Source organism: Miscanthus floridulus, chromosome 11 (assembly GCF_019320115.1).
Source record: "Miscanthus floridulus cultivar M001 chromosome 11, ASM1932011v1, whole genome shotgun sequence".
In the NCBI taxonomy this organism is placed as follows: Eukaryota; Viridiplantae; Streptophyta; class Magnoliopsida; order Poales; family Poaceae; genus Miscanthus; species Miscanthus floridulus.
The window spans coordinates 78675840-78738988 of NC_089590.1; the positions used below are offsets into that span (position 1 = coordinate 78675840).

General features: G+C 46.9%; 5 protein-coding genes across 5 annotated transcripts; 3 read left to right on the top strand and 2 right to left on the bottom strand.

Annotated features, from left to right (window-relative positions):
• The first annotated feature begins 10380 nt into the window (after nt 1–10380).
• Nucleotides 10381–12539, top strand: LOC136493503 (cytochrome P450 704C1-like). Its single transcript, XM_066489597.1, has 4 exons — nt 10381–11232; nt 11321–11656; nt 11778–11981; nt 12085–12539. The coding sequence occupies exons 1-4, from the start codon at nt 10432–10434 to the stop codon at nt 12265–12267; spliced, it is 1524 nt and encodes a 507-aa protein (XP_066345694.1). The 5' UTR covers nt 10381–10431; the 3' UTR covers nt 12268–12539.
• A 7996-nt stretch (nt 12540–20535) lies between these two features.
• LOC136493505 (cytochrome P450 704C1-like) lies at nt 20536–22593 on the top strand. Its single transcript, XM_066489599.1, has 4 exons — nt 20536–21465; nt 21574–21909; nt 21991–22194; nt 22297–22593. The coding sequence occupies exons 1-4, from the start codon at nt 20668–20670 to the stop codon at nt 22477–22479; spliced, it is 1521 nt and encodes a 506-aa protein (XP_066345696.1). The 5' UTR covers nt 20536–20667; the 3' UTR covers nt 22480–22593.
• Nucleotides 22594–34481: 11888 nt separating this feature from the next.
• On the bottom strand, nt 34482–36646 carry LOC136490808 (xyloglucan galactosyltransferase XLT2-like). The gene is made up of 2 exons (XM_066486998.1): nt 35179–36646; nt 34482–35008 (listed from the first exon to the last, which is right to left on the bottom strand). Exons 1-2 carry the CDS (start codon nt 36644–36646, stop codon nt 34779–34781), a joined length of 1698 nt encoding a protein of 565 aa, XP_066343095.1. The 3' UTR covers nt 34482–34778.
• Nucleotides 36647–40667: 4021 nt separating this feature from the next.
• LOC136493903 (xyloglucan galactosyltransferase XLT2-like) lies at nt 40668–42910 on the top strand. Its single transcript, XM_066490029.1, has one exon. The coding sequence runs from the start codon at nt 41106–41108 to the stop codon at nt 42540–42542; it is 1437 nt and encodes a 478-aa protein (XP_066346126.1). The 5' UTR covers nt 40668–41105; the 3' UTR covers nt 42543–42910.
• Nucleotides 42911–47273: 4363 nt separating this feature from the next.
• Nucleotides 47274–49031, bottom strand: LOC136493857 (fasciclin-like arabinogalactan protein 8). Its single transcript, XM_066489989.1, has one exon. It carries the CDS (start codon nt 48934–48936, stop codon nt 47647–47649), a length of 1290 nt encoding a protein of 429 aa, XP_066346086.1. The 5' UTR covers nt 48937–49031; the 3' UTR covers nt 47274–47646.
• Nucleotides 49032–63149: the final 14118 nt, after the last annotated feature.

Below are 63149 nucleotides of genomic sequence, written 5' to 3' on the forward strand. Positions count from 1 at the left end.
TCGCCTCTTAATGTTTGCACTTGCTTGAAGTTTCTTTTATAATGCACTGACAATCCCCACAAATATGCTACATGAAGTAATCTTCACTAGCTTTGATCCTAACATGAAGATGTGGATGTATGTTCCATCAATGCGATTCTCTAGAATCCAACGGATAGTTGGAGGCAAGCGCCCATGTGTACTCTTTGTCGCCCATGTTTTCTCTATGTTAAACTTTGTTTTGTAAATTTTGTGAATCCAGAATTGCATATTGCCTTGTTTTAGATGACATGGAGAATTAGAGATTGACATTGAAGTACCCGTAGCCCTGGCAATAGCATCCTCCTTTACATCCCAAGAGAATAAGAGAACGACAGGTTGGAAACAAATACTATGAGAACTCCACAGGAAATTCTAACCAAATATAAGTTTGGTGGGGTAACTCATGAACATTGCAAATAGTCATGGGTTTAATGTGTATGGGAGCATTGCAGCGTCAAGCTAAATGTAGGCCCATTGCAGGATGCAGTAGCAGCAGCTGCTCATGCGAAAGGAAAGCTGATGCAGAGGCAGGAGAAACTAGAGGTGAAATACTTGCTTCCAGACCATAGTTCATATTGCTTGTCTTCTTTGCAAGCCATTATTCAGAGAAATATCAAACATGTTGTTTTGATTCAACTTCACCTTCAAACCTATATTCTTGTTTTCACAGAAAGAAATATCCTTCCATATATTAGTAGCCCAACACTAAAACAGTGTAACAACTCATAGAGACTGTAAAGTTTTATTCCCGTACGTTTACATTGTAGCTTGTTGCATAGCTCTTAATTTTACCCTGCTGCTTGCCCATACCTAACCCATAATACGCATATCATGGCATTGTATTTGATAATATAGAGGGTTAAAATCTTGTGGTTCGGTTGCTTGGTTGTTGTTGTAGTTCTCAAATTGTTGTATTACTTCTTTGGCTACAACCTCCAAAAAAATATTATAATGACAGTTCATGTCAGAAGTCTGATACATATTTCGGACCTAGAACTACGGATAATGTCAAGTGCTAGTTGAGGGCAGTCAGAGGTCCACTTTCCCTGAGCTTTGACATGAGTATGGTTGTGGTAGTTTACTCATAGACACTCCATCGTCTACTATTGTCGCCTCTCAATGTTTGCACTTGCTTGAAGTTTCTTTTATAATGCACTGACAATCCCCACAAATATGCTACATGAAGTAATCTTCACTAGCTTTGATCCTAACTTGAAGATGTGGATGTATGTTCCATCAATGCGATTCTCTAGAATCCAACGGATAGTTGGAGGCAAGCGCCCATGTGTACTCTTTGTCGCCCATGTTTTCTCTATGTTAAACTTTGTTTTGTAAATTTTGTGAATCCAGAATTGCATACTGCCTTGTTTTAGATGACATGGAGAATTAGAGATTGATGTTGAAGTACCCGTAGCCCTGGCAACAGCATCCTCCTTTACATCCCAAGGGAATAAGAGAACGATAGGTTAGAAACAAATACTATGAGAACTCCACAGGAAATTCTAACCAAATATAAGTTTGGTGGGGTAACTCATGAACATTGCAAATGGTCATGGTTTTACTGTGTATGGGAGCATTGCAGGGTCAAGCTAAATGTAGGCCCATTGCAGGATGTAGCAGCAGCTTCTGCTCATGCGAAAGGTAAGCTAATGCAGAGGCAGGAGAAACTAGAGGTGAAATAGTTGCTTCCAGACCACAGTTCATATTGCTTGTCTTCTTTGCAAGCTATTATTCAGAGAAATATCAAACATGTTGTTTTGATTCAACTTCACCTTCAAACCTATATACTTGTTTTCACAGAAAGAAATATCCTTCCATATATTAGTAGCCCAACACTAAAACAGTGTAACAACTCACAGAGACTGCAAAGTTTTATTCCAGTACGTTTAAATTGTAGCTTGTTGCATAGCTCTTAATTTTACCCTGCTGCTTGCCCATACCTAACCCATAATATGCATATTGTGGCATTGTATTTGATAATATAGAGGGTTAAAATCTTGTGGTTCGGTTGCTTGGTTGTTGCTGTAGTTCTCAAATTGTTGTATTACTTCTTTGGCTACAACCACCAAAAAAATATTATAATGACAGTTCATGTCAGAAGTCAGATACATATTTTGGACCTAGAACTACGGATAATGTTAAGTGCTAGTTGAGGGCAGTCAGAGGTCCACTTTCCCTGAGCTTTGACATGAGTATGGTTGTGGTAGTTTACTCATAGACACTCCATCATCCACTATTGTCGCCTCTCAATGTTTGCACTTGCTTGAAGTTTCTTTTATAATGTACTGACAATCCCCACAAATATGCTACATGAAGTAATCTTCACTAGCTTTGATCCTAACATGAAGATGTGGATGTATGTTCCATCAATGCGATTCTCTAGAATCCAACGGATATTTGGAGGCAAGCGCCCATGTGTACTCTTTGTCGCCCATGTTTTCTCTATGTTAAACTTTGTTTTGTAAATTTTGTGAATCCAGAATTGCATACTGCCTTGTTTTATGAATCAAGAATAGTATTTACTTTGCCTAGCAAGTTGTCTGGGGAAAGCCAGTTTTAGGTCGTGTCGATCTTATAATTGAAATATTAAATGCTCATACTCAAACCAAAGGAGCAACCTGGGGAAAGCCAGTTTTAGATCGTGTCGATCTTATAATTGAAATATTCAATGCTCATACTCAAACCAAAGGAGCAACCTGGGGAAAGCCAGTTTTAGGTCGTGTCGATCTTGTAATTGAAATATTCAATGCCCATACTCATACCAAAGGAGCTTGATTGGTCTCCATATAGACTCAAGCATGGCAGGATGGCCCAATACTGGCAAGCGCGCGGCAATGCTGCGTGTGGTTTCTAGTGTTTCTCTAAAATCGATCCAAATTCCTGCAGCAACGCGCGTGGAATTCGTTAGTGTTCAGTAAGTTAACAACACTATCCATCAACATGTGCTCCTATGCTCAACTACAATTATAGGAAATATAATAAGTACTTGTTCATATTCAATTCTTACAACTAATTAAAATTACTTATCCTTGCACTCCCTTTTTGCTCATTTTCGAACACAACACTCTTATAAATACTTGCTCAAAATTTGCGAGAGCGATTACTACATTTGAAGCTCACCATCGTGTTCACACACCCTTCCACACGAGTCACTAGCCAGGGCGAGAAATTCGCCGAATTATGGTGGAATGATAAGAGGCCTGCTAAAAAAATTCACCATTGCCACGGTGAAGACAAAGCCATGACGTGATGTTATGCTTCCTTGCAAGTTTCTCTACAATCCAAATCTATCGATGCTGATGGACAAAATTAAGAACACTGCGGTTGGACATATTTTTCTTCTATCTGAAAGGCGTGCGTGGTCATCTACCCATCTTACTCTATATTGTCCGCACTATCGCTACGTGACACGTTAAGTAACTTTTATAGGTGCGCACAAATTCTAAGTGTGAAAGAAAAAATATGTGAGTATAAGTAATTCTCTCTATTGTATTTCAAGACTTAACCTTGGCTTCTCTCTATTGTTCTCATTTTAGTTCTACAGATCTAACAATGAGTATACGTAATTCAAGGCCTCCTTTACTACTTCTAACAAGTATAGGGCATAGCAAGCTCTTCAATGCGTGTAGAATTACCGCTTGTTTAGCTGTGCCACGTACGCCTCTGTCAAATTTTCTCCGGTATGTCTAATTGAGGGTCCATGTGCGTTACAGTCCATAATTTCTATAATGCTTCTATGTGAGTCAATTGCATTTCTGCTCTTATTTTCACCTCTAACTGCATGTTTGCCCTCCTTTTTTATACTTTGTAGGTTTGCCCTCACTTCCTAAGTTTAAGTGTTCGTGTCGCCCCCCGTTCTGTCAAGTGAGGCTAACAGTGTGCGGTAGAGACTGCGAAGACCTATATGTCTTTTGTATACTTGGACATAAAAAAATAGCAAGATATATTTATGAATGAAATGACAAAATGGTATCATATATTAAGTATATTTCGAGCACATTTTATAACCATCACACATGGGTAACCACCGCGTCGCCGCCGCCTTACCTGAAAGACCGCCGAGCCATAGCTCGCCGCATCAGTCGCCCGCCCGGGTAGCTCGCCGCGTCGGTCGCCTGCCCACGCAGCTTGCCGTCGCGTCGGTTGCCCCGCCCGTCGCGTCAGTCGACCGCCGCGGAGCTCGCCGCCGTGCAGGTCGCCCCACCAGCCCCTTGCCTGCCGATATGGTGCTGCCCGTGTGGCCAGCAAGCACAAATAAGGCAGAATGGATAGAGGGATACCAAAGTCGCTGGTTTCAGGACTGATAAACTCAGTTGATGCTGGTTTGTTGTGAGAGGAAAACATTATTGGTTGGCTGATAAGCTGAAACCAACCAACGAAGAGGCTGATTGGCTTCCCTTTTTCATTCTCTTTATTTTTTGTTTTTTTCTCTTGCATTAATTTGCTTCAGGTGACGGTGTTTAGAAGTGGGGGCAAACGGAGGATTGAAATTGTGAAAACGAGGGCAAATCTGCAAAGTCTGGAAAGCAGGGGCAAACATACATTTATGTGTGGAAATGAGGGCACAAACACAATTTGACCTATTTTTATTGGCCTCGTGTCTCATGTGTAAGCATATATTGTATGGTGCAGTTTAACAATAATATGAAGATAAGATTCTAGCCACAATCAGTGTTGTCATCTTCGTCATGATGATAGAATCTTTCGTGTGCAGGGGTATTATACTAATTAGTCCCTTATTGACCCTAAAAAAAATAGTCCCATATAGATGTGGTTATTGAAATTACTACGTTAACACATATCAAAGTCTTGTAGCACAGCGACATCCATTCATATATATAAAAAATCCAGCACCAATTATTGTCTATGAAAGTAAGAAATTCAATTATGCTACTTCCAGTTGAAGAAAGCATCTGCTATTTGACCAGCCCAGCTGTTTTTTAATCGGGCGTGTCAACATACTCCTTGGTTTTTTTAATCGGGCGTGGCACACTTTCCTACGGACCACAAGTAATATATACGTATATTTGAGTTGTTCTAAAAAAAGTCCTTAAGTAATGTTTTTTTTAATTCTCTAGATGGACTTTAATCCGTCAACTGTTGCCACTCGCTGCCTGGCTTTTCTTAGATGCAGTAGATCTTTGCCTTTGTTTCGGTCAAGGAGCTTATGCTATGTCCTGCAGAATTTTCAAGAGGCCCTCGTGTTTCAGAATTCAGAGACGAGAAAAGAAACTAATCGAAGTATTCTGTTGACCACATGATCCCGTAAGCTCCGGTCTTCTGCAGAGTACATGGAGATACTAGGCAGTCCCCCCCGCGCGTCGTGCTGGCAGGAGCGAGAATAAGTACACGCCTATGTAGATTAGTTGTCGATTAAGATGCAAAGAGATTAAAAAGCCTAAAGGTCCACGCCATCTGCCCATCTTACCTGCTCTGCTACTTCAGTTCCTTCAGCCTGATCGTTTGGCTGTAGCTTGTCATAAATGATCGTAAATTTTTAGTTAGTATTTTTCTTTCACACAAACCAGTCAGCAGTACTTCTTCACGAACCAGCAACGATACGAACCAGCCAACCGAACAGGCTGCTTGACCTGTTACTGTTCCAGTTCCATACATATATGTACAACTAAAACTGAAATAATAACATAACAATTCCTTAACCGGATTATTAGAGCGCCATTGCCAATTTCAGCATTGCCTCCTTATCGGCATTACTCTTTTATACTCCATTCGTTCTAAATTATAAGTCGCTTTGACTTTTTGGTATATCTATTTTGCTATGTATCTAAATATAATATTATGCCTAGGTACATAACAAAATAAATAAACTAAAAAAGTCATGCGACTTATAATTTAGAACAAAGTATTAGTAAGATAACAATTATTTCAACGATTCTCCCATTGGTTCTGCAACTGCCTAGGAGAGCTGACATGTCTCCTACCCGATTCAATATGACGTGCAGGTATCGCCTCCCTGTTATTGTTGATCCTAGAGCATTGTTGGCAGGAGCAGGACAGGAGCCTCCAGTCAACCTGTTGAACTGGCGTTCCTTGGTCCAACAACAGACGAGATGGTATAGTAGGTGTTCTGGACTCCTAGAGGATACACTCATCGATGGCGATGTTGGTGTCGCCGTGTTGGCACATATATACAGTGTTTGGATCACAAATTTATATGGAAGGAGATTTGAGCTCTGCGTTAATACAGTGTTTTGATCACAAAATTTCCAACAGCAAAACCTACAACCGATACAAGTGGCTTCCCTACACAATATTGCTTAGCGATGGCGCCACAAGATCAGGGGACTCAATCAGAATAGGAGTTTAGTACCTCTGCTCATGTTTTTTCCTTCTCCTTTGTTGTGGTTTCATGCCCCTTCCATCAGCCGACTAATTGCAATGCTGTAATTACTTTGATTTTCAGGGAGTCGTTTTTTGTTTCTTTGTAGTTGTTAGTTGGGGAGAGAGACAGGCAAGTCGCCTGGTGAAAGCTATCAGGCTTGTAATTCCCTTGTATATGTTTTATTTTTCTCTTTTTATCGTCTAATAAAACTTGCGGCAAAGCTTTTGCATTTCTTCCTTAAAAAAAAAAGCTCCGCGTTAATGCCCCCTGGATCAGTTCAAAGAATTGACATCACATAACAGGTTGATTTGTGTGTGTGTGGTGGTGGCGACACTCTGCCCGTATATACCATGATACCTTTATACATGTATTATGGACCTGAACTTGAAGTCTTTCAAGCTATAAGAAGCGTTATGTATTGCGTTCTTTTCCACGTAACTCCTAAAGTCTAATAAGCTATATGCTGGATAGCATACACTTAAGTACAAAGGATTTAACTTCTTAGTCTACCCATCTACCATATGTAAACGCGACCCAACTGAACTTTTATTTGGTTAAGATGACACCAACGCTAGTAGCTTACAAAGAGCGCCAAGGTCTTCGCGCATGGCGGCAAATTGAGTTATGGCCTCCTTCCAGTTCCTGCTCATGGTGTTTGTGATGTTAATTTGCTCGTACAGCTTCCTCTCCAGCTCCTCCTGCAGGCCACTGACGCACTCTCCGATGACGGCACCGAAGACTTCCAGCTGCAGCTCATTCTCCGACTGCAGATCAGACACCGACGAGTTGACCGAACCAAGCATCTCCCTTGGCTGCCGGAACGGAACCCATGAGCCGCTTGAGGTAGTTGAACCTCTCATCAATCTCAAACAGCATGACATCAAGCGATATGCCCAGGTGCGCACCTCCGATCACACGGCCGTTGTCCGGCGAGGCGCAGCTCTCCAGGCCGCTGGCTGGCTGGCGGGAGCGGCGGCCCGCGAGCCCGCCCCGCCGCGGCCTGCCTCATTGCACTCCCTTCGTGCTCATTTTCGAACACAACACTCTTATAAATACTCGCTCGAAATTTGCCGGAGCGAGTACTTCTCCCTCCGTTCTAAATTATAAGTCACTTTGACTTTTTGATGCATTTATTTTGCTATGTATCTAAATATATTATTATACTAAATAAGTGTCCGTGCGTTACAACGGGTGCAACATAAATTGAATGAGATGTTAGCCAAGTCAAAATCAAGAATATAGTAACTCAATTTTTCACGTGTATTATACCATGATAATGTTTAGAAACGCATTCGCCATGTTCGCTTGGCTTATAAGCCGTACTTTTTCAGTCAACGAACATTATTTTTCTCTCACAACAAATCAGCCAACAGTACTTTCAGTCATGGCTTATCAGCCAAACGAACAGGGCAATTCATTATCGTAATGAATCTGAAATAAAAGCTAGGCTTGGAGCTTGTTGTCTGAAAGTTACGACAAACATCAGTTGCCTCAAAGCCTGAAATTTATTGCTAGGCATCGAATTGAATTTATCCATGCTCTGTCTTGCCAAAACATGTATACTCGGACTTACAATATCCTAGCCCGCATGAGGCATGGCAATAATTCATTTTTTGGGAAAAAAAAGTTTGTCAACACGTAATGCGAAGGACGATGAACGAGATTTGGATCACGATCATGATCATTGCGTAGTGATATTCCAATAAATTCATTTCTCTTCCCATAATTCTCTTTCTGTTTTATTCTATTTTATTTACTTGTCTTCCCGTGTCTTCATGCGGTGATTATTTGCCTGTCGGTGATTTCGTGAGTTTTATTCTATTTTATTTACATGTCTTCCAGTGTCTTCATACGGTAATTATTTGCCTGCCGGATATAGATCGCATGAGTGTTTTGGTCCTGCCGGGTAGATGTTGACAGTTCGTATATTTTAGTTATAGAGATAGAGATAGAGATCTAGATGCATAGTAAAATAAATGTATAAAAAATCAAAGCGACGTATAGTTAGGAATGGAAGGATTACATTCGAAGCTCACCATCTGTCGGGTACCATAAAAAGGGGTCCCCTAAACAAGAACCGAAAAAATCGCTTAGACCTTGTAAATATCGAAGCCAAGAGACAACCACCGGTAAACCCCCACCTTATCCGAGGCCCGGCTGGACCACTCGGCCCACCTCGAATAATATCCGGGCTCACCCGAAGCGGCCTCGGCCTAGAACGAAACCGCAAGGCCTCGGACGAGGTACCGATTCTCCGACTCGCCCGAGGCCCCACGCCACAAGGCCTCGGACGAGGTACCGATTCTCCGACTCGCCCGAGACCCCACGCCACAAGGCCTCGGACGAGGTACCGATTCTCCGACTCGTCCGAGGCCCTGCGCCACGAGGCCTCGGACGAGTACCCAGTTACCGACTCGCTCGAGGCCGGCTCGGCATCAACCCCGTCACCGCCGCCTTGACCGACTTCTCTAACGGGACGTCACATCCAACTAACGCGTCCAACCACTCCAGCGACATCAGCCGAACGACGGCACGATACAGCGGAATGGCCGACGAGACGGGAGTCACATCGACGCCATGCCGTCCGGGATAGGATGGGGCAGGGGTTATAGGCCGCTGTGCTCGGCACTGTGCCCACGGCTGACACCCGTGCTACACTGTGCTACCTAACCCCTGCTCCAAGGACAGCGCGGCGTGGAAAGTCAAGTCCGGGTCCCTGTAGCATCGGAATCGACGTACAAGACCAACTACACCCTCCGAGCCTCGGCTATCCGCTTTTGGGCTCCTGTAGCCTCGGGACTCACGCCCGCCGAGCCCCCCCCCCCCACAATGGTCCAGCCTCTGCACCGACCGGGCCTCGGCTCTCTACGTTGTCAGCACTCTGGGACCGGCACGTCGTTCGCAGTACGCGCCATGCCCTGCGTCAGGCTGCAGGAGCTCCCACGTCGTGCACAGGGCCAAGCTCCTGTAGCCTCGGAATCAGCGCACCCGCGCCGTCGCATCTACCTAGCCTCGGCTCTCCGCGCCGGTCAAACATACAGTGACCAGCACGCCTCTAACAGAAGAAGGCGCGCATGCCACCACAGGAGCTCCCACGTCGCACAGGATCAGGCGTGACCGGCGCGTCGCTCCAGTGAACCGAGGACAAGACCGCTCCACCGACTATGCCGCCACAGTGATGAGCTGCAGGGCTCAGACATACCACCTCTGCTCACAAAACGCCACGTAGCAAATACATGTACCGCCCCTGTGCCTCCCTTCGACTATAAAAGGGAGTGACCGGGGCCGCTTCTAGGAGGAGGAGACTCACACGTGCAAGCAACGCACAACGCTCTGTAACACACACGCTCCCACACTGCAAGAGATCAACATCTCAAGCAACCCACGCCACTCTACGCAGAGATCCGGGACTAGCTCCCTCTCTCGCTCAACTTGTAAGCCCCTACTACAAGCACCTCGGTGCAAGGAATACAAGATCGCTCTCTCAGACTGGACGTAGAGCACCTATTGCCTGAACCAGTATAAACCTTGTGTCTTTTTGCATCATCATCCGAGATTAGAGACACGCAGTACACTTTCACTGGTCGGTTGAGGAGCCACCGGACCCAAAACACCGACACCATCGTGTTCACACACCCTTCCACACGAGTCACTAGCCAGGGTGAGAAATTCGCCGAATTACAGTAGAATGATAAGAGGCGTGCTAAAAAATCACGATTGCCACGGTGAAGACAAAGCCATGACGTGATGTTATGCTTGCTTGCAAATTTCTCTAGAATCCAAATCTGCTGATGGGCAAAATTCAGACACTGCGGTTGGCCATATTTTTCTTCTTTGACTGAAAGGCGTGCATGGCCATCTGTCCATCTTACCGGCTCTGTTTTTTTTTTTTGAGGGAAATCTTACCTGCTCTGGTACTTGACCATTATTAATAATATCAATCAATCATACAGCTGATTTTCTAATCGAGCGCACAACATGATCCCTGGTCTTTTTAATCGGCCTCGCCACACTCTCCTACGCACCACAAGTACTACTCACCAAACAAACCAAACGCTAAGCTGACCATGGACTCGCCGCCGAGCCAACCAACGGTGCTCACCCTGATACTTGCTCTCCTCCTAGTGCTATACCTCGCGCTCCGGCGCCGTGCCGGCGGCGGCAAGAACCGGAGGTACCCGCCGGTGGCCGGCACCGTGCTGCACCAGCTGTTCAACTTCGGTCGCCTGATGGAGTACCACACGGAGCTCGCCCACAGGTACCGCACCTTCCGCATGCTCACCCCGACCTCCAGCTACATCTACACCGTCGAGCCCGCCAACGTGGAATACATCCTCAAGACCAACTTCGCCAACTACGGCAAGGGGAGCAAGGTGCACGAGGTGGGCGAGGACCTCCTCGGCGACGGCATCTTCAACGTGGACGGCGCCAAGTGGCGGCACCAGCGGAAGGTCGCCAGCCACGAGTTCTCCACGCGGGTGCTGCGCGACTACAGCACCGGCGTGTTCCGCGACACGGCCGCGGAGCTCGCGGGCATCGTGGCCGCCGCCGCCGCAGCCGGGGAGAAGCTGGACATGCAGGACCTGCTGATGCGGTCGACGCTGGATTCCATCTTCACGGTCGGGTTTGGGGTCAGACTGGGCGTGCTCTCCGGGTCCAGCAAGGAAGGCGCCGCGTTCGCCAAGGCGTTCGACGATGCCAGCGAGCAGGTGTTGCACCGCTTCTTAGACCCGTTCTGGAAGGCCAAGAGGTTCTTAAACTCCTCGTTGGAGGCGGCCATGAAGCGCTCGGTCCGCACCATCAATGACTTCGTCTACGCCGTCGTCGACAGGAAGATCGAGCAGATGGGAAGAGATCAACAAGAATTTGTGAGCTCTGACACCTCTCCGTACATGATGGATGCACGGCAGCACGAGAGGAGACTACAGTTCTGACACCGTGACATTTCCCTGACAGGCCAAGAAAGAGGACATCCTGTCGAGGTTCCTGGTGGAGCGGGAGAGCGATCCCGGCTGCTTCGACAACAAGTACCTGCGGGACATCATCCTCAACTTCGTGATCGCCGGCCGCGACACCACGGCGGGGACGCTGTCGTGGTTCCTCTACGTGCTCTGCCGGAACCAGCACATCCAGGACAGGGTCGCGGAGGAGGTGCGCGCCGCCACCTCGGGCGCCGGCGACCTCGGCGCCCCGGAGCTCGTCGCGTGCCTGACCGACGACGCCATCAGCAAGATGCACTACCTGCACGCGGCGCTGACGGAGACCCTCCGGCTCTACCCTGCTGTGCCCATCGTGAGTTATCCGGAACTCGGCGCTTTCCTGAACACTAGTCGGTTTCGCACCACACATCGGCCGTCGGCGCATAGATTGGGTTTGGGTGGATGACTTTCGATGGGGGATGCTGGTGTTGCAGGATGTCAAGTGCTGCTTTTCGGACGACACGTTGCCGGACGGCTACGCTGTCAACAAAGGGGACATGGTGCACTACCAGCCGTACCAAATGGGCAGGATGCAGTTCCTGTGGGGCGCCGACGCCGAGGAGTTCAGGCCGGAGAGGTGGCTCGACGACGGCGGCGTGTTCGTCCCCGAGAGCCCCTTCAAGTTCACGGCTTTCCAGGTCGGTTGTGATATTCGATCTCCTTGCCACTTGCAGTGTCCTTCACCAAATGCATGCAGGATCCAGCATGTGACGTGTTTGGTCTCTTGTCTGGTACACACAGGCTGGCCCTCGCGTCTGCTTGGGAAAGGAATTCGCGTACAGGCAGATGAAGATCTTCGCGGCCGTGCTTCTCTACCTGTTCAGGTTTGAGATGTGGGATGCCAACGCCACCGTGGGTTACCGGGCCATGCTCACTCTCAAAATGGATGGCCCGCTCTATGTTCGTGCGTCGCTCCGGCGATGAGGCGGGCGGGCGGCAACGGTCAGTCGTGTGGAAGTACACATGCGTGTGTGTACAGTGGGCACTTGACTCTCTCCTGTGCAATCTCAGCCTGTTCGGGAGGTCGTATCGTATCGTGGATTATTTACTGCTGGCTAGTTTGTATGCAGCTGCATTTAGTATCCTACGCGGTCATGAACCGTGGACACTTGATTGGACATGTAATCTACCCATGGGACGTACTCGGGTGACATCTCTTAAATTTTAGTTCTTAATCAAACACCGCCCTAAGTCAATGACCTGCCATCTGTGTATCCCCCGTCCTCTTTATTAGGCAGAAAAGCTGCGTTTCAAGATGCTATTCCTGCCACTTCATTTATGACTTCGATAACGTGGAGGTACGAGCATCGGATTATCTTCAGGCGAGTAGAGCTAGCTGATCAGTGATCATTCAGTGCTAATAAAGTTGTCAGCATTAATTGTTATATACAATCCTCCGTGCTGTCACCAAAAAGCACTGAAAAAGGTAACTTCGCTCATACACACGTTTATGATCTTATATCTTTAAATAATTCCGAGAGATCTGGCGTCCATATGGGGCATATGGTAGGTTCAAACCGCTGGCAGTAGATGGATGATCTGCCAGAGCTTGGTTCCTTGCAGTGGCTGGGATTAAGCTTACTGCCATGTTTCTATCAACCTGTGCCATTGCATAATTAAGGTAACCTGCTGGACTGGTTACGTGGGTCGGAGATCTTGTGTAATGTAACCGTTGTGGCGACCATGCTCGAGTTTTTGTTCGGGTTGAACTCCTATCGCCTTTCGCCTGTGTGCTGGTAGAATTGCCATCAGAGTTCCTCAGATTTGAGAAGAACTCGCATGCCCAAATTTGCTCGAGCAAGGTGAAGCACCATACGAATCAACAGCTAGCTCAGCAACTAACCTTATTTTGTGCCCCCCGACGACATCATTCATCGCTACTTTTCCAAGAAAAAAGAGTTCCTGCTTTTCTGGTCGATGGTGACTATTGATGCATCTCCAGGCTATCGTCCACAGCAATGAGCATATATCTATGACCTTAGGACTTGATGTAGGTTTGCAAATTGCATGCTATCTTTGAGGTTTTCTTCATCCTTATCAAAATCGAGTGCTAGCCTCTCTCTCTACATAGCTATTACTTTTTCCTCTCCTTTCTCCCTTTTCCCTCTAATTTCTCCTTGGTGGTGCAATGTTTGCTGAACCCAAGTCAAGGTAACGTTTTGGTTTTCTTCACTACTACAAGAAACATTTTCAAATATGTCAATGACTATTTATAGAGGTAAAGAGATGGGCGTGCTAAGATGTCCACCATGTTAATAATGCAAGAGAACCCAAGATCTCTAGTCTTGGGTGACACATATCTAACAAGAAACCAAAATGTTCAATTCGGTCTAATGGAATGCCCACCCCCTACTTTGGAGACTAGAACCTAGGCCCAATCCAAGCACTATCTACCAAGGGGTCTAGTCCATTTTACATTCTTGAATTTCTCATACTCTAATTTTGTTTAACCTCCAAAAATATCCCCAACCTTCTAAAAAATTCTTTGACATAAATCATGAGATAGATTAGAATATGAAGAATCCCCAAAAAAATATTTAGAACTCGTGAAAATATATCTAGAAGCTTAAAAAATTAGATTTAGCTCTAGGAAAATTTAAAAATATAAAAAATCTAGAAATCTTCAAAACAATCTAATTAATGTCTAAATGTGTTTTAAAAACTTTATACGGCAAAAATATGCATTTGTGTTGGTCGTGTCTCCTGTTATTTTTGAAAAGTTTTCAAAGCACGTGTAGGCATCAATTAGCGTTTTTTGAATTCTTAGAATTTTTGGGATAATTTTCCATCTTTGTAGAGATAATATATTTTTTAAGCTACCAAAGATATTTTCATGAACTCTAAATATTTTTTTAATTATCATATCCCTCTATCTCTAGGATTATTTTCACAAATTTGTAGAAGCTTAGAGACATTATTGTCATCTCATAGCCTTATCAAGTATTTACAATTTTTCAAAGAAAAAAGATAAGAACATCATCAAAACCACCTTGAAAAGGCATACTTAAGTAAAGTAAATTGTATAATTTGAAGAGTTTACGGGTAAGATATTTGGATTTGAAGTTCGATGACAAAAAGTAGAGTATGACAATAATTCAGCAAGGTAAAACAGACTTTTTCTTCAAATATAGGATATATAAAACATAGGATTAGAGTTGTATGTCACTTGTAACCCCGCATGAATTGGAAATGAAAGAAAGTTTCTATGGAGCATATGGATACAACACGGAAGAAATACAAGAATTAGAACAGAAAGATAAACACGGAAAAATTTTCAAGAGGTTAGAGCAACTTGAAAAACAATCCCCTTTTCCTAAAAACTGTGATATAGTGGAATGAAGTTAAAAAAACTGCTCCAACAGATCCCCTTTCTCGTTACCCTTTGAGCCCTTTCTCTATATTTTTCTCAATCTCCCAAAACTTCCCTCTATTCCTCAAAGAAAGGGGAAGTGGCACAGATTTTCTCAATCCCATTTCTCCCTCATCCTGTCATTGACGTCTGGGTCTCCAGGATGGTAGAGGCATCGTCGTGGTGCTCTGGTCGCGCCGCCACTGCGCCGGGCACACGGACTAGTCATGATACCACCACGTCGGGTGCGTGGCCTGTCCTCACCGCTGTCGTGCTTAGCAAACGAGCGCGCACACTGTCGCCTCCTTGCCGCGACGGAGGGAGAGGGAAAGGGAGAAGCGAAAGAGGAATGGAGAGAGATTCCACTAACCTATGGGTTTCATATAAGAAAAGGATATGGCTTTTCTCAATCGTTTTTCTCAATCTGCTAGAGAATCTCCTCTTTATAATCTAGAATTGAGTTTTGCCAACAAATTACCTGTTGTGCGCGTGTACACTACCTACGTGTTGGGAATTGGGCTTTAGAGGGGGCTATTTTTCTGTTTAAGAGCAAGTACAACAATTGGCTTATAGCCAAGCAAATGTTGATGTGGAGGAGGGAAGAGAGGAGAGAGAGAGGATAAGCGGGCTATAAGCTTACAGCCGGCTTAGGCACAAGAAACAAGAAACTTGTGAGAGAGACAGGTGAAACATATATTAATAATGAAGAACTAACTATTATATAGGTGGGCGGAGAGGAGACTATAAATAATCTTATAGCCAGCGAACCGGCTATATTATTAGTCTTGCTGTTATTAGGCTTGCTCTAAATTGGTTTGCCTATGCACTATTGGTGCATTGACTTTGGGATTCAATAAATGTTAAATGGGCCACTCAATGAGCTAGTATATTTTTGGGCACCCAATCAGTAGATCGCAAGTCTGAATGTGTGATAACGACGGATCGTTTCCAAGCTCGTGAGATGGACTTTGACTTCAGGAATCCAGATGATGGTTTACATGGAAGTTTACATTTGCGCGCCTCCAGTTTTGGCTCTGTCGTGTTGTTTTCTTAAAAAATTCTTGCAAATTGCATGTTATCTTTGAGGTTTTCTTCATCCTTATCAAAATCGAGAGTGCTAGCTTCTTGATCTCTGCACTCTGGATATAATGCGCTCTCTCTCTCTCTCTCTCTCTCTCTCTCTCTCTCTCTCTCTCTCTCTCTCTCTCTCTCTCTCTCTCTCTCTCTCTCTCTCTCTCTCTCTCTCATGTACCCTAAAGCATCCATTAGCACAAACACTATACATAGTTATTATTTTTTCCTCTCCTTTCTCCCTTTTCCCTCTAATTTCTCCTTAGTGGTGCAATGTTTGCTGAACCCAAGTCAAGGTAACGTTTTGGTTTTCTTCACTACTACAAGAAACATTTTCAAATATGTCAATGACTATTTATAGAGGTAAAGAGATGGGCGTGCTAAGATGTCCACCTATGTTAATAATGCCAGAGAACTCAAGATCTCTAGTCTTGGGTGCACATATCTAACAAGAAACCAAATTGTTCAATGCGGTCTAATAGAATGCCCACCCCTACTTTGGTGACTAGAAACTAGGCCCAATCCAAGCACTATCTACCAAGGGGTCTAGTCCATTTTACATTCTTGAATTTCTCATAATCTAATTTTGTTTAACCTCCAAAAAATCTCCAACCTTCTAAAAAATTCTTTGACATAAATCATGAGATAGATTAGAATATGAAGAATCCCAGAAAAAAATATTTAGAACTCATGAAAATATATCTAGAAGCTTAAAAAATTAGATTTAGCTCTAGGAAAATTTAAAAATATAAAAAAATCTAGAAATCTTCAAAACAATCTAATTAATGTCTAAATGTGTTTTAAAAACTTTATAAGACAAAAATACAAGATGAAACATACATTAATGCTGAATGCATTCACGTTATGCATTTGTGTTGGTCGTGTCTTCTGTTATTTTTGAAAAGTTTTCAAAGCACGTTTAGGCATCAATTAGCGTTTTTTAAATTCTTAGAATTTTTGGGATAATTTTCCATCTTTGTAGAGATAATCTATTTTTTTAAGCTACCAAAGATATTTTCATGAACTCTAAATATATTTTTTAATTATCATATCCCTCTCTCTCTAGGATTATTTTCACAAATTTGTAGAAGCTTACAGACATTGTTGTCGTCTCATAGCCTTATCAAGTATTTACAATTTTTTTCAAAGAAAAAAAAAAGAACATCATCAAAACCACTTTGAAAAGGCATACTTAAGTAAAGTAAATTGTATAATTTGAAGAGTTTACGGGTAAGATATTTGGATTTGAAGTTCGATGATAAAAATTAGAGTATGACAATAATTCAGCAAGGTAAAACATACTTTTTCTTTAAATATAGGATATCTAAAACATAGGATTAGAGTTGTATGTCACTTGCAACCCCGCATGAATTGGAAATGCAAGAAAGTTTCTATGGAGCATATGGATACAACACAGAAGAAATACAAGAATTAGAACAGAAAGATAGACACGGACAAATTTTCAAGAGGTTAGAGCAACTTGAAAAACAGTCCCCTTTTTTTCTAAAAACTGTGATATAGTGGAATGAAGTTAAAAAACTGCTCCAACAAATCCCCTTTCTCATTCCCCTTTGAGCCCTTTCTCTATATTTTTCTCAATCCCTCAAAACTTCCCTCTATCCCTCAAAGAAAGGGGAAGTGGCACATATTTTCTCAATCCCATTTCTCCCTCATCCTGTCATTAACGTCTGGGTCTCCAGGATGGTAGAGGCATCGTCGTGGTGCTCTGGTCGCACCGCCGCTGCGCGGGGCACACGGACTAGTCACGATACCACCACGCCGGGTGCGTGGCCTGTCCTCACCGCTGTCGTGCTTAGCAAACGAGCGCGCACGCTGCCGCCTCCTTGCCACGACATAGGGAGAGGGAAAGGGAGAAGCGAAAGAGGAATGGAGAGAGATGCCACTAACCTATGGGTTTCATATAAGAAAAGTATATGGCTTTTCTCAATCATTTTTCTCAATCTGCTAGAGAATCTCCTCTCTATAATCTAGAATTGAGTTTTGCCAACAAATTACATGTCGTGCGCGTGTACACTACCTGCGTGTTGGGAATTGGGCTTTAGAGGGGGCTATTTTTCTGTTTAAGAGCAAGTACAATAATTAGCTTATAGCCAAGCAAATGTTGATATGGAGGAGGGAAGAGAAGAGAGGGAGAGGATAAGCAGGTTATAAACTTACAGCCGGCTTAGTCACAAGAACCAAGAAACTTGTGAGAGAGACAAGCGAAACATATATTAATAATAAAGAACTAACTATTATATGGGTAGGCTAAGAAAAGACTATAAAGAATCTTATAGCCAGCGAACCAGCTATATTATTAGCCTTGCTCTTATTACGCTTGCTCTAAGTTGGTTTGCCTATGCACTATTGGTGCATTGACTTTGGGATTCAATAAATGTTAAATGGGCCACTCAATGAGCTAGTATATTTTTGGGCACCTAATCAGTAGATGGCAAGTCTGAATGTCTGATAAGGATGGATCGTTTCCAAGCTCGTGAGATGGACTTTGACTTCAGGAATCCAGATGATGGTTTACATGGAAGTTTACATTTGCGCGCCACCAGTTTTGGCTCTGTCGTGTTGTTTTCTTCAAAAATTCTTGCAGTTCCGCTTCTTCTCGATCTGTCTCATTTAAAATTCTCTAGATGGACTTTAATCCGTCAACTGTTGCCACTCGCTGCCTAGCTTTTCTTAGATGCAGTAGATCTTTGCCTTTGTTTCGGTCAAGGAGCTTATGCTATGTCCTGCAAAATTTTCAAGAGGCCCTCGTGTTTCAGAATTCTGAGACGAGGAAAAGAAACTAATCGGAACAAGAATTCTGTTGACCACATGATCCTGTAAGCTCCAGTCTTCTGCAGAGTATGGAGATATCATTGAAAAGGATTCGCTGTCGTCGCAACCCCTCAGAAAAGAAGTTCCTTTTTTTTACAACAAACTTGTATTTATTTCAACAGCATCGAATCGTTACGTAGTCAATAAGTATTAAAGATGGATGGTATATCTAGAAAGACCGGTAACTCCATTCGCAGCCAAGCCAGTACGACTGTACGAGACATCCTCACGTCCAGACGTGTTCAGGTAAAGTGCCGTGCCCAATTACCCCTCTTCTCTAAGCCTCTTTGTTGATTGTTTAATCAATGTTTAATTTGCCTAATCGCCTTTGCCCCTTTAGAATACAAGACTCCTCTGATATTCTAATTTGGGATTGGGGAATCCGAACAGGGCCAACTTGGTAACTCTCGTAACAAAAAAAAACTCGGTAATTTTCTAACACTCATTTTTATTTTACATAAATGGTATACGTCAACCGACTGTTTTAGACGCTTTTATCAACCGAGCTTTCTGGCCTTCCGATGGCGTCCGCCCGATGGTTGTGGCTCCCGGTTCTCCCTCGTCCGACGCCCCCCACCGGCCCTCCCTCCGCCACCGCACGCCCTGGCACCGGCCCTCACTACGCCGCCGCATCCTCAGCAACGGCCGTCCACCGCCTCCCTCGGCACGTGCTATCCGCCGCCTCCCTCTCGGCACCGGCTGTCCACCACCGCCGCGCCGAGGAGCACCGGCTGCTGCTCCCTCTGCTGCCACCCACCGGCGCAGGCACGAGCGTCCCCGGTGCGGCCATCCTCGGCGCTTGCGCGGGCACGGCCCCCTCGTCTGCGATGTGTGAAGATTTGTAATTTTTTTCTTAAATTTGGCAATAATTTGTGAACAATTTGACATGTATTTTGTCTGGTATCTGCAGTCCACAGAAATAATTTATAATTTTTTTTGAAAATTTTGGCACATATTTCTCTGAGATCTGCAATTCATAGAAGGAGATGTGATATCCCCAAATTACATTACTTCGTCCGATAAATTATACTGAAGGAATCGGTGTAAATATAGTGACAAGACAGTGTAAATATAACTAGATGATAGTGTAAGTGTATGGGAAAAATTCAGTTGACAGGAGGGGCTTAAACAACCTAATGTCATCTAGACAGATTCTTATTTTAACGTGACTGGATTTACTACGAGAGTACTTATTAATTTCTAAATTTTCGGTGTTCTCATGTTGCCAAAAACAAGCATTTAAAAATAAAAAGAAAACAACAGAGATGGATAGAAATTTTATACATATATTATTATAATTGTAATGAAAGGCCTATCTTTCTAGCCTCGCTCTATGCCCATAAATTAGCAGGACCGGGCCTGGATGTTCTGTGGCGGATGCATTTCTGTGTTGACAATAAAGATTCCCAGTCCAGCCTTTTGTGGCTGGGAGTGTTCGTCACCAGCAAAGATACAATTTGCCACCAATTTGTTTGCGGCTACGGCATGCACACTGTTTGCTGATGCTAAAATTTAGCTTATGCTAATACTTATATTGAAACGTTGTGAGAGAAAAACACTGTTTTATGGTTGAAAAATAATTCTGAATAAGCTCAGGCGACCAGGGCGATGGTGGATCTTCCATGGAGTCCAAGTTTGCCTGCCAAATCTTTTGCCATTCCTAACTTTCCATATGTACCACAAGGTTGCTAGGATTTTTTACAGTAATATGTCATGAATGGAATGAGTAAGCTGTCAGTGCGAAGGGGGGGTCAGCAAAGAAGTTGATTGTTCATAAAAAATCAAAACAACAACAACAGTTGATTCTTGATGGTTTGTCTGGGTCAGACGACGTGGTGTACTGGTGTCTCAAATCTCAATCCATCCGGTCCTTGCCCTGTCCTGTGCGGCTCCGTTGCTGCCCCACCTAGTCCTCACAGAAAAACGCGAAGGTACTGGTGTCTCAAATCTCAATCCATTCCGAAAGGTTCATCCGCCTTCCGGCAGAGCACAGTCCACAACCCACACGCAAGCACGCACGGCGAGCAGCGGCCACCCACCTAGTACCGGGACACCAGAGCTCAAGCTCGGCTATGGACTCGCCACTGCTGAGACCACCCGCTCTGCTCGCGCTGCCCCTGCTCCTCCTAGCGCTCTACATCGCTCGCCGGCGCCGCGGCGGAGGCAAGAGTCGGAACTACCCGCCCGTGGCGGGCACCATGTTCCACCAGCTGCTCAACTTCGGTCGGCTGATGGAGTACCACACGGAGCTTGCCCACAGGTACCGCACCTTCCGCATGCTCACCCCGACCTGCAACTACGTGTACACCGTCGAGCCCGCCAACGTGGAGTACATCCTCAAGACCAACTTCGCCAACTACGGCAAGGGGGTGATGACGCACGACGTGCTGGAGGACCTCCTCGGCGACGGCATCTTCAACGTGGACGGCGCCAAGTGGCGGCACCAGCGGAAGGTCGCGAGCCACGAGTTCTCCACGCGGGTGCTGCGCGACTACAGCAGCGGCGTGTTCCGCGACACGGCCGCGGAGCTCGCCGGGATCGTGGCCGCCGCCGCCGGGGACAGGCGGCTGGATGTCGCGGACCTGCTGATGCGGTCGACGCTGGACTCCATCTTCAAGGTCGGGTTCGGGGTCAGCCTGGGCGTGCTGTCCGGCTGCAGCGACGAGGGCGCGGCGGCGTTCACCAGGGCGTTCGACGACGCCAGCGAGCAGGTCTTGTACCGCTTCTTCGACCTGTCCTGGAAGCTCAAGAGGCTCCTCAATATCTCGTCGGAGGCGGCCATGAAGGGTTCGATCCGCACCATTGACGGATTCGTGTACGGCGTCATCGACAGGAAGATCGAGCAGATGGGCAGAGACCAACAAGAATTCGTGAGCTCTCTGCAGCAGCCTCGCCCATCTGGATGCTCGGGCGCTCGATTGGCGGCTCTGGCCCCTTCTTTTTTTACTGACACGCACGGTGGTGTTTATCTTTGGCAGGCCAAGAAAGAGGACATCTTGTCAAGGTTCCTGATGGAGCGGGAGAGCGATCCCGGCTGCTTCGACAACAAGTACCTGCGGGACATCATCCTCAACTTCGTGATCGCCGGCCGCGACACCACGGCGGGCACCCTGTCGTGGTTCCTCTACGTGCTCTGCCGGAACCAGCACATCCAGGACAGGGTCGCACGGGAGGTCCGTGCCGCCACCACGGGCGACCGCGACGTCCGCGCGCAGCAGTTCGTCGCGTTCTTAACCGAGGACGCCATCAGCAGAATGCAGTATCTGCACGCCGTGCTGACAGAGACGCTCCGGCTGTACCCGGCTGTGCCCATCGTAAGTTGACCCGGACACCGGGCACCTTCCTAACAGATTTTTTGGGGGGACCTGCTATCAAATCAAAAAATCTAAATGCAGGATGTGAAGTGTTGCTTTTCGGATGACACGTTACCGGACGGCTACGCTGTCAAGAAAGGTGACATGGTGAACTACCAGCCGTACCCAATGGGCAGGATGGAGTTCCTGTGGGGCGCGGACGCCGAGGAGTTCAGGCCGGAGAGGTGGCTCGACGACGACGGCGTGTTCGTCCCCGAGAGCCCCTTCAAGTTCACGGCTTTCCAGGTTGGTTGTGAGTTGTGACAATCAATCTCCTTGCCACTTGCAGTGTCCTTGGCCAAATGCAGCATGTGACGTGTTTGGCCTCTTGTGTTGTGGTGCGAACAGGCGGGGCCTCGCGTCTGCTTGGGAAAGGAGTTCGCGTACAGGCAGATGAAGATCTTCGCGGCGGTGCTGCTCTACCTCTTCAGATTTGAGACGTGGGAAGCCAATGCTACCCTGGGTTACCGGCCCATGCTCACGCTCAAAATGGATGGCCCGCTGTATGTTCGTGCATCGCTCCGGCAATGAGGTGGGCGGCGGCCCCAAAGTCAAAAGGCATGCCAAGTCAAAAGATGAGACGCGCATGTATATGCCCCATCGTCCTAGGAGTACTTTGAATAAAGGATTGCGCTATTTCCATCTGCTACCATCTTGGATGACGTCGAGGTTCAGAACGTGCATAGATACTATCAGAAATGCTATATGGCAACCTAAGTGTTTTGGGAAAATTTCACACGCAATTTCTAGGGCATCCGATGAGTGCGGGGACAGCGGTGGAGGCCGTCCGATTTGCGCCCATGACACCGTCTTCTCCTCGCCCGCACCCACTGTCTTCTTCCCCAGCCCCGTCGTGGCGGCTAGGGTTCTAGCGAGCTCTCCTCCTCTTTCTTCTCCAACTCCAATGGGTATAAATAGGGCCAGCCGAAAGGAAGTAGGTGGGCCAGACGGTGGGGATGGTGGGCGGGCGGTTTAGAGGAGCTGGCGGTGATAGCGGCGGTCGGGCCAGGTCAAGACGTGGGAGTTTCGCCGGAGTTGGAGAAGATGGCAGCGGTCGGAGTAGGAGAAGAAGGCGGCGGGCGCGGGAGGAGGGGGAGAGGGAGGCCGCCGCAGGCGCGATAGGGTCTCGCCGGAGCTCCGCGGCGGCAACGGCGGGAAGTAGGAGGAGGAAGAGAAACAGTGAAAAAAAATCAGGTGTGGGTGAGGGGTGAGACACACGAATATGAAGTAGACAAACTCTATACTATTGGGTTATTTTTAGAGACGTAGGAACAAGTTGGTCAAAGCAAAAATGGTTTGGCGGGATAAATTATTGTACAGCCCTAAGTGCTTGCTTACAATCTAAATAAATACTCCGATTCAGTTATGATTTTAGACCTTAGGTTTAGTAAGCACGCGCAACCAAAAAGCCACACTACATCCTCTACAAACCAAGAAATTGTTTCTCATGTTATGTTACTCCCTTATTAGAGTGGGAGGAGGCATTGTTGAAGGCCACAGAGGTGGGCTTAAATAAAGACGTGTGGCGGAAAATCATAGGTGTACAGTGTACTGTAGGCCCTCCATAGGTGTGGGTAGCAACTTGATCGCACTTACAACAACAGCCCACAGGCTAAATAAAGACAATGCTCCACTAAAAAAAATCTCTAACCACAGGCAACTCAGGTGGAAAGTGTTTTTTTCACACTCTCTAGCTTATTATATAACCACACCTCTCTGGCTCCTCTCTAGCTTATTATTATGTGATCATTTTAGTTTAGTTGCTCTCAGCTTCTCAGGTGGCGCCGCAATGGTGAAGGTGCACACGAAATTTATCGAGGACAGGAACAACCGGCGGAAGAGCTTGGCAGGGCACATCAACGGGATTAACAAGAATGCCTACGAGCTCGGCCTGATCTGCCATGCGAAGGTCAGCCTCATCGTCTTCTCCGAGAACGACGAGCTCATCTGTAACTACACCACCCCGCCAGCCAGGTCCGAATGACTAAAACCTTTCTTTGTACTTTCTTGAGCGATTTCACCGCATGTCATTGGTTTCAACTTTGGTTGAGTACTTTTCACCGCGCTAGGTTTTTCTGGATTAATTGTCTGTTATTGGAAAAATCTTTGTTTACTATCTTATTCTTGGCACAGGAAGAACTGTTGGAGATCACTAGGTCCAATTTGGTATGTTAGTAGCAGATTTGTGGTTTTCTAAACTTGTTTTCTTTGGAAGTCACTGATTTCTCGCAAGGCTTTAAATGGCTAGGTTAGGTGCATAGAGATGTTGCCGTTGGATTGGAGTTCGTTAAGTAAGTTTTGGACACATGCGTGATCATGTTTTTGGACACCACAAACTATAGTTGGCCAAACGGGCCGCACGGCACGGCCAGGCACGGCCCGGCCAAGCACGGCACTACGCGGCACGGTAGACTAGCCGTGTCGTGCCTGTTAGTGCCGCCGTGCCGATATGCCAGCGCAGGCACGACACTATCACGTCTTAGCCGTGTCGTGCCGTGTCACTGGGCATGGCGGCCCAACAGTGCCCGTGCCGGCACTGGCCCTATAAGTGATCAACACTTAAAACTGATCAGAATCACAAAGTCTAAATGTTCAAAATCACAAACTGATCAGAATCACCGATGGATCCGGCGAGGTCGACGACGGATCCGGCGAGGACGAAGCGAGATCAAGGGTTAGGGTTAGGGATTATGCTAGTGCTGGCCAGCGGTGGCTCCAGAGGCCACCGGAGAGCGAGAAGAAGAGAGGAAGTCGAAGGCGAGAAACAAGAGCAAGTCGTCGACTCGCCGAGAGAGGAGAGCAAATGAATTAGGGCACCACCGCGATGGAGCGAGATGCGGCCGGCCCGCTGGGACGGGTTTTATACCCCCTATTCCAACGGCCGGATCCAACGGTCCGATGGGAGCGAGGCCAGAGATCCGACGGATCCGGCGAGGAAACCGACGGATCCGGCGAGGTCGATGATGGATCCGGTGAGGGCAAAGAGAGATCAAGGGTTAGGGTTAGGGATTGAGCAAGGGTTAGGGATTGTGCCAGTGCCGGCCAGCGATGGCTCCAGAGGCCACCGGAGAGCGAGAAGAAAAGAGGAAGTCGGAGGCGAGAGAGGAGAGCGAGTCACCGATGCGGCGATGTCGACTCATCGAGAGAGGAGAGCGAGGCGAGAGAGGAGCGGGCGAGACGGCGCCGCGGGGGAGAGTCGAGAGAGGAGAGCCGAGAGCGAGGCGAGAGAGACAGAGAGTGAGACTGAGAGCAAATGAATTAGGGCAACAGAGACTGAGAGCAAGGCGAGAGCGCTGCGGTTTTATACCCCCGAATCCAACGGCCGGATCCAACAGTCGGATGGGAGCGACGCCGGGGTTCCAACGGCCACCAGCGGCCGAGCCGTGCTGCTACCGGGCCGGCCCATATAGCGTGCCGTGCCTGGGCCGACACTATGGGCCAGAATGGCGGCCTAGGCACGGCACTAAGGCCAGGCCGTGCCAGGCACTGGCACGAAGGCCGTCGGGCCGGGTCGTACCTGGGCCGTGCTGATTCGTGTCGTGCTTGGGCCGGCCCGTAGTGCCCGGGCCAAATGGCCAACTATACCACAAACTTTCTTCTGCAGCCTTCATTCACTCTCAAATGTTGCAGTTGCAGAACCCAGAACACACCGATCAGTTCTTCCAAATTTACTTATGAATAATATTATGATTAATTGGCAAAAAGTAGGATCCCAGAATCTTGTAATTTGTAAATCCCTAACACTAACACACTCCACTCTTGCTATTTGCGAAGCATGGTCAATCTGATTCACCAGTACGAGGCGGCCACCAACAAGCAACTCTGCCATGAGGCAGCATACTACACTGATCGTAAGGTATGCATCAAACTCAATGTAGTTTTAGTATCTTTAGCTTGTTTACGTGCCATCTCTATTCATGATTAGTTTTTTTCCATTGCAGCAGCAAATGGTCGGTGACGTGAGTACCAGTAGATTGAGGCTAGGTTTAAGACATACATGGGAGAGGACCTATCGTCTCTGAATTCAGGCCTGTTTGGTTGCCTTGCTACGTGCGTCCCTAGCTCCCGGGATGCAGTTTAAGGGTGTTTGGTTCCCTGGAGTCCTCCACAGGCCTAGCCGTTGGCATGCGGGCAAGGGTTCGGAGCCAGGCTCCCTAAAAATGGATTTCAATTCTGTTTTTTCGCAGACTGGCTCGCGTGGCCGGTGATGGTGTGCGCGCGGGAGCGCGAGCGATTCATGTGGGAAGGCTAGGGTTACCGCTCCTTTTGGCGCGAGATAAATACCCACCGCCACCCCCTTTGGCCCTCACCCCAGCTCGTTGACTTTGTTCTCTCCTTCTGGACTCTCCCGTCTTCCTCTTCCAGTCCTACGACATAGGTGAGCCGTCGGCCATCCCCATCTGACCTCTCCTTCCCTCCTCTTTTCTCCATCACCATCCTCCATGTCCTTCCCTCATCTTCTCCTCTGCTTTGCGTATGCGATGACATTTTTTCATGCATTAGGGTTGGAAGGGGGAATCGCTAGTGACCCGAGCCAATCCTACAAGGTATGGTTGATTCCATCCTTGATCTATTGTTACCCCCACTCAATCTTGTCAATCTACATGTTTGATTGAAGTTTGTTTGCTCTATAGGCTTTGATCTGCTTGGTTCACCCATTCTTGAGAGAGCAGACAAGTAATCCATGTTTAGATTTTCTTTTGTTCATGTTCCATTTGTTGAACTGTGATATTGAGAGGTACTAATGCCCATTTAATTGTTGTGTAGTTCTTGTTCTCTCTGGATCTGTAGCCGCTTCACCTATCTTTGTTTTGCTCGTCCTTCCTGCTCAAGCACTCACGGTATGAAAGGCACCCCTTCTCCTCTTCCAACCTTATCTTTGTTTTGGTATCTCTAGATCTATAGTCGGTATGTGATTGAATATGGTTGTTCCCTCATACTTGCTGATGCACTAGAGAGGGATGATGGGCTGAGGGTTCCACCAGGTACTTAACCACAATTTGGTAGCCATTCTATCTTTACCATGCCATAACCCTAGAACGTAAACTAATACATGCCTACTTAACCTATTTTTTAGGGAAATTCTATCTAGTCGACGTGGGTTATGCATGTCGGCCTGGATTCCTTCCCCCTTACTATGGAACTAGGTATCATTTGAACGAGTATAGTGGAAGAAACTATCCTACCAATGCTAGGGAGTTGTTCAATTTGAGGCATTCTAGCCTAAGAGTGACTGTCGAGAGGGCGTTTGGGGCCTTGAAGAATCGTTTCCGCATTCTAGACAACAAGTCGTTTCGTCCCTACAAGACACAAGTCAAACTAGTTCTTGCATATTGCATTCTCCACAGCTGGATTCTTGGGCATGGTGAAGATGAGGTTTTTCCATTGGTGTCAAACTGGGAACCTAATCCAACTAACAATGTAGCAGACCCCCAAGTACCTTTAGAGGAAAATTCAGCATGGTGTAGGAAGAAGGATGAGTGGGCTAACCTTATGTGGGAAAATAGAGGCAACTCCCATGTTTAGTTGATGTTATGTAATGTCTATGCAGTTGGACAAGTGCTGTGATGTTTAAATTTTTTAATTAGGTTATGGATATGTGCTGTGATGAATTATTTATGCTATCATCAGGTTATGGACATGTGATGTGTTAACTTTTTTATTGAGGCATTGCTCATGTTCAATGATGAATAAATTATGTTCTTTTCCAATGAATTTGAGGGAATAGACTGCTGCAATGATGATCATGTATTCTTTTAAATGACGCTTTGGTCACAAGCTATGCTGATATACCTTTGTTTGAACTCTCTCATTTTTTGTTCACTGCGGCTTTGGTCACAACCTATGCTGTTACTTTTTCATACATCTATTTAATTTGTTTGTAACTGAGGCAATGGTCAATGGTTAATAGGGGATGGCTGATCAGAATGTGGTTGTGTTGGGATATGAGATTGAGGAGGTGCAGGGTGCTCCTGCCCAGTGTGGTAGGGGTGGGATGCGCTGGACCAGTGTCATGTCTGGTTTTGTTCTTCGTTGTATGTGCCAGCTCATCTCCTCAGGTGTTAGGATCGATAAAGGTTTCAAGGAGGTGCACATGAACCAGGTTGCCAAAGCTCTTAGTGAGTTCACTAGCAATGAGGTGATAGGAACTCAAGTGTACAAACACTTGAGGAAGTGGAAATAGAGGTGGGTTAAAGTGTCAAAGCTGAGGGAGTTGAGTGGTGCTAATTGGGATGAAGAATGTCACAAGATAAGCCTAGAGGAAGAGCACTACATGGGGCACATTCAAGTGTGTGTGGGTGCTGTTACTTCTTGTTACCCTCTTTTCCTTGTTGTCCTGCTTACAAATATTACCTACATCTTACTGACCTTCCCCCAACCGGTAACTTAGGCTCATCCTAAGGATGTTGAGTTTTTAAACAAGCCCATACAGAACTACTAGCAGATGCTGACCATCTTTGGTAATGGTCAAGCCACAGGGAAATATGCTATGGGGTCAAATGAACCTTTGGGAACCCCAGCTGAGTTTTCTGATAGCAACATAAAGATTGAGCCATCGGAGGATGGCAAAGTGCAAAGAGCAGTCATAATGTTGCTAAACTATTGGGTGAGTGTGCCAAGGATGGCAAAGAAGGCGGTAGTGACTCTAGTGCTGTCAATAAAAGAAAGAGGTCTGTGTTTACTAAGAAGGACACTACTATTTTCTACCAAATGACTGATGCTGTCAAGGACGTGGCATCTGCTATTCGTGAGACCAAACCAGAGAAACCTGAGATTATGCATCTAGATCTGTATGGTGCAGTGATGTACATGCCTGGTTTTCCTGAAGAGGGTTTAATTGTGGCATACTCTCACTTGCTTGTTAACAAGGCTCAAGGTGATGCATTTGTGGGGATGATTGAGCCTCACCGTGTCCATTGGATGAGGATTTGGCTTGCCAAGCACTACTACATGTGAGTGTGGCAGCTTGGGTACTGACCGATTATTCTTTTGGGAGTGTAGCTGCAACACTTGTGATGCTCCTTCTTTTATGCAGTGGCTGACTATTTTGTGTAGTCCCTAACTATTTTGTGTAATCTTTGTAACCAATGAGGGCTGGTAACACTAGGCTCAAACTATATTGGTGATGGGCAAGTATGTTAGGTAAATGTGGCACAAAATGGTGGTTTGGTTGATGTGCCACGTGTTGTATGGCAGGGATTGTGAGATGTTACCTGGGTTGATCAGTCATGTAGTATGAAGATAGAATTAGCTGAGATCCATGAACTATTGACCATTGCCTATGATATGCAATGTTATTCTAATATGTGATTCCTTCCTTATACGCTTATGCTGATTAGAGTTGTGACCATTGCCTATGATGTGAAAAATATTTTGCAGTTCATTTTTCTACTTGTGACCATTGCCTTGGTACCAGGAACATACAAGGGGATATCCCTTGGTGTATGTTGTTCGTTGATGATGTAGTGTTAGTGGGCGAAAGCCAGGCGGGAGTAAATAGGAAACTAGAGTTATGACGATAGACCCTTGAGTCTAAAGGTTTTAGATTGAGTAGAACTAAAACCGAATACATGAGATGCAACTTTGGTGGAGCTGCACAAGAGAAGGGAGATGTGAGTTTGGAAGGTCAAGTAGTGCCTAAGAAGGATACCTTTTGGTATATGGGATCGATGCTACAGAGGGATGGAGATATTGATGCGAACGTTAGCCATAGAATCAAAGCAGGGTGGATCAAGTGGCGATAAGCTTCTAGCATTCTCTGTGACAAGAGGGTACCACAAAAGCTAAAAGACAAGTTTTATAGAACGATGATTACACCGGCTATGTTGTATGGAGCAGAATGTTGGCCTACAAAGATTCAACATGTTCAACAACTGAGTGTTGTAGAAATACGTATGTTGCGATGGATTTGTGGTCACACAAGAATGGACCGAGTTCGGAACGATGATATATGTGATCGCCTAGGGGTAGCACCAATTGAAGAAAAAGCTTGTCCAACATCGGTTGAGGTGGTTTGGCCATGTCCAAAGGAGACCTCCAGAGGCATCAATGCATTGTGGAGTCCTAAGCCAAGCTAATAATATGAGAAGAGGTAGAGGAAGACCAAAATTGACATGGGAGAAGATAATAAAAAGAGTTTTGAAGGCTTGGGATATACCTAGAGATCTATGTTTGAATAGGAGTGTTTGGAAAGCAGCTATTGAAGTGCATGAACCGTGACTTGGGGCTCTTGGTGGGTTTCAACTCTAGCCTACCCCAACTTGCTTGGGACTAAAAGGCTATGTTGTTGTTGTTGTTGTTGTTGACCATTGCTTATGCTTTCAAAGTTACACTTCTTAGTAATCTGAGCACATGCCTATTCCCAATGATATTGCATTTCATTCCATGTTGGTGAGCATTGGACTGTTTCTTTATTTCATGGCTTGTTGAGTGTTTAATAGAATGGGTTCCTGGTATATTGTTACAAATGGCCGGAGTACTGGTGTGTTTCCAAGCTAGGAGGCATACGCAAATGAGGTCCTTGGGTTCTCAAGAGCAGTGTACAAGAAGTACAAGACAAGGGAAGAGGCCTATGTAGCATTCTATCATCAAAAGAAACAAAATTACATTGACGAAGTTGAAGAAAAGCCTATCATTGTTGTTAAGAAGAAAGCTGACTATCAATGTGCTCACGCCATTATTTGTTTCCAAGCCATGATTATTGTGTTTTTAATTTGGAAGCTCATGTAACCTTTGTTTGCCAATGTGTTGTAATAGACCATGCACTCTGTAGGGATGTTGGTGGTAACGTTACCATTGTATGTAAGTGGTAATTGGACTCTTTCTCATGCAATGAACCAAACATGTGAGCCTGCATGTCAATTTTGCATCTATCACATGGTCCTGGCAACCAAACACCGGTTCTGTGTAGCCAGGCACTGCATGTCCTGGGAACCAAACAACCAACGTTTGCACACCCGTAGCCTGGTCAGTTGGAGCTTTTATGGCCAAATGCAGTGTAGGGAAACTGAGAAGACAACCAAATAGGCCCTCAGCGGTAGAACTCGCCGTGCTCTAAAAGCAGCTCGAGTCAGCCATCAGTGAAGTCCATGCAAGAAAGGTATATACTGCTCAATGATCCTGATAGACACTGCCTCTGCATGTTCTGGCTGTGAAGTTTTAACCGCGTGAGTTGTTTTTCTGTCACTAGCAGGATAAGTTGTTCATCAACGTGACTGAGGCGCTTCAGGTCAAGGTAAACGTAATTGTTTCGCATGAATAGTAGCACGTAGACGTGTGATCGATCGCTAGTCGACCGACTAGCTGGTAGCTGTGAAGTGATTGTGCCGCTGTGACGCAGATCAACGAGAACGGGCGCCACGACGACGCAGCTGCCGCAGGCGTGGAGATGGAGGAGACGATGATGGCGGAGCCGCCGCCACCACAGTTGGAGACTTCAGCGGTGAGCACCATGTTGTGTCTGTGGCCACATATGGAGAAGTCACCTCTGTCTACCGCCGCCACCAACACGCCATCGACGTCCTCGTCCGTCTGCAGCCACGGTGGGAGTTCCAGTCTACGCGGTCTACAGTTGTGGTAACAAAACGGGTGTAGGCGTACGTCCAAAGCTACCCGAGTACTGCTGCTGTCACCTCTGTTCAACCGTTATGTTGTTATGTTGTTTACCTTCACTACATCAACAAATTCTTCTTGCATCAGAACATATCCCTTGAGTCCTCTTTATGGGTGTACTGTTCCATGCTGATTCCTCTGCTATAACTTCATTTAGGAGTGCATCAAAACATATTGTCAAGATTGTTTTGCCACTATCATTGGCATGGATAATGTTTTTTCTAACCTAAAACAATTATATTGCCTTTTAGTTTGCCGTTGCATATATTTTAGTTCACTTGCATATACCCGAATATTACCGTGGCGTTGACACGGGCAGATGATAGTTGCATCGAGTAGACAGCATGTACATTCAGTTGAAAGCATATACGTCCAGCCAAAAGCACATGCTGATTCATGCACATATGACCTCATAGCGACATATACATTCAGCCAAAAGCTACGACAACCAACAAGTGCTAGCCACTTCAAAACACTACAGTTTCTCTCCTTCTAGCTCACTAATCTGATGTGCCACCACTTCTTCCTTTAATAGCTTTTTCTTGAATCGCTGCAGGCAGAGGGATTCATAGTCCATATAAAAGAAAACGAGTAGAGTAGAAAAATAAATGGGACAAATGGTCTCACCAACGCACTTGGCGAAATACCTAGCGTGTGTTTGGTTGGCAGATTGATTAGGGTTCGTATGACCCCTTCCCAATTTTCAGCCTTCTTGTAAACGATCGTAAATTTTTAGTCAGAACAGTATTTTTCTCTCACACAAACCAGTCAGCAGTACTTCTTCACGAACCAGCCAACCGAACAGGCTGTTTGACATTGTTTCTTGGCGACTAGGATGGAGCCAACCTCAGAGGAATTCCCCTCAAATATGGGACATCCTCGTCTCCAGAAATCGAGCAGATGGGCATGTCCTCTTGGGATGACGTCTTCGTCCATCTCATCCGTTGGCTGAGGCCAAACATGGTGTGGTGGTCAGACAACGCGGGTAACGAGGTGAGGCCAGTGTAGGTTGACGACAACTGCACTCCTTCCACGACACAAGAGGGTTCCTTGAGGCCACGCTCCTCCTGTGGCGTGAGAGCTCTTGGTGGTCATGGACATGGTCCTCCCCACGGTGTGAGAGCTCGGCAAGTGGTGTCGATAGGAGAGCTTATGTAGGGGACGCGCGGTGCATGGAAGAGGGGGCGAGGGCGATGCGAGATAGTATTGGAGAGGGCGCTGCTAGCTCAGTTAGGGAAGAACATTTTTTTAATATATACAGAAGAGAATGACATGTGGGTCCCACATGACAAAAGGTCCCATGGTTGACAGATGCTAATGGTGTCGTAACACCATTTATCTTATTTAGTCTTGTCCATTCAACCAAACAGAAAAAATAAACTAAACACATTCCTCTTTACCAAACATAAAAAAAATGACAACAAAATCCTAAAAAACAGAAATGAATATTATACCGTTCTCAAACCAAACACAGGTGCCTTGGCTCCATACCACCTTCAAATCAATCAAACGGTCAAAATTGGCTGGTTTTGACGATTGAGTAGAACAAATAAACGTTTTTCTTTTTTGAGCCTTATGGTAAAAAAAAAATCTCGGCCGATAATTCGATGGCCTAAAATCTTCTCAATCCTTCTTTAGTTCTAACTCCACTCCACACGTTCTTGGCTGGCTCCAGGTGATGTTAGGATCGATTTGAAATTGGAACCATCCGTACAAAGCTGCTAATGGTATATGCTCAACTCTCTTGTGTTTTATTATACGATGACGCTTCTTGCGTTGCGTTTTGCCATTGCCGGCAGCCATTGCTTTCTCTCTTTTTTTTCCTTTCAGTTGTTTTATCCCTTTCCCAAACTGAAAACGACTTGAAATATTTCAAGCTTTATTAGCACAGCAAGAAGCACCAACAGAAAACTAAAGCTATAGCATTCTCGGACCCTCTTGTGACATGATCAGCGTTTTTGGAAGAAAGCTAGATGTGATCTACGGTTGATGTTTGGTGTTTATAATGGAAGATATCATTGTAGCCGTAATCACAAGGTCCGGTAATTTATCTGTCCTAAGAGCCTATTAGGATCTAAGGGCTAAATGCTAGCGAACTAAAAATTAACTCAAATTAGCTATAGTGCATCTAAACAAGAGGACTAATAGGTAAACTAAATTTTTATCAAGTATTTAACTAGTTGTTAGTCAACTAACTAGACAACCATAACTAATTTGGATTATTTTTTAGCCCAACTAATAATTAGCCATGTTTATCTAAACATGCCCTAAGTAACGTTGCTTTCAAGGACAGAACAACACTAGAACATGTATGTGCTATGCGAGATAACAGTATGGCCCAGTTCGCTTCGCTGAAAAAACAAGCCGAAACATTGTTCCGGCTGATTTGTTGTGAGAGAAAAACATTATTCCGGCTGAAAAATAAGCTGAAAAAGACAGATTATATGAGTAGATCCATGCTGCTGAAACTGAAACTAAGGTCTGTTGCGGCTCTTCCGTGGACGCTCCGTGCCCGAGTCAGCCCCCACCCTTCCTACTCCTACGATCGAAGCTGCTGAATTTTTACGGCTCCATCTTATATCACATAAAAACAGCTCCAGTTTTCCCAACTTCCGTGGTAGAAGCCACTTTTAATGGCTCTATATTCATACGCAAAAACAATTGTGGCTTTGTGTTTAGACGGTCAGAAGCACTCCACCTTAGGAAAGCGTTTAGTGCGGCTCCAATCGCTCCACTGCCAAAGCCGATGAAAAAAATCAGACGGGAGCCATACTAAACAGACCATCATTAGACGTCAATCAAATAGTGTAAAGCCATAGTTAAGAGATGAATCTATAAAGCTAACGCGGAGAGGAGTACTATAATACAAGTTTCATCAAAATTTATGCAAGTCCGGCCGTGGCCCGCCTTCTAGATCTTGTAAAGAATCTACCCCTTGGTCAACTGCAATTAACACCAACGCGTCTAGCGCGGCAGTGTGGCAGCAGGAAACAACATGTTAACCATTTCTTAAACCCAGGGCCAACAGCAAGCGGTGGTTCCCTTCGGCGCTTCCCCGGTAACCCGTTCCACTGGATCTCACTCTCTGCTACGGTTGACCCTGGCTCAGTCACGCACCCATGCCAGCTTGTTCAGCTATCCGCGATCCAATCCAAGATGCAGATGCAGCAGAATGAAATTAATGCCTTCAGCATTTCTATGTCCACGCTTCAAGGTCTTCACTCTTCAGTTAGTTCAGGATTTTGCAAGCTCTTTCCAGTTGAAGCCGATGCTCTGGACACGACGGGTTTTACGTATGACGAAGCCGGAGGGCTCAGCTTTGTTCCTGAGGCGTTCTGATTGACCGCCGCTGCCGATCCATTTTTGCCGTCAGAAGGAGGCGCCAGCGTCGATTTGCCGTCTACACGCCGTGCGACGAAGCGGCCTGGCCGGCGCTCCGCTGAAAGCCCTGAAAGAGCCAAATCACAACGCCACCTTTGAATGGGCAATATAACTATCATAAAGGACACCGTGCATGTCCGGAAAAAAAAATATTCACACTGATTCAAAATTTGCTCGACTCGGTAAGAAAATTTAGCAAGCAAGAGAAGGCAGAAAAGAAGAACCGATGCGACTCACCTTCAGGCGCAGTGCTCGCCCGGCGCCGCCGGAACCGCTCCAGCACGCCGCGCACCGCCACATCGAGGGCGTCCTCCATGCCGTCGCCGAGCCCGTCGGGCGACGACGCGTACACCAGCCGCGGGATCATCTCCACCACGCGCTCCCGCATCCGCCGCACCCGCCGCTCGCTGAGCCCCTCCAGGACGTCCCGCACGCTCACGTTGCCCACGCGCAGCGCCTGCCGGTCGATGAACACGGACCACTCCCCCTCCTCGCCGCGCGGCCCCGGCGGCAGGTACCACCGGTACTGGTCGTACGCGGTCCGCCGCCAGAACAGCACCGGCACGGCGCCAGCCACCATGCAGTCGAACAGCGACCGCCGCGTGAAGCTGTCCCCGCGCGGCTGCAGGCAGAACTTCGAGTCCAGGAACAGCTCCAGCACCGCCGCGCCGTTGTCGGTGCACCGCGTGCCGCGGCAGTCCACGGCGCGGCAGTGCTCGCTCCCGGCGTCCTCGCACTCCTCCAGCAGCACCTCCCTGAAGTCGTCCCGGAACCCGGAGCGCGGCGCGCCGGCGAAGCCGAAGAGCTTGCTGCGCTTGAGGGACAGCACGTGCCGCTGCCACGCGCGCACGTCGGCGACGTTGCGCGGGTGGAAGCCGGTCGGGTACGGGATGGCGACTTCCATGGGGTCCAGCCGGTCGGCCTCGATGCCGAGGCGGGTCACGTTGGCTATCCCCGGCAGGACCACGAAGTTGGTGCCCCACCCGTCGTCGCCGTACCGGCGGAAGTCCCACGTGATGCGCCCCAGCGTGATGAAGTGGTCCCAACCGCCGGACCTCTGGAAGGACGTCTGGTTGTTGAGCCACCGGAGCAGCCTCAAGCCCGCCCTGTCGCGGTCGGCAGCGGTGGAGTTGTCCCCCCACAGGTGGCTGCCGACGTCGAGGCCGACGTAGAACGGGACGTAGAACGCGGTGGCCAGCGACGGGTCGGTGGTGCGGCACCTGTGCGAGAGAAGGCGGCGGTGGATGATGACCTCGAGCTGGAACTGGTCGGTGTTGTACCAGCTGGACAACGACACGTTCCGCGTGACGTGGAAGAAGACGGGAAGCGTGGCGGCCGCCTCGCCGAAGCCGCCGTTGGCTAGGTACGGGCAGAACGAGTACCAGGGCCACAGGCTCTCGCAGTCGTCGACGAGGTCGTGGTTGAACTCCGACGGGAGGTCGTAGACGTAGATGAGCCCCTCATCGCACGCGCCGCCGTTGACCGCGCCGTTGGCCCAGGTAGTGTTCCTGTGGCCCGGCGCCGGGAGGAAGCGCGAGCTGGGGAAGCCGAGGATGTTCCAGAAGAGCACGAGCTGGAGGACGAGGAACGCGAGGAGCAGCACGGAGCCTCGCAGCAATGCCGACGCTGGGGACGGAGTGGCGGCATTGAGCGGCGATCCCGGCTGCGAGGGGGGCTTGGCCGGAGATGCCGGTGACTCGGGCATGGGTGGGACACTGGGACTCGTGAAGGAGTGAAGTGCAGAGTGGTGCCGGAAATGGACTGTACAGTGCTTTAGGGCATTTATTTAAGCACTTGGGTTCTTTTTCTGAGGGGAAGGCAGAAAAATGCAAGTGTGCGACGTGGATCTGAAGCAACCTGTGCTCCGACTGATGCCCAATTGGCAATTGCCCATGAGAAGAGAGAAGGGATCGGAGCATTGCAGGCTTGCAGCAAGCCAGCAAGCAAACGAATGAAACGATGCCAGTTTCCAACGATGAAAGGAACCGAAGCTGCTGAATGCTGAATTGCTGATGACCCAGTCCATGACCTTGACCGTGGATAAAATATATATACTAGATGCAAACTTTACTAATAAATGAGCAAGGCCGGCAAGAGGTACAAGGTTTTCCCGTTTGGAGCTGCCCTAATATTGCAAACTTGCTACTAGTGTGCCTGGTTAGTCCTATCTCGAAGAACTACAAGAACTTATTAGTACCTCGGAGTGGTCATGTGGTACTATGATTTCTTTTTTACCCCCGAAGCTTGAGGGTTCAAGCCTTCAAGGTATGGCAGTGCAGATTGTTACGGACCTCTCCAACTTTGTCTGGAAAACAAAACTTTCTCTGTTCTTGTGACAACTGAATTATCTTTTGAATATGTTGCATCTTGCATCCCTATTGATTGAAGCGCAGCTGGAATGAGAAATTGAGAATCGAGCTTAGATCATCAGATGCATCCCTCTGAATTGCTGCGCAGTTGTTGTTTTTTTTTTTTTTTTTTTTTGCACCAACGACCTGCTGTATGGGCGTTCAAAAACTATACTACTGTATGGCACTGAATCAACTCTAGTACTTTTTCTTCAATACAAATCATAGGCAGTGGTTGGAGGATGGACTAAAATTAAGGAGTGACGACGTTGATACTTGGACTGAATTGCTGCTATTGCCACTAGACCAATATTAGCGCGTCAAATCTACAGAACATCGTAGCAAACCATGAAAAAGAATGATGGATTTTTTTTTGTCAATTTGGAAGTACAAAACTTGCAGCTGTGGTGCATCCAAACAGCCCATAGCTAAAGCCAGCTAGTTTGGTGGGTAACCAAAACTTGCCACGCCTAACCTTCGATAAACTATGGCTGCCAAAAAAAAGTGTGGCGACCAAAACCGAAGCCACACTTGTGGCAAGGTTTGGCACGAAAATAAGCCTATGACATGTGGAGCAGGGGGCTAAGAAAGTGTGACGTGCCATAGATGTGACAGTGAACCAAACAGCTGCCAAAAAAACTGTGGCACGACGAACCTTTGGCGTGGCAAGTTTTGATCGCCAACCAAAGAGGCCCATTTTAGCCGGAGGCCAAAATGTACAAGATCTCATTACCTGTTTGCACCAAGCTAAAACCAACTAATGGAGTAGCATGGTACAAAGTCTTCAATTAGCTGGTGTATATCAAACACCCCTGAGGTGCATCCAAACAGGCCTAAGTCTGCAAGTGGATATGGTGTTTTAGGGGGTCAGCTATCTTACTTAGTTCTCTTCACCTAATTTCATTACATGACATTGGCATTTTTAGTATTATTATTTTAATATGTTTTGATAATCGATCCAATGCCCTAAGAAATATTGGACTCGCATCCTGTTCGCGCTTGGCACGCTTCTTCCTCCACGGCTCCACACCCCTGGTGTCTCCTACGGACGGAGGAGTGAGGACCACGTCTTCGTGAACGGAGAATTGCGGCTTCGCTTGTAGCTTGTCAGCTGGACGGTACAGCCATTATAGGATAGGATTCCATGATGGTCACGGATTCACAGCCAACAGAATCCTGGAGTGTTCCACGATTGGAATGGCCTGGTGCGTGATAGCCTTAGCTAATGGGCTCACTCAAAACTGGGCCACGTACAAACAAAAGAGCCTAGAGGCCCAAATAATTCTCCCTCCCTCAAACTCCCTTGCTCAGAGCTCAATGTTGAGTCAAATAGTAGAACCTGAACAAAAAAAAGTTCAGAAAAACTAATTTCGCTATATAATTTGTGGTACTAGTACTTAGGAAAAACTTGAGACATAGGGATAATTGTTTGTTGATAAAAAATTATCATAATTGATCTAAACAGCGTGGAGTAACAATCAAGCTATCGATAAAAACTAATTTCGCTTGATCATTTTTGTGGCTTATAAGCCGGCTCATGCTGTTTTGTTGTGAGAGAAAAACACTGTATCATGGCTGATAAGCATGACTGATACAATCAAGCGAACATGGTGCCCTAATTGTTAGCCAAACACCTAGCTATTATCCCATTAGATGGTTGAACCAAACTATTGATCTAAAAGTACCTAATAGATGGGTTGAGGACACTAGGATGTTGACTGAGGCCACCAAATGTAGAGCACACTAGGAGGTTGTTGGCTTCAAATGAGAAGAGGGGATGGTCGCGCATGTATGGTTACTTAGGATGTATGCTTGAAACGTGGAAAAATGCCCTACAACTTGGAAAGAATCTTACCCATGTCATGTTGATAGCCTAAAATCATCGTTGAAAATGAGCAAGGGACCAAGAAAGAGGACTTTGAGTATGATCAAGATGGTGAGTAGGAGTATCAACAACATGATCCACTTGCGTTGAGTGAGTTCTCGAAGATGCATGATGAGATTAAAGATTGGACGATGCATGAGAGACTTCGTGAGGATTTGGTCGAGCATATGTGGGCACGTCGTAATGCTACCTTTTGTGATTGTATGTGATATATATGCACTTTGTTCAAGTTCCTCTTGATGATGTCAACAATTGATATTAAAATTGAATTTTTTTCATGTAAAAAATATGTTAACTCTATTGGTTTAAAGTGTAACTCTATTGGTTTAAAGTTACACATTTGAAATATTTTTGGTTCAATTGTGGGGGCAAAACAAACATCATAGAGTGTCAACATATTGCAACTATAGAGAACGAAGAATATGGAGCTTACTTTAGGTAGTACTACTTTAGGCAACAGCGAAAAACAGACCCAAAGAAAATAGGGGGCTATCTAACCAGGTAGTTAGGGGGCTGTTTTAGGTCATAAAGATGGAGATGCTCTAAGAAACAACACCAAATCACTATGCGCTTGGGGAGTAGCATCATTCTTGTCTTCATGTTATATGGCATATTTGGAGCGGATGGCATGATATAATGGACAATGGATAGCCTTATTACCGAAAAGCCATCACTAATAAGCATAATAAAAAAATAAAATCTAAATGATGCATGTCAATAATGCATCTAGAGATATATTTTGTTGCATAAGTTAATAGAAGTCCATCTAAAACCATTCATACCAAAATGATAAATTTCAAGTTGCATGTGTACTAAAGGCAAAATTTCTTTAAGTTTGCCTTTTACACGCACATGCATCAAAATTTTGTCACTTTCATATGAATTCTTAAAATATTAGTTTGCATCACTGTTTTAGTGACAATATACATGTATAGGCGTACTATGGATATGTTTCGTTTTAGATTTTTCTATGAACTTTTAGGTTTAGAGATTTAATGTTCCCACCAAAGAAATTATTTGCAATAAATATTTTCCGAAGCCCTTAAGATCATGGGTCCAATCATATTGTCATTTCTATTAACAAGTATGTAGATGTTGAAGCGTGTCCTCGATCGAACACGAACAGAATGGCAGCGGCTGGGCTAAGTGGCTAACTGTGCAACTTGATCCATCCTATTCTCATTTCTAAGACCCTGTTTGGATCTTAAAAAAAAAGTGACAATAAGATTATAGTCAAACTGTCTACTCTAAATCTACTATTTGAAGATTTTCAGGCACTATAAGAATGAGATTCAAAGTTTCCCTTTTTTATCCAGAATTCAAAATCCTTAATTACGGACTACAAATTACAATTAGGATGAGATCCAAAGAGACCCTAAGTATTGCTACACGCAAGAGAGAGTCACCCACAAGATCATGGAAGCTTGCCTAGGCTACAGATTACTTGCGGATCCGTTATGTGCATACACGACAATTCAAAACACAGAGTAAACTTGCGCTCAAATGCTCAATCACACGAGTCCGTCTCACGTTCGCAGCAGACTACGTGGCGACGCGACTGCTGTGGAGTCTATCTGAAGTCTATTCGGCGGTTCTGCCGCAGCAGAGCGCGAGGCAGCACACGTTCCTCCTCTCCCGTCCATGGCATCGCCGAACAAACCGTGACGGAAAGCCGCCGCTGTTGTTTCCCGTTTCTGCACTAGTTTACTGGCAAGAGACAACAGTCCGCTCCCCCCAGCGCCGCACCACGATCTCCATCCACCAATCCTGCGCCTCCGCCTTAGCACGCCGCACATTCTGGTCCCCGTGCCGCCGTTGCGCTCCTGGGCCCTGCCACGCGCATCGCCTCAACCAAATCGCCACCCACGCCGACGCGCGATCCGGCTCCCTCCAGTTAAGCTCTGGATCGACTCGCCCCCGTTGCCGCGCTCATGGCGCTAGTCCGCCCCGAGCATCCAAATCCGGCCGCCCGCCGCCCGCGGCTCGTCGTGCTCCTCCTGCTCGCCTTCTTCGCCCTTCAGCTCCTCGTCTTCCTCGCTTTCCGCGCCGTGCGCCCCCCTCCCGCCCCGGCCTCCGCCGCCGCCGTGCCGGTGCTGGCGTCGGCGCCGATGCGCCGAGACAAGAATGATTCGCGCTGCGGCGGCGGCCTCGTGTACGTCTACGACCTCCCCGCGGCCTTCAACGAGGACCTGCTCGGGATGTGCGACGCGCTGGCACCGATGTACTCGCTGTGCCCCTACCTCGCCAACGACGGGCTCGGGTTCCCTGCGGGCGGGACCAACCTGTCGTCGCTCCTGCCGCGGCAGCTGCTCGGGTCGTGGTACGCGTCCGACCAGTTCGCGCTGGAGCACATCGTGCACCGCCGCCTGCTCTCCCACAGCTGCCGCACGACGGACCCGGCGCGCGCCGCGGCGTTCTTCGTGCCATTCTACGCGGGGCTCGCCGTGGGCCGACACCTGTGGCTGTGGGCGGGCAACGCCACCGGTGCCGACAGGGACAGGGACTGCGTCGCGCTGCTGTCGTGGCTCCACGCGCAGCCGTGGTACCGACGGTCCCACGGCTGGGACCACTTCATCGCGCTGGGCCGCATCACGTGGGACTTCCGCCGCACGACGGACGCCGGGTGGGGCGGCAGCTTCCTCACCATGCCCGGGGTGGCCAACGTCACCCGCCTCGTCATCGAGCGCGATCCCTGGGACGGCATGGACGTCGGTATCCCGTACCCGACCGGGTTCCACCCGCGCACCGCCGCCGACGTGCGCGCGTGGCAGCGCTACGTTGCGCGGCGCCCGCGCCCCAGGCTCTTCGCCTTCGCCGGCGCGCCGCGGTCGGCCATCAAGGGCGACTTCCGCGCGCTGCTGCTGGAGGAGTGCCAGGCGGCCGGGGCCGCCGCCTGCGGCGCGCTGGACTGCGCCGAGGGCAGGTGCATCAAGAACAACGCGCTCGTCATGGAGCTCTTCATGGGCGCCAGGTTCTGCCTGCAGCCACGCGGGGACAGCTTCACGCGGCGCTCGCTGTTCGACTGCCTGGTGGCGGGCGCCGTCCCCGTGCTGTTCTGGCGGCGGAGCGCGTACCGGCAGTACGGGTGGTACCTGCCCGTGGACGGGCGCGAGGGGGAGTGGTCCGTGTTCATCGACCGCGACCAGCTCCGCGCGGGGAACCTTACGGTGCGCGGCGTGCTGGCGGCAATCCCGGAGTCGCGGGTGCGGCTGATGCGGAAGCGCGTGGTGAAGATGATCCCGGGGCTGCTGTACTCCGCGGCGGATGGGGAGGGCCTCGGCGGCGGCATGAAGGACGCCGTGGACGTCATGGTCGACGGCATGCTGCGGCGGGTCGCCGAGCAGCGCCCGAGATGGCGGACGACATGATCTTAGCTTCTGCAGCAGAGCAAATTGATCATTCTTTTTTACAGGTTTTTTCCTTCTAAATTCTTTGTGTGAGGAATTTTGCTCGCTCCCGAAAGATTACTACGCGTAGTCTCGAGTTGTGCTACTCCGGCTCTAGCTGTAAATTTACACTCATTACAACAGAATCAGAAAGTATGAATCCGTGTACGATGAATTGCATGCTCGTGACTCTGCTAGAGATTGGGCGCCGTGAATGTTGAAGTTTGTACCAGTTGACGGGCTACATACATTAGATTTTGTACTATAATCTTTTCTTGTAGTAGTAGCAGCACCAAATTTGACCCGGAATGTATAGTTATGCTCAATGTATTTCAGAAATATATATATCGTTTTGCTCAGAATGAACGAGTGATTGGCTCCTCGATCTGATCTCGGCATGTCTTTTTTTTATCTCGGCATGTCACCATGGAGCCCAACGCTCTCACTGTCTCTGGCGCTCTTTTATTTCTTGCAGCTAGCAGGCTGGCACTAAAATGGAGCGGGCGCTCTGTTTGCTTGGCTTATAAACCGTATTTTTTCGATCAACGAACAGTATTTTTCTCTTACAATAAATCAGCCAACCGTATTTTCAGTCATGGCTTATCAGCCAAGCGAACAGGACAATTGGGCAGATCAATCAATAAATAAAAAATTAAAAAATTGTCCCGTATCCAATGTGGTAGACATCGGTTTGGAACATTTACCGTGGACTGAAGTCCAGCCAAGTCTTCAACGGTTTACAGACAGTATTCAGACAAACAGAATCTGAGTTTAGCTCCTGTACATGTAGCATGCCGACGTGCTATGCAAGTTCAGAAGATGCCTTACGTGTTAGCATGTATAGTGCCTTTGTGGATTGTTGATTTTGGTGGCAGTATTGCATTGCAGGACAACTTCTATGTCGATTGCCACAAGCTTCCCATGCTTTTGCAAGACGTGCTTTGATTGGGCACTGTGCTTTCTAATAGAGCTCGGCACATCGTTGGATCTAAGATAAACAGACTGTAGTATAGCTGAAGCAGATCACGGTTGGCTAGGCTCTGTCTCCATCCATGTCTCTCCTGAATTGGAGGAATTGGCAATGGTCACAAAAGGTATTTAGACAGTTAAGCCTTAAATTTCTGCCAGCCACCTGTATTTTTATGTCAGTTTTCAGCTTTGTTCTTGGAGAACAGCCTTTTTTTTAGAAAATCTTGGAGAACTGCCTGTCGTACCAAAAAGTGAGTCGGGGCCTGGCCGAAGCGCGCGTAAACAATTCACCATTGGGCTTATATTAGTCGCTATAATAAAGTATAGGACATCAACATGGGCCGAAAAAACCTCTGGACCACGCTACTTTTGGGCCTCTTTAAATAGACTACTGCACGGCTTACAGAACATCATCAGCTCTGGCCTCTGGGCACTAACCTCCTCCAAGTGGGCCATCTAGTAGCCTCTACTTTCTGATCATTTTCGTGGTCGAATACTCCTGGAGTCCTGGTCCTGGATGGAGTGAAACGAAGAGCAGCAGAAATGCAAAATCATGAAGCCACGACCACGATAGCGTAAACCCAGCAGAATAATGACACAGTGCATCAGCAATTCACAGCATCACACAGGCTTTCAGCAGCTGCACTATCGGACGAGAATTCCAAGGAATCAAAGGAGCGAATCGTCTGCAAAAATCCATGCTCCACCCATGGGAATCTTTGTAAAGAGTCTCTCACAGTCTCACTCTCACCTGGTACAAGGCCGCAGCAGCTCTATGGATCGCGCCTCCTTTCCGAGCCGGCAATCATCTCTCTCCCACTCCAGCCCCGCACACGATCCATGGTAAAGCTTCTCTGCCGCTGCCCAAACCAGCACCAGCTTGCCATCAGTCGACCACTACTGATTTTGCCAGTGGTGAGCGCGCACGCTGATCGGTGATCATGGAGGAGTCCAAGTGTCCAACGGCACTGCTCAAAGATGGCAACGGCCCCGATACTACCCGACGGGTATTTGATCCATTAGGGGATGGGGATGGAATCATATCTTTATCCGTGGGTATCTAAATGAGCAATAATCCATCCCCGACGGGTATAGCGGGTACGGAAACGTTCCCTGTTTACCCGTTCCCGTTACCCGTCGGGGAACCCTACTATTTGAGCTGTCATGCGAAGAAGCTCAACATAGGTATTTTAATCCAAATCTGAACAATTATATATATAGTTTGTGTGTTCTAGGAACCCTAGTTCAATTTTTCCTCACAATCTCCACCAGCAGCACAAGCACGCCTGCCTCACGAGAGCTCGCGCCCCTCGCTTAGTCAGTTCGGTCTCTCTGCCATCTTTGCTTGTCCTCCTCGCAACATCGCCCCTTCTCCTCGGCATCTTTGAGACTCCGACACTTGTACCTGGGTGAAGAAGAAACATCTTCGATTGCAAAGCTGCGACCCCCAAGTGTCCTTGTTTATCGGGTATGCAGTACCCGTCGGGTATTTGTTACCCGACCGATGCCCGACGGATACGGAGATAGGTAAGAATCTATATCCGAGACAGCTAACGAGGATGGATACGGGATGAATTCTCCGTAGCGGGGAAGAGAACGTTCCGACGATACCGACGGTATATCCCCGTTGCCATCCTTTAGCACTGCTGAGTGACAGTGGCGCGGTGCGTCTCTGTGTTTCGCCTGTGCTGCAACGCTCAACGCTCTCCCTTTCTACCTCCCCATCATTGCGAAACTACTGAATGCGAAATGCAGTGATTCTGGGTCACCGCTCGATAGCTTCAGGAATTCAGGATCCATCCATCATACAGTTCAGGAACAAAGTCAGGATCCATCACGAGACGATCGAGCCGCTGCACGTTTACAGTGAACACACAGTTGCTAAATTGCGAAGCCTCTTCGGTTGGCTGGTTCGTATCGTTGCTGGTTCGTGAAGAAGTACTGCTGACTGATTTGTGTGAGAGAAAAATACTGTTCTGGCTGGAAATTTACGATCGTTTACGACAAGCCACAGCCAAACGAACAGCCTGGCGGTTGCAGTATTGCAGACCTGCAGGAGAAAAACTGGTCAGCTGTGGGGAGCATTTAGGCCACGTGATTAGTTAAGATTGTTCAGTAAGCGTCGGCGGCGCATCGGTTACCAACAGACTCTAGGTTCTTCGCAGTCATGTTGAACCACACCACACACACGAGTCCCACTCCCATGACGGCCACGTCCCTTCAAGAAATATGTTTCGTCTGAGTTGTGTCTTGTGTGCGGAGTACCTCGGGGTCGGGTTGCAGGACCAGCTTGTGTAAAATTTCTTGTGCAGGACTCGATCTCCACGTGACCGGCACCGGTTGCTTCTGCATCCACCTGTCCTTGCTTCTTCTGAGTTTGTCTTTAGATTTGCATATGATAATCCCATTGTCTTTGAACTTGTTGAAACGCTGACAAGAGTCCCCAGTCTCGCACATGCAACACTTTGTTAGGGCCGCTTGCGGCACTATTTAATCACCGATCTTCCAGGATTTCAACACGTTGACCTGTTTCAGAAGTCAGGAGGTCAAGATTCGTAAAGATCTACTGCTTAAAAACATCTCCCTTGATAATCAAAAAATAGTATTGGTTTTTTTTTTGAAAGCATGGTATTGAATCTTTATTATAGTATCATTTTATAATTTTATTAGAGAGTTGTATTAAGGAGCTGCTGGGGGGTCTAGTGAGTCACCGACGAACGAACACACGCTGTGCAAGTGCAGCGCAACCACTGTCTACTTTTCCAAATCACGGAATTGCCCCCCGGTGCGTGGCGCCTCGCAGAGCTGCTATCGCAGAGTTCTGCCACATACTGTAGCCCGTAGGACTACGCCATCGTCACAGAAAACCAGCGACCGCTCCGCTTTATCGCCCCCGGGAGCGGAGCAGCAAAAGGATCCGAGGGACTGTTCGACAACAATTATGGGCAGCCTGCTCGGCTTCGGCTGAAACGATCGTGAATTATTACTATTAGTTTATTTGGTGGGAAAAAAAATAATGTTCTGATTTATAATCTATGGTTATTTACGACCATGCAAATAGGCGGGCTGATTTGTAGGAGAAACACTGTAAGACTGATTTGGTGTAAAAAAAACAGTGTCAGACGAACAGAGCCATGCCGAACCAGCGAATAAGGCAAAAGCATGGCCAGCCCCAGCCAAAAAGATCGGCAAAAACGTGAGAAAACCGAGAAATGCAGCCATGCCACCATGCGATCCTCTCCCGGCTCCCGAGAGCGTGCAACAGTGCAAGAGTGGCTAGTATACACGGTAGTACTCCGTATACGATACGTTTGTAGTCACGTACACGGTGCCAGGGCGCAGCGCAGAGCCACATGATGCACCAGGGGCAGTAAATGAAGGTCACGTATACGATACGAGCTTGTTCGGCCTGCCTGTTTTTGGCTGGCTGGATTTTTTTTTCGGCCGGAACGGGTTTTTCTCTTAAAAAAACCATGAACAGTAAAAACCAGCCTGAACAGTGTCCCTTTAGTCCACGAGTTCATGAGGTAAAAATTGCTTGAATATTTGACGACGAACTGGACTGGGCCTCCAAGTTTTAATCACTTGAATCTATACCGTTCACCATTTTCGCACATCTTCTTTCTCATAGTCCATACGTAGTACGTAGTACTACATTCAATCAGCAATGACTGAATCCCTAGTTCGATTGGCACAACGAATGATACGGCTAAAGTAGAAGGAATCAAAGCATTTGCAAGAAGCTTCAGAAAACTCCTCGGAAAAAAGATTCAGAAAAGAGATAACTGCTGGATGTTATCATGTGAAATGCAGTCGCTGATAGGTAGAATGCACCAAGAGGGGACTGGAGGACTGCAGAACAACACAGCAAGAAGAACAAGAACAAATCAACATCGAATGATACTACCAAAAGCCGCACCCGAGGACTGGAGGACCAAATCCTAGAATTCCTCCAACAAACCAACTAACCAAAACACCTGATGAGCATTATCAAATCATCAATGGAGCCCACGAGAAACTCACGAGCAACAACAGATTTCGCCGCGTCACAACATGCACGCGCAGAATCTTGTAGAAAACTACGGGGGGCTCGGCGTCGAACACGCCTGCCGCTCGCTCACAAGAGGAACGCGGCGGCCAGGACCACAGAGGCCACCGAGGCCGCGAAGCTAACGGCCGCTGCGGCGGCGCCGTTCTTCTTAGATTCGACCTTGTCCGCGGCGTCACCGGCTGGCGCGTCGGCGGGGGACATGTCGGGCGAGTCCGCCGGTGGCGCGGGCGGGGAGTGCGAAGGGAACTTAGCCTTCTTCTTCTTCTTCTTGCCAGCGGCCTTGGGAGAGGGCGCCGGTGCGGAGCCTTCGGGAGCAGGGGCCGAAGCGGGCACGTCGGCGACCGGTCCGGGCGCCGGTGCGGGGGACGGCGCGCCGCCGAAGATCACGTGCGGGAGCAGCACGCTGTCGACCGTGAGGATGACCGTCGGGGGGGCGTCGAGCACGGTGGACGCGACGCGGGACTTGTCGACGCCGGTGTCCAGCGACACTTCGTCGCCGCTGGAGGCGACGGTGAGGTCGTACTTCCCGGCGCCGGTGGAGGCGAGGGTCGGGATGCGGCCGTTAGCGACCTTGAGCGACGCCTTGGGCGCGTACTGCGGCAGCGCGTGGTACTGCAGTAGCGCGACGAGGTCGGCGCTGGTGAGCTTGCTCAGATCGGGCAGGTCCTTGGCCTTGAACGCGTCGTCGTTGGGCGCGAACAGGGTGAGCGCCTTGTCCATGGCGGCCTGGTACGTCTTGACCACCCCGGACGAGACGATGAGGCGCGCGAACTGCTTGCACCCGGCCTTCTCGAGGAGGTCGGTGAGGTTGGCGGACGAGGCGGACGGGGCGCCGAAGAGGCCAGGGAAGGTGATGGGGTCGGAGACCTCGAGGACGGAGAGGTTGGACGGGAAGTCGGCGACGCGCTTGGTGTAGGTGGACTGGAACTTGGCGCCGGGCGCGGCGGAGGCAAAGGCGACCTTGCCGCCGCGGAGGTCGGTGATGTTGACGTGGCCCATGTCGCCTGCGGCCTGGCCCGTGGTCTGGTAGAGCGAGGTGGTGAGCTGGGAGCTGGAGCCGATGGAGTGCAGCTTCTTCTCGTCGAAGTAGTCGAGGAGGGTGAGGAGGCGGAGCGCGTTCTTGATGTCGGCGAGGGAGAGGTTGGCGACGAGGGAGGACATAGCGCCGTTGGTGAGGACGAGGACGGTGACCGAGCTCCGGCTGTTGATCTCGTCGCACACCTTGGTCTCGGAGAGGTAGCTGTTGTACAGCGTGTACTCGGAGCGCCCGTCCAGGATGGCCGTGATGTTGTGGGCGGAGGCCGCGGCGGCGGTGAGGCAGAGGACTAGGAGGATTAGGTGGTGGGAGGCGGCCATGGCGCGGTGGTGGCGGGCGGTGCCACTGCTGGGAGAGGAGGGGACACGGCCACACGGGAGGAACGCGAGCGTGGGGGAATGAGTACGGGGAACCGACGAGAGGTTTAAGCGGCGTTTATGCGTGGCCAGTGGCGGATCTAGGGTGGCGATTAAGAGGGGCTAAACAATGAAGATCTAAGGCTAACACTAAAGATTAATAATGATTTGCTACTATATAATAATGATTTATGAAGAGATTAGGCTCGCTGGGGCTGTAGCCTCGGCAGCCCCCTGTGGATCCGCCACTGTGCGTGGCCATGGCCGCGTGGGTTTTGCGTTCTGGAGTGGTATTTTGGTTGGGTTGGGCCGTTGGGGGTTGCCGGGTTGGGTTGGGTTGGGTTTTGACCATGGGTTAAGGTTCGGGGTTGAAGCGCGGGTGTGGGGCGCTAAAGTCTGTGCAAGTGCTGGTGCTTCGATTGCAGTGATGATTTTCTGTGGTGAGGTGGGGTGACTCGCGTGCTGGGACGCCATGGAGTGGAGCACGAGGAGCAGACTAGCAGCACAGGACATTATCGAAAGTATGGCACGTTTGCCATTTTAGCAGTACTATTGTTGTACTGCACCGATAAAAAACACTATTCTCATAGTCAAAGAGTTTAAAATTTAACTAAAATTATATAAAAAGGTACTCAGATCCATAAGACAAAATAAATACCATTACATTAGTTACACAATATATTTTTATAATAAATTTATTTGAAGACATAAATACTAATACTATTTACTATAAAACCGGTCAAACTTGAGCCAGTTTGACAGGCACGATTTCCATAATTACATTCAACACGTTCGGCTGGTATACTCCCGGCCTGTTTCAGCTTGTTTCAGCTTATTCTCTCTCACATAACACTATTGAATCATCCAAAACCATCAAAATCTACTATTCAATGCACCAGCCAAACGCCTCATATAGGAGTAGCACTGAAAAGTCTCAAAAGAAAAAAAAAAGTAGCACTGAAAATATCATTTTCTCCCTAAGAGCACTCGTAATACAGAAACTATAGTAATTTCTATAGATATTAATTATACTGTCACGTAGGTAATTTGCTGATGTAGCAAATGATTTAATGAAGAGAGATACAAGAAACCAAGTCTAGCTAAGAAACTAGGAGCATGTTTGAAAACGTGGCTGAAGCTGGCCTGGCCCATGGGCCTGTCCTAGGGTAGCCAGAGTCTATCCGAAGTGGTGCAAAGCTACTTGTTTGGTTCCTTTGCTAAATGGACCTGGACTAGAGATTGTGTTCGATAGGAGACGTAAATGGATGTGGTCACCCTCATATATCTCGAGAATAGGTGGCGTTTCCTCCCTTCTCTTCCTTGTTCGCATTCCATCGAGCGGTTGGTAGGCGGCGGCGAGGAACATGAGTATGTCCCCGGGGAGCATCCAGAGCGAGACATGAAAGAAGCTTGGCTGCACGCGGGCGACGTCCTCCATCTCGGGTCAGCGCCCGCACACGGACTCGAGCCCCCAGCGTGGCACGCAGTAGAGCGCGAAGACGCTCCTGGCGGGAGCGGCGGCCCTAGGACCAGAGGCGGGGACAGAGGTGGCGGAGGCGGAGGTGCAGGCCCAGAACACGAGCGCGGAGCCAAGGTCGGTGAATCCTTCGAGGTCGGCTGTGGCGACGCTGCTGCAGTCGCTGGCTGGGCACGGACTCGGGTGGCCGTTGTTGGCGAACCTCACGGCCAGCGACGCCGCGTCGCTTGTCTTCCCGCCACCATGGTGGCTAGCACAGGCTCTGGTGGGGCGGCACGACGCGTGAGTGGTCGGCTGGACGCGAAGCGAAGCTACCGGCGGTGGCTGGCCAGGCACAACGAGCGGTGGTGGAAGAGCAATGCCAGCGAGGCCATGGCCTGAGGCGTTGCGCACTCGCTACGTGTACGTTCGTCAGTCTGGCGTACTCCCGTCCGTCACTTCCGTCACCATGGTGGCCAGCACAAGCTCCGGCGGCGGCTCGGCACAGCGGTGGACACCACACGCATGCGGCCAGCGGCACCTCCCCCTCGTAGGCACCGGCACCATCCTTGTAGGCCTCACACCTCTCGTGCACCTATCCCGCATCCTCATCACCGCCGACGTCGCTCGGGAGGCAATGTCGCGTCCTTCGTACATCCGATTGGCCAGGCTCGCGAGTGGACGAATGGCATCAAACGAGAGTTGCATCTGTTAATACTGTAGGAACACTAGGATCATAGATCTAGCCATAGACTGATTCTATTCGAGATAAAATAAACGTTGTACATTCTAGTGCTTGTAAAACTAAAGAGATAGAGAGAGAAGGGGAAAGGTACTGAACCTGACACAGCAGAGGAGGAGGGTTCAGAGGCCACCATCAGGTTTGTTGATATAGTCTGCGCACAAGCAGCGACGGTCGGGGAAAACGGGTCGGAGATGCGGTGCCGACGGTGGCGTAGTGTAGCGGTGGAGGTACTTCCCGTCACTGGCTGCGCCCCTCACTTAGATCGGGTTTAAGGTTTGTCGGTGGGGAGGTCGGCTTAGGTCAATCTCATAATAAGAGCCGTCGGCCCCCACCTCTTTTTATAGCGTAGGGTGATAGGGGCCCTCTAGCCATGGTGGGTTGGACGCCCCCGATCAGGGCGCGAATCAAAGGCTCAACTGGGCTGTTGGGTCCAGTTAAGTTAGAGATCAATCTAACAATATCTCCCTTGATCTCTTTCCATCTTTTACTTTCATATCATTTACTTTTGTTCATTCTATTATAGATTAGCGCATAGAGCATGTCTCGTCGTCACGGTTTATTGCTGATAGATTTAACAGCTACAACACACTACTCTGTTCTGAAATATATACTTATCTTTGGGCCTTCTTTTGTCTAGGAATTATAAGCTTTCCCTTAAACCCATGCCGGCTACATGTTCTCTGAACATGTTGGGTGGTAAGCCTTTTGTAAGCGGATCCACGAGCATCTTTACTGTACTTATATACTCAAGACTTATGACTTGATCCCAGACTTTATTTTTCACAACATAATACTTTATGTCAATGTGTTTGGCAGCACCACTTGACTTATTGTTGTGAGCATACTATACTGCCGGATTATTATCGTAGTATAACTTTAGTGGTCTATAGATGTTGTCAACCACCTTCAAACCAGGTATGAACTTCTTTAGCCAGTTCACCTGCCCCGTTGCCTCATAATACGCTACAAACTCGGCATACAGTGTGGACGATGTAGTGATGGTTTGTTTTGAGCTTTTTCATGAAATAGCTCTCCTTGCGAGAGTGAATACATATCCAGACGTGGATTTTCTATCATCTCCCGCATAATCAGAATCTGAATATCCCACTATATGAAGTGAATCAGATCTTCTATACATCATCATAAGGCCTTTCATTCCTTACAAATAACGCAAGACTTTCTTTACCAATTTCCAGTGTTCTATTCTAGAATTGCTCTAGAATCTATCAAGTAACCCGGTAACAAATGCCAAGTCAGGGTGCGTGCATACTTGAGCATATTGCAAGCTTTCGACAGCTGAAGCATATAGAACCGCTTTCATTTGATCGATCTCATATTGGTTCCTAGGGCATTGAAAATCTCCATATCTGTCGTCCTTGACTATAGGAGCAGGTGAGGGACTATATTTGTGCATACTAAATTTCTTTAAGATTTTCTCTATGTATGCCTTTTGCGACAGTCCTAATACCCCTTTACTTCTATCTTGGTGAATCTCGATCCCTAGAACAAACAAAGCTTCACCAAGATCTTTCATATCAAATTTTAAGGACAAAAACTTCTTTGTCTCCAATAGTAGACTGACATCACTACTAGCAAGTAAGATATCATCCACATATAGGACAAGAAAGATGAACTTCCCATTCTTAAACTTTGTATATACACAATTGTCCTCTACATTCTTTTTAAACCCAAAATTCTTTCTTGTCTGATCAAACTTTAAGTACCATTGTCTTGAAGCTTATTTTAATCCATAAATGGATTTCTTTAGACGGCATCCCATTCATTATTTTTCTTCCATGATAAAACCTTTCGGTTGTGCCATGTAAATATTTTCCTCTAAGTCTTCATTAAGAAATATCATTTTTACATCTATCTAATGTAATTCTAGATCGTAATGTGCCACTAATGCCATTATAATTCTGAAGAAATCCTTACATGAGACTGGAGAAAAGGTCTCATTGTAATTAATCCCTTCTCTTTGCGTAAAGCCTTTTGCCATAAGTCAGGCTTTATATCTCTCTATATTCCCTTGAGGGTCAAGCTTTGTTTTGTAGACCCATTTACAGCCTATTGTTCTGGCTCCTTTAAGAATTATCTCTAAATCCTAAACTTTATTGGCATTCATTGATTTCATTTTATCTTCCATAGCCTCAAGCCACTTTGATGAATGATCACTTCTCATGGCTTCTTCAAATGAGGTGGGATCATCCTCTATTTGAAATTTCTCAGTGTTGTACACTTCATAATCAGCAGGAATATCTGATTTTCTAACTCTTTAAGATCTTCTAGGGGCCTTCACATTTGGCACATCTTCTATTTGAGGTTGTTGTTGGTCCCCCTCATTTGTGACAATAGGTTCTATAGGATCCTAAAGAACAGGTTCCTCATCATTATTCATTATTGCCACAGGCGAGATAACAATAGGTGCTGGCACCATAGTGTCTTGCATTGTCGGTGCAGCGACAGCAGGTAGTGAGAAAAATGGCTCATGAATCATCGAAGTGGGTGCATACACCCGCTTCTCTTCAAGGTTAATTTCTCGAGCTACCATGCTCTCCCTCATCATTTCATCCTCTAGGAAGACAACGTGTCTTGTTTCCACAAACTTTATATGTCTATCTGGATAGTAGAAACGAAAACCTTTTGACTTTTCTAGGTAGCCAATGAAGTGACAACTCACTATTTTGAGATCTAGCTTCCTAATATTCAGGTTAAATACTTTAGCCTCAGCAGGGCTCTCTCCCACATGCAAGTAGTTTAGTGAGGGTACTCTTTCTGTCCACAACTCATACGGTGTTTTGGGCACCGACTTACTTGGTACTCTATTGAGAATATGAATGGCAGTTTTTAACGCCTCCATCCATAGGCTCAATGGTAAGGTAGAGTAACTTATCATACTACGCACTATATCTATCAGTGTACGATTGCGTCTTTCAACTACTCCATTCTGCTGAGGTTCGCCTGGTGTAGAATACTGGGCTACTATGCTATTCTCCTATAAGAACCTTGTAAAAGGTCTAGAAACTTAGCCATATGGGGTATGCCAACCGTAGTACTCCCCCCCATGGTCGAGACTGACTATCTTAATCTTTAAATTATGTTAGTTTTCAACTTCTGCCTTAAATATCTTAAATTTATCTAATGCTTCTATTCTTTCTTTGATTGGATAAATATAGCCATAACGGGAGTAATTATCTGTGAATGTTATAAACAAATTATAACCATCCACACTCTTTATAGGAAATGGACCACAGATGTCTGTTGGAATAACCTATAGAATTCCTACGCTTTGTTTGGCATCATTCTTAATTTTCTCTACATACTTTCCTTTTATGCAATCTCTGCATTGTTCTAAATCTGAGAGCTCTAATGGAGGAAGAATATCATTCTTAACTAGTTTTTCTATTCTCTCCCTTAAAATATGGCCTAAACGATAGTGCCATAATTTCAACAACGCATCGTGAGCTCTCTTTCGTTTTCTGTTTACATCCATAGACGAGGATACATTCACATTGTCGCACGCAACGTTCCCATCATCGCATACAACATTCACATTATCACGTAGTGATAACAAATAAAGCTCATTTTGTAAGATAGCAAGACCAACACATGCATTATTAAATGTTATCTTATATTTGTCATTTTCAAAATAGCAATCATAACCATCATTGTCCAAACATGACACACTAATCAAGTTCCTCTGTAATGAGGGAACATAAAGGACATCTCTAAGTATGAGGTTGAAACCATCAGCAAGCTCTAGAGAAAGATCACCAACGACTTCAACTTCTGCTCAGACTCTATTTGCGACTTTAATGTGTCTTTCGCTTCTTTGCGTAGTCCTCGTCGAACGGAATCCCTATAAAGAATTAGCAGCATGAATGGTTGCACCTGAGTCAATCCACCAAGTAGATTTCGAATATTGTACATACATGGATTCATTTATGAACATAATAATGTTCTCACATTTCTTTGCCATGATCATCTTTAGTTAATTGGGATAATCTTTCTTATAATGTCTTGTCTTCTTGTAGTAGAGACATTGATCTTTCTCTACTGTAAACTTGTTTTGCTGAGGCTGATGTAGCATGGGACCCTTTCCCTTTGACTTTAAGGAGAAGTTGGCATTAGGATTCTTTTTCTTATTATCTTTTAGATAATTAATAGAGCCACCATTGGCAGCTTTCATCCTCTCCTCCTCTTGCACACACATAGCCATGAGCCTATCCATGTCCTATTTCTCAGGCTGTATGTTGTAGTTGACAACAAAAGTGTCAAACTTTTTTGGTAAGAAAGCAAAAATCAGATGGATAAGGAACTCATCCTTGAGAGCCAGATCCATTAGTTTTAGCTTGGATGCCAAGTTGTTCATCCTCAGTATGTGCTCTCTAATACCACCATTACCAGAGTACCTCTCTATCACCAGCTGCTTTATCAGCTGGGTAGCATATGTCTTTGAAGAGCTAGTGAACTGACTCTTTATTCTTTTGAGGTACTCGGTGATGGTGTCATACTCTGGGATTATGCCCACAATTGCAGGCTCAATAATGTTCTTTATCACAGTCAAACACTTATTGTTGGCAGTGATCCACTTCCTATGCTCAAGATCATAAGACATTCTTTGGGATGCAAAATCCCTCTCTCTGGTTGCCCAAGCGGCATCAGCCTCGTTTGTCTCCCTCACTGGTGCCACAGGCTCTGTAGGACACGGTGTGGTGACTATTCAGTCTACCTCAGCCAAGATAAAGGCCAGGTCTATCTTTTTCTTCCACTCAATATAGTTATCACCTTTGAGAGTGGGGATCTCTTTGATACAACTCATCAAGTTGTATCCGTCTGAAAACACAATTCAAATAGAGTGAGAACATAAATAATAACAATAATAATTGCATGTCTTAGTTCCAACGTTGGTCAAAATTAAAACATACAATTGTTCTCTACATTAATTCTATATCACCGTTGGGCAGAAAATAAAATTGATGCAAGATAAAACATCATAATATTGCCATTAATCAACGTTGGTCAGAATAATAACAATATTATGATCAATTAAAACATATCCATTTTTCAAAATTAAATTCTCCCGTTGGTTCAAATTTAATAATGAAAATAACATCTTTAAATACGCAGGGAAAAAATGAACTCATTTTCTTGAATTTTACCCACAGAAAAATCCTCTTTTTCTATTTTCTTTTGAGCCAATTTCCATTTTCTAGGAAATAAATAATTTACTGGAAAAGGAAAAAACAAAATTGACTCAAACAACACTGATCATTCGGCCCGGCCGGCAAAACAGCCCGGCCCACCACCTCTGCGTGACGCCCGGCCGCACCCAGGCCGCAACCTAGGCCTGGGCCGCCAAAGCCACGCTTCCACGCACACCCACCTAGGCCGCGAAATGGCTTGATCCATCTCGGCCGTTCACGCCGATCCAACGGCCATCCGTGCGCATCGTAGGATCAAAATGCCGACCACAGCAGCACCTTGAAACCCTAGCGTTCATTCTGCTCTTTGCTCTCTCTCTCTTCGCCGCTCTCTCTTCTTTCTTTCCTCAGCGAAGCAACAACAGCCACCGAGTGACTCAAGCGGTGAATCAGTGGAGTGCTGGCGCCGTTGCTGGCCCCCTCGCCGGCGTGCGCGCTCCGCAATAGGTGAGCGCGTCGCTGTCGAGCGGCCTGGCCACGACACCCCTTTGGCCGAAGCCCGGCGAGCTACGCCCCCGGCTCGGTCTTCTTTTCCCCGCATGCCGGCATGACAGCAGTGCTGCGCAGCGGCGAGGTAGGCCACCCCTTTCCCCTTCTTCCCCCTTCGTATTTTCTTCATTTGTTCGGATTCAACCGATTTGGGGATTAGGGATCGAAGTTAGGGTTAGAGTTTTACTATTTTTCTTCCCCATTGAAGACTTTTACGGGTTTAGGGTTCGGCTCTTACATTCTTAAGGCCGAAACCCTCTTCTTTTAATCCCTAGTTAGGGTTAGGGTTCAACCGAAACCCTCCTTTCTTTAACCTAGTTAGGGTTAGGGTTCAGCTTTCTTCTGAGACCCCTTCTTTTCTTAGATCCAAAAGGATCTAAACTGATAAGCTAGATCTATACTTAAATAAGGCTCTGGTACCAATGTTAATACTGTAGGAACACTAGGATCATAGATCTAGCCATAGACTGATTCTATTTGAGATAAAATAGACGTTGTACATCCTAGTGCTTGTAAAACTAAAGAGACAGAGAGGGAAGGGGAAAGGTACCGAACCTGACATGGCAGAGGAGGAGGGTTCAGAGGCCGCCATCGGGTTCATTGATGTAGTTTGCGCACGGGCAGCAACAGTCGAGGAAGACAGGTCGGAGATGTAGTGCCAGCGGTGAAGATCGATGGTGACGTAGTGCAGCAGTGGAGGTACTTCTCGTCACTAGTTGTGCCCCTCACTTAGATCGGGTTTAGGGTTTATCGGTGGAGAGGTCGGCTTAGGTCAACCTCGTAATAAGAGTCACCGGCCCCCACATCTTTTTATAGCGCAGGGTGACAGGGGCCCTCCAACCATGATGAGCTAGTGAAAGTTCTAGTTTGGTTTTGGTGAATTGATAAAACCCTAAGTGCTAACCTAGTTTATCAAGTGATCATGAGATAGGTAGCACACTCCAAGTGATGAAGCAAATGAAGATCATAGCATGATGATGATGATACCATGATGATGATTAAGTGCTTAGACTTGGAAAGAAGAAAGAGAAAAATAAAAAGCTCAAGGCAAAGGTATAAATCATATGAGCTATTTTGTTTTGGTGATCAAGACACTTAGAGAGTGTGATCATATTTAGGATTGATAGTCGTACTATTAAGAGGGGTGAAACTCGTATCGGAATACGGTTATCAAAGTGCCACTAGATGCTCTAACTTATTGCATATACATTTAGGATCTAGTGGAGTGCTAACACCTTTGAAAATGTTTGTGAAAATATGCTAACATATGTGCACAAGGTGATACACTTGGTGGTTGGCACATTTGATCAAGGGTGGTGAAGTTTGGGAGTAAGGGTAAGAAACTCCACCGACGGAGTACGGATAGTCCGACGGTGCCACCGGCACCCTAGACAGAAAAGACAGAGGTCACTGGAAGTGACCAGACACTGGCCTTGGTTGGACTGGCGCGTCCGATCAGATGTATCAGCGAAGATGCTGGCGTCGGTTAGACGACCGAACGCTGGGTCACTCTGCGACCGGACGTTGGTAGGGTGTCTAGTCAGTGCTGACGTACGCTGACGTGAGGCGCACAGAGGAGATGTTGAATGACCGAACGTTGGGTGAGTCCGGTCGGCAAAATTCATGTTTGGAACCTTACTGGAAATGACCGGACGCTGAGGTCCAGCGTCCGATCACTTTCTAACTGACACGTCTAGTCAACTAATGACCGTTGAAATCTGACAAACAGTATTTGAAGTAGGGGACACGTGGCATGAATCACGTGACCGGACGCTGAGGGCCAACGTTCGATCGATCGGACCAGAGCGTCCGGTCACCCCACGCTGTACCCAGTGAAGGGGTACAACGGCTCTATTTTATGGGGACATCTATTTAAGCCCCATGGCCAGTTCAAGCTCACTCTCTTGGCCATTTACATTGACATAGCAACCTTATAAGCTTAGCAAAAGCTTTTTCACTCATCTCCATCATTGATTCATTATCTTTGTGAGATTGGGAGAGAATCCAAGTGCATTGCTTGAGTGTTTGCATCTAGAGGCACTTGGTGTTTGTGTTTCGTTGTGGGTTTCGCTTATTACTCTTGGTGGTTGCCGCCACCTAGACGGCTTGGAGCAGCGAGGATCGTTGAGCAGAGGGTGGTGACTGTCTTCGGCTCCGATTATAGTGATTGTGAGGGGTTCTTGACCTTTACCCGGTGGAGAGCCAAAAGGTACTCTAGTGGATTTCTCGTGGCTTGTGTGATCCTCATCTTGTGTTGGTTGTGCGGCACCCTATTAAGGGTTTGGTGTGTGAAGCCAATTAGCGCGTGAACCTCTAAGTGAGTGAATCGCCACAACGAGAAGTAGCTTGCCGGCAAGCAAGTGAACCTCGATAAAAAATCATTGTGTTCATCATTGATTCCAAGGTGATTGGTCTTCATTGTTATTCATCCTTGTGATTGATTTGTTTCTTCATCTACACAGCGGTATAACCTTCTTGATTACTCTCTTTATTTTACCGCAAACTAGTTGATAAGCTCTTTAGTGTAGCTAGTTGTGAGAGCTTGCTTGTTTGATTGGTGTGGCTCTTTAGTTAGCCTTTGAGAGCACACTAACATAGGGTAGTGTCATAGCTTTTATGTGAATAGACACTATCTAAACTAAAATTGTGGTAGGTGGCTTGTATTTTGAGTAGGCTAGCGCAACACTTGCTTCGCCTCATAATTATCTAACATTTTTGTTAAGTGTTGTTGTAGAAATTTTTCTTAGGCTATTCACCCCCCCCCTCTAGCCATTAGGACCTTTCAGCTGGGCGTCCCTGATCAGGGCGCAAATCAAAGACCCAACTGGGCCGTTGGGTCCAGTTAGGTTAGAGATCAATCTAACAGCATCTGGAGAGGGCAGCCGAGCTGTCGGTCTTCACGATTATTAATGGATAAGAAACTACTGTAACCGCGTTGAAAAAAGCAAACATGATTTTTATCACTACTGTGCCGGTGTTCGGCTGGGATAAAATTTTCACTGTCCATGTTGAAAAACATTGTTTATGCTGAAATGTTGTGAGAGAAAAATGCTACTCCGGCTAAAAAAAGAAGCCGAACAAGCCAACTTTTTTTTCTAGCTGAACACTACGATATGTTCATGTTATAAGAAATCGGGAAGTTTTTTTTACAATATCCTATGTTACAGAAACTTCTTCAACTGTGAGTGCCCTAACAAATCGTTAAAAGAACCACCGTTTGAATCAGCAGCGGATCCAAAGCTTTTTTTTACTAAACAGTTGAGTAAACATTCGTTTTTTTAGTACGGCCCCGTTCGGCTTACCTTATATCTGGTTTGTTCAGCTTCTTTTTTTAGCCAAAACAATATTTTTTTTCTCATAATATTTGAGCCAGAACAATATTTTCAGTCATCAACGAAGTTTCTACCAGCCGAACGACCCTGTGGGCACTAATTAACGTTCAAGAGCTCGAGCGGATGCCCGGGATCGTCAGGCACTCATTAATGTTCAAGTCTTCAGGAGCTCGAGCGGAGGCCCGGGATCGTCCGGCTCTAGGAGCATGTTTGGATGCAGCCCTGGCCTGGGAGCGCCGGCCAGGCATGCACATCCGATCCCAGGCGCTCAAAATCGAATACCTAGGAGTGATGCCTGGCTCAGACAGCTTTCCTACGCTGCCATCAAACAGCCCTTAGGTCCGTTAGTGACTTCAATCACAAAAGTGTAAGGCCTCCTTTTGATTGTGGGATTTTTTTATTTCCTATATTTTGTATAAAAATAAACTGTTTTTGATAAAATTCTTATATCTTCCTATGATATTTCTTTGTTCTAAAAAGGGCATAAAATGTATAGGCACCGGTATCGTCGTACGACGTAATGATATATCTTAGTCATTGGTCATCTTTACAGTCACTTAACCAGTTTACACAGTTTGAGCTTGTATGATGGTATGTTGTTTTAGTTTAATACCCCTTTTAGGCTGTTTAAAGAGTTATAGTTGTTTTGTTCGTTTGAATGGTTGTTTAGACTGAATAATTACTAAACAGTAAGTGCTCGGCTGTTTACCACTTACAGTAATATTTAGGAATAACAGTGACCTTGGTTCACGTTCTCCAATGCGACATACGCATCCATGCTCTTCTAAAGTTCTGTTTGATTGTTTAGTAATAGTTGCCCATCCACCCTGTTCGGCTACTGTTTTGTTGTGAGAGAAAAAATACTATAGATTCTAGCTGATAAGCTGATTGATAAATTCAAGCGAACAGACTATAGATTAACTATTGAACTCATTGCTAGTTTTCGGATGCGTTTGAAATTTAGTGCTGTACTAGGCTGAGAGGAAGAGTTTGTTGTTTTGCTTTCTTTGTAAACTGGCAACCAGATTCTGTACCGTTACGTTGCTTTTCTAAAAAGCAGAAGTTAATCCTCCTTTTTTTTAAAAAATACTAATGTTAGTTTGACTTCCGAGTTATCTCGGCTTCAATATATTAAGCATAGGTTCAAGTGAGGTAAAAAAATGGAGACTTGTACTGGTCCTAACTCGTAACGTACAAAGCCTTGTTTCGTCATCCGTCGATCCATCGGCGTCCGCCATCGCGACAGCAGCTTACGTACGCCATCATCCTAATATGATGAGTGTGAAGGCAAAAGCAGAATGGCATGATTCCCATGCTCGATCGCGCATAGCCAGCGAAGATGTCAACGGATTGTCGCGAGAGAAAAACACGGTTCCAACTAAAAAACAAACTAAAAACATACGGATCAACAAGTGAACCGAGCCTAGCGCATCGTATGCGTTTGAATGCCGTCTCCGACAGTGTGAGGTGAGCTATTTGTTAGTACAAGAAACAAAATGCACTCGTCACAGCACGAGTCCGAACGCCTTTTGCTTCTGCGGGAGGGGGAAATACTCACACATCCAAAATGTTGTTGCTTGAACTCCCGAGAAGATGGTTAAGCGTTCTGCTTTCGTGATCACGCATCTTAGATACAGTGGAGAACTGGAGATTAGCACGCCCGTACGTATTACAGACGTACAGTAAACCATTCCATAATTCCATTGGGGACCTAAGATTTGGCATCAGTTTCTACGTAATGGAGTTATGTACTTCCATGATAAAAATAAAATAAAATCCATTGGGGAGCTGACTGTATTCTTGTACAAGAGGCAAGACCACTCCTGATGTCGGTTGTCGGTAGTCGTGGGGCGCATACGGACCAAATAGGCCCACGCGGCCACACCCGTCATGGGCCTCACCATTAACAAGAGCTCGACCTGCCTGCTGTCGGTGGTCAAACCTCTTCAGGTGGGGCTCTGTTGATTGGGCTGGGCCTGTTTAGAGCCGTTACCGCCTCAGGCTGAAAGTTGGGTCCGAGTCATCCGGTAGGTCCGTTTATACAGCATCCTACTACTTTTAACAGAACGCTGTGGTCTTTCCTCAATCGTTGGCTTGATAATATTTTTGGTTGTTACGTGTCCTATAGAACCATTTTTTGTCAGTGTACACAACGTACAATGGTTTGAAAGATAAATCATTCATCGTGGACAAACAATATCTTACTCGAGCTTTTTTTTTCTCATCGGTCAAACTAAACTTAAGGTCATTAGTGTGCCGACGAAAGTAGCCTTCTTTGAAACGCTTATAAAGAGTGCTTTTCTTCACTCCTAAAACATTAGCGAGGTCTTGAAAGGTAGAGCGTTGTTTTACAGAAATGTTTTTTTATGGCCTCCAAATCAATTTCTACTCGTTTCCTACCACAGTTCTTGGAATACTTGTTCACAATTCCTTGTATTCCACCATCTTGACCATTTTTCCAAATCGACTGTACAACTCTTAAAGGGACATCAAATTTTTTTAGAAACTGATTTCGAAACTCCACGATGAAGAATAGGTGGATCGGTTTTTTACAACAAGTCAAGGTAAATGGCAATCTTTAGTTTTTCCAAATGGACTGTACAACTCTTAAAGGGACATCAATTTTTTTTAGAAACTAATTTCGAAACTCCACGACGAAGAATAGGTGGATCAGTTTTTTACAACAAGTCAAGGTAAATGGCAATCTTTAGATCATCAGGATAGAACTTCTTTTTCTTGTCATTAGAACCTGCAAACAGCAAGCTTAAAAAATTGAAGCACAGATAACTGAAAACAGTTTTACATGTACATGTACTGTAGCTGTCCGACAACACACTAACCTAAAACATCACCTACATTTGTTGATGCACCTTGCAGACCATCGGCATCATCTCCATTTGTTGACGCACCTGCAGTTCACTAAAACTCTACTGAACTGAAGCAAAAAGGCA

Excerpts from the sequence above, each read along its gene's own strand:
- LOC136493503 (XM_066489597.1), top strand. The coding sequence starts at position 10,432 with ATGGACTCGCCGCCGAGCCAACCAACGGTGCTCACCCTGATACTTGCT. Across the intron at positions 11,233-11,320 it reads GAAGAGATCAACAAGAATTT|GCCAAGAAAGAGGACATCCT; the intron begins GTGAGCTCTGAC and ends TTTCCCTGACAG. Across the intron at positions 11,982-12,084 it reads TCAAGTTCACGGCTTTCCAG|GCTGGCCCTCGCGTCTGCTT; the intron begins GTCGGTTGTGAT and ends TGGTACACACAG.
- LOC136493505 (XM_066489599.1), top strand. The coding sequence starts at position 20,668 with ATGGACTCGCCACTGCTGAGACCACCCGCTCTGCTCGCGCTGCCCCTG. Across the intron at positions 21,910-21,990 it reads TGTACCCGGCTGTGCCCATC|GATGTGAAGTGTTGCTTTTC; the intron begins GTAAGTTGACCC and ends ATCTAAATGCAG. Across the intron at positions 22,195-22,296 it reads TCAAGTTCACGGCTTTCCAG|GCGGGGCCTCGCGTCTGCTT; the intron begins GTTGGTTGTGAG and ends TGGTGCGAACAG.
- LOC136490808 (XM_066486998.1), bottom strand. The coding sequence starts at position 36,646 with ATGCCCGAGTCACCGGCATCTCCGGCCAAGCCCCCCTCGCAGCCGGGA. Across the intron at positions 35,009-35,178 it reads GGCGAGCACTGCGCCTGAAG|GGCTTTCAGCGGAGCGCCGG; the intron begins GTGAGTCGCATC and ends TGGCTCTTTCAG.
- LOC136493903 (XM_066490029.1), top strand. The coding sequence starts at position 41,106 with ATGGCGCTAGTCCGCCCCGAGCATCCAAATCCGGCCGCCCGCCGCCCG.
- LOC136493857 (XM_066489989.1), bottom strand. The coding sequence starts at position 48,936 with ATGGCCGCCTCCCACCACCTAATCCTCCTAGTCCTCTGCCTCACCGCC.